The following is a 72,089-nucleotide window of genomic DNA, read 5'->3' as shown; positions in this document are numbered from 1 at the left end:
CTCGGAAACCAAAACCAACACCTGTTTGTATTTTGTGCATAACTTTTCCGTCCAAGTTCCAATTGAGAAGATTCAAATTTTTGGAGAAAGAGGAAAGGATTATCTACAACTTTCATGTTTTGAGTTTTGTGAGAAAAGGGCTCCATAAGAGTCAGATTTGCGATGAATAGAGAATGAAAAAAATGAAAAAAAATATAACAATTCTGTTTGGGTCAAGTTGCCGGGTCAGTTCCAATTGGGTCGGGTCAAACCAGGTCAAGTCTCTCACCCGGATCTTAGGGCAAGTCTCCTCCTCTATTTATTCTTTCTTTTTTCCCCTGTTCTGGGTGTGCCTTACGCACCACTATTCTCTTCTATTCTTCTTCTTCTTCTTCTTCTTCTTTATTCTTTCTCTTGCGCTTGCTCTCGGCCAATTTTCTTTTTATGTTCTTCTTCTCTCTATCTCTATCTCTCCTCCTCTCCCTTTTCTCCCTCTTATACTCTGAGTACCCCTGTACCCTTCTCTGCACTGTGGCCTCTTCTTCAGCTTCATCAACAATCCACTACCAACCCTCTCGGCCACTCCAGCACTCTGCCAGCACTAGCAACCACTTCCTTCGCAGCACACAAAATTCCGGCAGCCTCCACATTACGCACAGCCATGGCCCAGCTCCAGTTTGCAGCTCTACCAGCAGAGCAGCACCCGTTGCAGCCACCATACCAGCCCCGGACCTCCTATTGCTGCACAGATTTGAGCCAAAGAACAACCGCCTCTGTTCCATGTTCCAGCAACAACTCCGAAGGACTTCCCTGCAATCCGAAACCTCCACCAACTGCTTCCCATGGCAGTAGCCTTCCCTCTCTCTCTCTCTCTCTCTCTCTCTCTCTCTCTCTCTCTCTCTCTCTCTCTCTCTCTCTCTCTCTCTCTCTCTCTCTTTTTATCTTTACTCTTTCTTTTATTATTACTAGTTAAACAGTTGAATATTGTTAATTTTTTTATTTGAGTTTATTGGAATTTTTAGATTTTGAATATTATTTAGGGTGTTTTATTATTATTGAAGTTTAATTGTTTATGTATTCTCTTTCAGTTAAATTTTTGTTGTAGATTAATTTAATGTTCCAAGTTATTTAATTAATTTAGTTAGGATCGGTTTTTCCAAAGTTTGTATTTTTATTTTCCATTATTGTTCAAGCTTAGATTTTTTATGTGTTTGCATTTTGGTTCAAAGTTGTGATTTGATTAAAAGTTTGGTTTTTAGTGTGCGATTGAATTTGATTTCTAGGTTACCAACTTTAATTAATGTGTGCTTCGATGTTTTCTTGAGTAGCCTAGGGATTCCACTATTGTTATTTAATTCAATGTGTGCTAGTTTTAGGACTTTAATTTGTATTTTCATTTAGGTCTCCATAATCTTGAAAATCCCAATCTGAACCGAGTTCAGTAACTTTTATTTTTCGATTGGGCGAACATTAAATCTGAGATTAAAACACATTCCCTGAGGAGACGATCTAGCCCTTGGGCTTAATATTACACGACAGAACTCCTATACTTGGGATAGCTTCCGAGCTGCTCATTTTTCAAGTGAGTCAAGTTTTTGGCGCCGTTGCCGGGGAATGCCGGTTTTAGTCTCAAATTTTCGTTTTTCCCGTCATTTTTGTTAGTTTTATGAAAAAGAAAAAAAATAGAAAACAAAAATAAAAAAATTTTGAGTTTTGAAAAATGGCTGCACCTGCACCGCGCACGATAATGGACTTTTTGCAGCTTGAATATGCCACTGCATCCTCTTCCACTATTTTGCCTTATAACGAGCTTAATTTCATGATGTAGTGCGGGAGGACGTCATTGCTACCCGAATTCTACGGGATGGAATCTGAGTGCCCTTATCAGCACCTAGCAGAGTTTGAGTTAACCTGCAACATGTTTTTCTCTCATGCTAGAGCTGACGAATCTACTAGACTGAATTTATTTCTTGCTACTTTGCAGGATAGGGCACTGATTTGGTTTCATTCTATGAGACCTTACTCTATCACTAATTGGACTGATATAGAGCGTGAATTTCTGCATGCATTTTGTCCCTCACATAAAACTCAATTTTTGCAGGAACAGATTCTTAATTATGTGCAGCAGGATGACGAGACATTTGGGGCTTGCTGGAAGTGATTCAAGGATCTGCTAAGTACTTGCCCACGTCACGAGTTTGACTCATGGAGGTTAGCTGATTATTTTTATACTGCTCTTAACCCTGATTGCAAGTATTTTGTCCAGACCATGTGCAATGGAGAACTCTTCAGCAAGGATCCAGATCAGGTATTATCGTCCTTCGATTACCTAGCTGACAATGTCCCACAGTGCAATACACGACACGATCAGGCACCTATGACTGCACACCCTATTAGCACAATTAGTGGTAGAGAAGTGTATGAGCCAACATATTATCCAGATGATCCTCCGCCTCAATACCAGCCACAACAGATCCCTCAGAGCTGTACGCCATCAGACCTTTTCGAGGAAAGCATAATAGAGATGGCGAACATGCTTCAGCAGTTCATGCAAACTCAAGTCAATCATAATAATGAATTGCGGGATACCATTAATGCGATGAGCACACAGTTGGACATCTTAGAACAAAAGGAATCACTCGCGGAACCTTAGCTTAGTTCTCAAGAGTACCAGCAACCGCAACAACAAATACATGATGTTTCTCTTGAGACAGCAGAGGCCACCATCACCTTTAGTAGCGACAAAGACGATCCCCAATCTGAAATGCTCATCGCCAGGCAAACAGTTGTGCCAGCACCAGAAGTTACGGCTGAAATAGATGAATTCAAAGAAAAATCAGAGGAAACGAGCCCAAAAGCGGAGCATTTAGTTGATGATGAGACTGATACTCATACGAAGTACCAACCTGTGGTACCTCATACTCCGAGCTCAGAAACCATGGAACCGTCACTCCCGCATGAATCAGATGTCAAAAAGCCTAATGTGGAGGTAGAATTTTGCAGTGGTATGATGATATGTACACCTGATAAAGAGGGTGACTAGTCTGGTGAGCATATAATTTTCAAAGAACCAGGTAAAACCTTTAATGTTAATGCTTCTGAAGAACTACAGGTAATTGCTCCAATAACTTCCCATCACATGTTAGTTCGTAAAGAAGCACATTTCCTGGACATGATGTTGAATAAAGACCCTTTCTTGTCAACACAAAAGGGTCGACCTGCGCACAAATTGTTTGGTATTTTGACAAGCATTTATTCATTTAAGGCTGATTTTTGTGCAGGTATGAAGACTGATCCACTGTGGTGGCTCAAATTTGGAGAACCGCCATTGCAATTTATAGACCTGCGACCACCAGACGAAATTCTTCCAGAGCCTCCGCCAAACAATTGTGATGTTTTTCTTTTCGTTCTTGTCCTTTTAATTTTATTTTATTTTATTTTTAATTAGTTTTCAGGTCTATTTTCTCGTAGTTCAGTCTTTCTTTTCCATTATCCCATCACTCAGGTACGCTTTACTTTTCCCATGTACAGTCTTTTCTATTTCCCCTATGCTTTCACATTGAGGACAATATTCCACTTTAGTTGGGGGGGGATGAGCATTCGCATGTGACACTATGCACGTACACGTATCAGGTTTTTAATTAAAAAAAAAAACCAAAAAACCAAAAAGATAAAAAAAAAAAAAGAAAGAAAGGAGGAGCACTGAGGAATTACATTGCGCTATGTCATGCTTAACACTGATTCATACCCTTTTACATACTCATGTATAACTTAAGAATGACACACTTGAGTCAATCATGTGTAGTTTCTCTTTATATGATCTTATGACTCCATGAAGAATCGATTGGTAGTACACTCGTGTTAATTTGGCTATATAATTTCTTGTATCTACATGCATCTCACGAGGCTAAATAAACACATTTACGTGATTCATTGCACTTAGGGTTCCTTGTGAGCACTGAGAGAACACCCGTGGCGACTATGACACCTTGTGAGATATTCTTGAGCTATTTATCGTCCTTTTGAGTGTTAATATCAAATCAGAGTTCATAGAACTCAATTCTCTTTTTCTGGATGATTCCTTTGTACACTAGTCTTTGTTTTTGATTTGCTAGCCTAGAGGTGACACCTAGTGGGGAGATAGAAACCTAGGTCTTGTAGCCTACTCAAAATGTGAAGGCTAAGCCACCCCTAGAGATAGACTTAATTCATGAACTCCTATTCGAGGTCAATTCCCATTGATGGTATGAAGATTACAAAAGAAGTGTTATGATTGTCCTAATTGATCAAGAAAAGACACAAAATAAAGAATGAGCAGAAGAAAAGAATAAGCAATACACATGCGCATGAAATGAAATGTCAATTCTGGCCCAAATACATATCACAAAAAGTCAAGGACGACACATATTTTCCACGTATGATGATTCTTCAACGGATTAATGCCTCAGATGCATTCACGACAAGTTTGTGAGTAAGTTGATCTAGGGTGGTCTCGGTGGATATGGCGAGTAGGTGAGAAGATGCTAGGGTGAAGGACCCGACACCTCATAGATAGGCTAGATCCTTTTCAGACTAGTCCACTCCATAAACTTACCGTTGTTCCTTTTAGTATGTGGGATGTTTGATCACGACACTCCTCCTCACATATGATGAGTGAACCCATTTTCTTTGAGTGTTCTTGAGGGTATACCAGTTAGGCCGAGTCAAAGCGACCTTTCGATAGGTGTCCACTGGCGTCCTAGGTGTACTGAGTCACACACATCACACACACCTCGAGAGTTTACCTGTTTATACTCGAACTTATATGATTGCATTAACTCTGAATGTGCCACTGATTAACTTCATGTGAGTATACTGCTCTCAAATCACATATAAACAATGAAACTTACATGAGTGATGTGCTTTGGAGTCGCGTACATTGAATATGAACGAGCTTGTGTGAAATTCAGTTATGTTCTTGTATGTGAAGTGGTATAGTTATGTTGCATGTGCATTGATTTCATGATCACCAGAGTATGTAGTTTTAGACACCACCCTGAGATTCATTTACGTCATTTGCTAGAGACTAGAAAAACATTAGTCGGGGGGTGTGATTACGCGTCAGAACTGCGTAATTGGGCATCTTAACTCGGGCTTTACAGTTTATATTTTTAATTAAATATCCAAAATTGTCCAATATTTTAATAAAGTGCCAAAATCATCATTCTTGAACTTTATTGCATTATTTATGAAATTTTGGTAATTTTTTGTCGCAAGAAAAATCTCGGAAACCAAAACCAACACCTGTTCGTATTTTATACATAACTTTTCCGTTCGAGCTCTAATCGAGACAATTCAAATTTTTGGAGAAAGAGAAAAGGATTATCTACAAATTTTGTGTTTTGAGTTTTGTGAGAACTAGGCTCCAGAAGAGTCAGATTTGTGATGAATAGAGAATGAAAAAAATGAAAAAAAAATATAACAATTCGGGTTGGGTCAAGTTGCCGGGTCAGCTCCAATTGGGTCGGGTCAAACCGGGTCAAGTCTCTCACCCGGATCTTAGGGCAAGCCTCCTCCTCTATTTATTCTTTCTTTTTTCCCCTGTTCTGGGTGTGCCCTGCGCACCACTATTCTCTTCTCTTCTTCTTCTTCTTCTTCTTCTTCTTCTTCTTTTTCTTCTTTATTCTTTCTCTTGCGCTTGCTCTCGGCCAATTTTATTTTTATGTTCTTCTTCTCTCTATCTCTATCTCTCCTCCTCTCCCTTTTCTCCCTCTTCTACTTTGAGTACCCCTGTACCCTTCTCTGCACTGTGGCCTCTTCTTTAGCTTCATCAACAATCCACTACCAGCCCTCTCGGCCACTCCAGCACTCTGCCAGCACCAGCAACCACTTCCTTCACAGCACACAGAATTTTGGCAGCCTCCACATTACGCACAGCCACGGCCCAGCTCCAATTTGCAGCTCTACCAGCAGAGTAGCACCCGTGGCAGCCACCATACTAGCCCCGGACCTCCTATTGCTGCACAGATTTGAGCCAAAGAACAGCCGCCTCTGTTACATGTTCCAGCAACAACTCCAGAGGACTTCCCTGCAATCCGAAACCTCCACCAGCTGCTTCCCATGGCCGCAGCCTTCCCTCTCTCTCTCTTTCTCTCTCTCTCTCTCTCTCTCTCTCTCTCTCTCTCTCTCTCTCTCTCTCTCTCTCTCTCTCTCTCTCTCTCTCTCTCTCTCTTTTTATCTTTACTCTTTCTTTTATTATTACTAGTTAAACAGTTGAATATTGTTAATTTTTTATTTGAGTTTATTGGAATTTTTAGATTTCGAATATATTATTTAGGGTGTTTTATTATTATTGAAGTTTAATTGTTTATGTATTCTCTTTCAGTTAAATATTTGTTGTAGATTAATTTAATGTTCCAAGTTATTTAATTAATTTAGTTAGGATCGATTTTACCAAAGTTTGTATTTTTATTTTCCATTATCGTTCAAGCTTAGATTTTTTATGTGTTTGCATTTTGGTTCAAAGTTGTGATTTGATTAAAAGTTTGGTTTTTAGTGTGCGATTGAATTTGATTTCTAGGTTACCAACTTTAATTAATGTGTGCTTCGATGTTTCCTTGAGTAGACTAGGGATTCCATTATTGTTATTTAATTGAATGTGTACTAGTTTTAGGACTTTAATTTGTATTTTCATTTAAGTCTCCACAATCTTGAAAATCCGAATCTGAACCGAGTTCAGTAACTTTTATTTTTCAATTGAGCAAACGTTAAATCTGAGATTAAAACACATTCCCTGAGGAGACGATCTAGCCCTTGGGCTTAATATTACACGACATAACTCCTATACTTGGGATAGCTTCCGAGCTGCTCATTTTTCGAGTGAGTCAGCCATGTGATCTCAGAAGTAGGAGTATCAGTTGATCCGAGTAAAATAGAGGCAGTCATGAATAGGGAGAGGCCCGGAAATGTTCAGGAAGTCAGGAGTTTTATGGGGTTAGCAAGTTATTACCGGTGTTTTGTGGATGGTTTCTCCAGGCTATCAGGTCCACTAACACGACTTACGAGGAAAAATGTAAAATTTGAATGGACTGATGACTGCGAGCAGAGTTTTCAAGAGTTAAAGCAGCGGTTAGTTTCAACTCCGATACTAGCTATTCCTTCAAGGGAGGACGGTTTTGTGATATACAGTGATGCCTTTTTAAAGGGTCTTGAATGCATGTTGATGCAACACATTAAGGTTATTGCATATGCGTCTAGGCAGCTTAAAGAATATGAGCAGAATTATCTTGTCCATGATTTAGAGCTTGCTGCAGTGGTGTATGCTCTCAAGATTTGGAGGCATTATTTATATGGTGGAAAGTGTGAGATTTTCACAGATCATAAGAGTTTGAAATATTTCTTTACCCAAAAAGAGTTAAATATGAGGCAAAGAAGGTGGCTAGAACTTATTAAAGACTACAATTGTACGATTAGTTACCACCCAAGAAAAGCAAATGTAGTGGCTGATGCTCTAAGCAGGAAATCATGGGGACCCATATTGGCAGCTATGGAGATTCAGGACTCAATTCTGGTGGATTTGGAGAGGCTCAGTATAAAATTGGTGGAGGAAAGTCCTCAGGCAGTTATTGCCAGTCTAGTGGTTCAGCCTATACTTTACGAGAGAATTAAAGCAGCTCAGGGTGATGATGCAGAGTTGGCAGCGGTGATGATTAGAGTACATAATGGTCAGGGTGAGGAGTTCGGCATATCAGATGATGGAGCTCTGCGATTCTGTACTAGGCTATGTCTTCTTGCAGATACTGAGATCAGGAGAACTATACTAGAGGAGGCTCACAGATCCCTATACACAATTCATCTCGGTAGTACTAAAATGTACAGGGATCTACGAGAGTATTTCTTATGGAATGGAATGAAGAGGGAGGTTGCCGAATTTGTTCAGCAATGTTTGATGTGTCAGCAGGTTAAAGCTGAGCATCGGAGACTGGCAGGACAGTTGCAGCCATTGTTCATTCTAGAGTGGAAATGGGACCGCGTTTCGATGGACTTCATTACAGGGTTACTACCAGTATGACAGGGACTGAATGCGATTTGGATGGTTGTAGATCATTTGACGAAGACCGCTCATTTCATTCCTATTAAAATTGGTTATTCCATGGACAGATTGGAAGAGATATATGTTCAGGAGATAGTTCGTGTTCATGGAGTACCAGTATCCATAGTCTCAGACCGAGATCCTCGGTTTACTTCACGATTCTGGAAAAGTTTTCATGAGGCTATGGGTACACAGTTAGCTTTTAGCACTGCTTTTCATCCCCAGAAAGATGGTCAGACTGAGAGGATGATTCAGACATTAGAGGATATGCTTCGTTCTTGTGTGCTTGATTTTGGAGGCATTTGGATTCAGTTCATGCCGTTAGTTGAATTTGCTTATAATAATAGCTATCAGACGAGTATCGGCATAGCTCCATACGAGGCATTATATGGCAGGAGATGTCGTTCTCCTCTTTTTTGGGATGAAGTAGGTGAAAGGCGAATTTTGGGTCCAGAGATAGTACAGCAGGCTTGCGATAAGATCCGACTTATTAGAGAAAGAATCAGTACAGCACAGAGTCGGCAAAAAAGTTATGCAAACACTCGCCACCGAGAGTTAGAATTTGATGTGGGAGATCGAGTATTTTTTAAGATAGCTCCTCTAAAAGGAGTTATGAGGTTTGAAAAGAAGGGCAAGTTGAGCCCTAGGTGTATTGGCCCTTTTGAGATACTTGAGAGAATAGGGTCAGTTGCTTACAGGCTAGCTTTTTCGTTAGCTTTGGCTCGTATTCATGATGTGTTTCAGGTTGCCATGTTACGGAAATACATCCTAGACCCATCACACATCATTAGCTATGCAGAGATAAAGCTTAAGGATTCATTAGCATATGAAGAAGTACCAGTACAAATTTTGGACAGAAAGGTTCAGACTTTACACACTAAAGAAATATAGTTAGTTAAAGTTTTGTGGAAGAATCATGCTATGGAGCAAGCTTCTTGGGAACTTGAGGAGCAAATTAGACAGAGATACCTGCAGTTGTTCCAAGAGGTATAGAGGTACTCAAGTAAAGTATAATAGTTAGATAGGCTTCTTTTGCAGGTACATGTATTGATTTTAGTTAGTAGATAGTTTTAGTTTTATATATGTAACCTCCTAGAACATAAATGTAACCACGGTATTCCTCTGCCACAAGTGAGGGCAGGTAATAAAATAAGTAGACCTTTTTCCTTTACGGAATGATGGAATGTATAGATGGAATACAGATAGTAAATTTCAAGGACGAAATTTTACAAGAAGGGAAGAATTTAACAACCCGGAATTTTTCTTTACAGGTTTCGTCGATGAATACAGGGGATTCATCGAGGAACGCATAAGGGACTTCGTCGACGAAGCCACGTCTCGTCGATGAGAAAATACCGAGAGAGGTTCTGGGGCAGCTTGAATTTCATCAACGAGGGAGCAAGGTTCGTCGACGAAATTATTGAAAGATTCGTCAACAAGATGACGTGTCTCATCGATGAAGGCTGCAGTATAAATAGTGGAAAACCCAGATTTTTATTATTTTCAGCACTCCTCTCTCTCTTTATATCCCTCTCTTAGTTCTCTCTTCATTTTTGGGTCTGTTTCTCGCCGGATCGAAGATCTAAGGCTACCACGACGCCCCTGGTGAAGTTCTTTACAAGTTTGCCGGAGCCGATCGTTGGAAAAGTTGGGTTGGATTTCGTCCCAATCTCAGCGTAAGGTATGTTTTGCAGTATTTGCCTTTCCCTTAGTTATAAGAAATGTTGTGGGTAAGAAAATACTAATATTTTGTTCTGGGGAATTTTGTTTTCAGGAAGTTGAGCTGGGAACCCTGCGAGTATAGAGCCAGAATTTTATAAGGGCTTTTCAAAGTTAAGGTAAGGGAAATATGCTATGCTAGGATTATAATAATATTAACAGAGTTTTCATAAGATACATATATACCAGTTATTGTGCAGTTTTTACAGAATGAATGTTTTAATGTTGTGTGGCCTGAGTGGATATTCACCTGATGTAAAATTTATACAGTACTTCAGTATATTATGTTATATAGCATGTATATATAGTTATTCACAGATGATTAATAGACAGATTATATAGATTTTATTTAGTTCAGTATATCATAGTTTCCATAGAATGCTATGTTTTCCTAAATACCATAACACACAGTTTGTAAAGAGAGATTACACAGTTATAGCATCGAGATGCTATAGTTATTCATATTTTTCAGTAATTATAGTACAGAATTATAGTGTTATGGTTATTTTGAAAACATGATGAAAACCGTAAAAGAGTATATATGTATATATGTATATAATATCAGATCCCTGTGGAAAGATTATAGACAGATACAGTACAAATATAGATTATAGAGTACGGTATCGTTGCTATATATAGATAGAGTGCAACCACATATCTCAGATAGTGTGTGGGTACCGTCTAACCGTGCTTGGAGAGGATGCAGCTCCCCAATACACTGGGTAGAAGGGGTCGGTTAGACGAGGTAGCAGCTTTTTGGACTGTAAATTTTACGAGCTTCGTACCAAAGAGATACCATTAGTGAAAGTATTGTGACGAAACCACAAGGTTGAGGAAGCTTCTTGGGAACTGGAAACGGAAATACGTCGGAAGTATCCACAGTTGTTTTGAGCACTGGTACATGATCCTACTGTGAGTTGGGATAGGTGATTAGACGTCGGGAGTGTGTGTGTATTGTGAACTCCTAAGACAATTGTATATGTAACTACAGTATTCCTCCGCCATAAGTGAGGGTATGTATGTGTATGTGTATGATGGGGCTACGCTATAGTAGTCGCCAGTTTCGTGTTTATAGTTCGTATGTGTGTTTCGGGTATGATTTTGTGAATGAGAGATGACAAATTTTGACGACGAGAGTTTTCGTGTATTGTGAACTCTTAAGATAGTTGTATATGTAACTACGGTATTCTTTCGCCATAAGTGAGGGTATGTATATGTATGTGTATGATGGGGCTACGCTGTAGTAGTCGCCAGTTTCGTGTTGATAGTTCGTATGTGTGTTCCGGGTATGATTTTGTGAATGAGAGATGGTAAATTTTGAGGACAAAATTTTTGTAAGGAGGGGATATTGTAAGAACCCAAACCGTGATAAAGGGGTTAAATAATTAAGAGAGGGGCAAATTAGGAATTTGGCACATTTCGTCGACGAAGCCAGAATTTGTCGACGAAGCCTTTGTTCTTCTCATCGACAAGATTCAGAGACTTGTCGACAAGGACAAGCCGAGGAGTCTCGGAAAAACTGGAGATCCCAAATTCATCAACGAGGCCATCGATTCGTCGACGAAGTCAGTGAAAGATTCGTCGATGAGAACACCATTTCGTCAACAAAATTGTCTGGGGTCAAAGGCCTATAAATAGAAATTCCTTTACTTCCTCACTGAGAAACTTAGATTTTTATCTCTTTCTCTCTCTAAACCTCTCCCTACTCTCTCTCTCTAGATTTCTTCACCGATCGTTGATGGAATCGGAAATTTGAAGTTACCACGAGGATTGTGGAAGGATTCTCTACAATTTCTACAGATCGGAATCTCGTTTCAGAGATTTTTGGGTTTCGGCGTAAAATCGAGATAAAGCTCGATTTTCAATTCTGATCCGGTAGTTTTGTAGGTAATGGTCTTGTGAGCATATTCTGTACTATGATTTGTAAGTTTTGGAACTCGGTTCACTATTTAGGAAGCTTGGAGTTCGGGATTTGCTTTTCGGGGAAAAGGTAAAGGGAACTATGTTTATATTGGTTATTTTTGAAATCAAACTTGGTGGAACTGTGGTTCACGGTCCTGTGTGTGTTTTGGCTACTCATTTGAGGGGATCTAACATGGAAAACTATGGGTTTTTCATTATTACAGTTTTGGGAAAAGAGGGTAACGGGCGGCTGCTTCCCACAAGTATATGTCTGGTTTATACTGTGATATTGGGATGGTCGTGCTTTGACTTGTTTAAACTGTATTTGTTTAAAAAACCATGATTTATACTACCAAATGGGTGTGGTTTATTTGGTTATATGAGCATGCATGTGTGTGTGATATGTTGAAATGCTAGTAGGAACGCGGTTTCGAAATGATTCCAGGTACTGAGAGTGTCCGGCTCTATATCTGAGGGCGTGTAATTTTACAGCCTGCCATGTGGGCAAGAGTGTCCGGCTCTATATCCGAGGGCGGGTAATTTTACCGCCTGCCATGTGGGCAAGAGTGTCTGGCTCTATATCTAAGGGCATGTAATTTTACTTCCTGCCATGTGGGCAAGAGTGTCCGGCCCTATATCCGGAGGCGTGTTTTTATCACCTGCCACGTAGGCAAAAGTGTCCGGCTCTATATCCGAGGGCGTGAGCCTATTCCAGAAGATCAGGCCAAAGGGTATGGATCCACCAGTTATGCGCCGGTACGATGCCATGGGAGTCGAGGACTAGCCATGTGCTGGTGGCGCCGTGTTTCAGGTTGGCTACGGGCCAACGCCGTATGTTGCGGGCTGGCTTTGGGCCGAAGGGTCTGACGACACCGGATTGCTGATCATATGTATGTGTATGGGTGCATGTATGCACTGTGGAAAATTAGTACTAGAACGCATTTAACTGCGTGTATGTTGTATCATGATAACACTCAAATGTCACACACTGATATAACATGTGTTCTTCCTTACTGAGAGGTGTCTCACCCCTGCTGTACGTACATTTTTATAAGTCCTTCGAGTAACCGGAACTAGCATCCTGGTGTAGGGAGCGTAGTGGCTAGTGCACTGCGTTTAGTGCTTGGGTAAGTGTTAGGACTGTATTTTTGGTGGGTTGCCATTTTGAGATGTATTTGGGCACCCAGTTTATATTTTTTTCATAGAGCCATGTTCTGCTCTTATATAGACTCTGGTATGGTGCTGTATATATTGATATAGAATGACTTTTTTCCGTTGCGTATATGTTTGTGATTAGATGTGTTTAGGGTGCCTGGGAACCCCACGGGGTCAGACCCTCATCCACTATACTGTATCTTTGGATGTTTTATCAGATATAGGGACAGGTTAGATTATATTTTCACCCTTGGGTCCCATTTCGGGGTTCGGGGCGTGACATGATTAGTACAAGTTAAAGTACTAATATACTTCAAATTAAATAACAATAAAGAATGAATTTGAAGCTCAAAAAACTAATCACAGGGTTCTTCTTTAGATTGAAAGAATCTTAGTAAGAACACAAGAGCCAAGTGGTTGTATCCGCAAGAATTCAATATAACTTCAGCATGAATGTGTGAGCAAGTGATTTTTTAAAGAGTATTGAAAATTAGAGACTTTGAATGCTTGATTGCAAGTAGTTGTGTTTTGAAAATTCTTTGGTTTTCCATGTATTTATAGAGTTCTAAAAGTAATTCCTTGTTACTCAAGTTTACTTGAAGTATTTCCCAAGTTTATACAAAGTTTGGAGCCCAGGCAAACATTTTTGAAAACTTTTTAGTGCTACTTTATTTCAAATATTACAAACGTTAATCACCTGACAAAAAGGTGTCAGTCGCCTGTCACGTTAAAAATTAGCGCATTTCAAAAGTCAGTGCTCTGTCAATCGCCTAAGTGTGTTCTGTCAGTCGTCTGAAAAAGATTTGTGAGGCACCAGTCATAGTTCTGTTTGCTTTTCTTAAAAGCCATATAAATTATTAGTCGCCTGAAAAAATTTAGTCACTCACTTGAGAATGCAATTTCACTATTTTTAAGATTTTATTTCGAAAAACTCTTTTGGCTTTTAAACTTGGAATCCTTGATTTGAAAATTGAACAAAAATGTTTCCCAAGGTTTTAAAAATGGGTCTCTAAGTCTGTAATCATTCCTAAAGAGTTTCAAAGCATCCGTATTGATTTCAAATTGAAGTACTTACACAAGACTTCCTTAAGACTTAAAACTCTCTAAACACAAAGTCTTCATGAATATTCTTTGTTGAGTCCATCTTGACCTTGAGTTTCAATATTCTTTAAGCTTTCATAAGATTTGTCAATCTTTGATCTATTGAACTTTCTTTTGATCACTTGTTTGGAAAGTAGACTATCAAAGCACTCTTGATCTTGAACTCTAATGTTTGTTTCCTGAAACGTCATCACTTTAACCAAAGCATGTTAAACTCCCTTGATTTGTTATCATCAAAATAAGATTCGTAAGCCTTGTTAGGCCAACCTGATGCATGCTTAAATTGTTATTGAAAGGATGAGTGATTGCAAAATGAAGATTGATCTTCATCCTAAATTGAAAATGCATGCATAAGAACATATATAGAGGAGCTGAGCACCATTCTTAGATCATCAGTAGTGACAGCCTCCTGTTTTTTATAATGGCAAAGGGAGAGAAATGGATGGAAATGAGGATGGTGTTCGTTTTTTGTGCTTGAACTGATGGTGTTTTTGGAACTCAAGAAAGTTTTTTCGTTGCTTCTCTTAAGGATGTTACTGACTATTTGCATCTATTTTGGTGTATTAATGCAAATCATCTTGTACTTTTTATTTATTTTAACTTTGTATTGGAAAACAATTATGCTTAACTAATGCTTGCAAGGACCTACTTAACTTGATTGTTGTATGAAATGTTTAGACTGATCATACTGAACTGCTGTGTTGAATGGAACATTGCCAAATATTGAGTATGCTGAACTACTTGTGTTGAATGGATTATTACTGAAATATTGAGTATACTGAATTGCTTCAGGCTTGTATGAATGTTTTGTTATGGAAAAATGCTCTATTTATAGATATCATGCTTCTAAAATTTCAGTTGATTTTTTCAAAAATAAAATATGATAAAATGGTCATAGAGTGCATACATTAAGTGATTAAATATGGATTGTTCTTTGGTTATGATAATTCTCTAGTGCAATGCCTCAAGGAGGAATCGAACTCGTGACCTTGGGATCACTAAAGTCACAAGTCGCCCTTACCACTTGAGTTGGTCAGGCTAGACACATAACTCATATTTCAAACGCTTTAAGTTTTTTTGTTTTTTTTTTTATCATTATATTGAATAATGACGTGAAGGGGAGTTTAGGCGCAACAGTAAGGTTGTCTACGTGTGACCTGAAGGTCACAGGTTCGAGGCGTGGAAATAATCTTTTGCAAAAATGTATGATAATTCTACGTACTATAGACCCATTGTGGTCCACCCCTTTCCCGAACCCCGCATATGCGAGAGCTTTGTACATCGGATTGCCCTTTTATATATATATATATATATATTGAATAATGATGTTTTTGTGAAAACCCATTTTATCCTATGAATTAAAATTAATTAATTATTGCCTCCTAAATTAATATCTGTGTGGCGGGTTACTAGTGAAAAAAAAAAAATAGAAAGTAAACAAAGTAGCTAGGCAAATTGTGATTAAAAATATAATCTTCAATTTTTCTTATTGTATAGCTCAACTTAATAATTGGAATGTGCTACATTTACGAAAAAATAGAAGGCATTAGGTATGTTTCAATTCAAAATTATATATATATATATATATATATATATAATATTTCAAGTCACATGTTTAAAACTAACAGAAGTATTTTTTACTAAATTTGCCTTTGATTTAAAGTTTGATGTATTAAATGTTTTCATAAAATGAGATTTTAAAAAATTTAATCCTTAAACAATAAACATTTCGTGCATGAAAATACATATAGATTTGTATTATAAGATTAGCATAATATTATAAACAAGGTATTCGTGTTTGTATTCAATTCAACATGAAAATTTTAACATGTACTTTGAAAAGATCGTTATAATGCCTTTAACTAGGGTTGAGATCATTACATTAAAAATAATCATATTTTTAATACAAAACCCTACTAAATATGTACTAGATTAAATTTACGCCTTTAAATTTTCAACTATAATAAATAAAATATCGAGAATATAATAATCCCTAAAAACTTAGCATTGAATATTCTAATTAAGTAAAACAATGGTGATAATGTGGTCTCAAAAAATTAGATGCACGTCGAATGCATGTTTGACTAATTGAATTATAATTATACCATATAAAATTATAAGGGCAATTTAGTCGTAAAAGTATAAAATCCAGTAAAATTTCAAGGATTAAACGTGGAAATGAGATTTCTATGTTTGTGAGGATTTTTCATTCCCTAACGTCATATAAACATTCGACTCGACGTCTATAATAATATGAGTGTTAAACATTGTCGATTATGTTATGAGTATTAATACAAAGATTTGAAATATCTTTCAAGGCCCGTTGAAGCAGTAAACTCAAGGTTCACTTAATTAAAATGTCGGGATCTAAATTTTAGGGATTATCACTTTTTATTTGAGATAATATCCTATTCTTTAAAGTAAAGAATAGTAAAAATTGAATGAATTCATTACCCCGAGTATCCAAAAGATTTTGCTCGGCGGATGGTATGCACGCGCCAACAAAGCATCCATTAATCGGGTAGGATCCGAACCCAAAACCCAATTTAGTGGACTCGTGGGTGGGGCATGCCCTTTATTAATGTCCTGGCAGTGGCAGGAAACTCTTCAAACGCAAACAAAATCTAATTATGAGCAGCGTTCTGTTCCCGTACAATTATAAAGCCTTTGACCTTTTGATGACCCCGTACTCTTAGTGCTCTGATTTTGTTTGCTTTTTGGATTGTGAAGATCACGGGGATGCCCAAATCACTCGGCTTCCTTCCAAAGCAAGCATATGCTTCCAATGGGAGCATGCTTAGTAATGGGGCTCCAAGTACACCTATGCTGAATATTTCACATTTTTAAAAATATATCATTTGATATTAATTAAAACTATAGTTTAATTAGTCAATCTAATGTTTACCATAATTCACCCAATAAAACACTTTCAGTATTATTCAAGCAGATATAAGTTGAAATAATAAATAACTTATGAAAGCAATGACATTTAAGTAGTAAGTATTGAAGTAACATAATCCATAATCAATACTTTTGTTAACCATGTGTGTCCGGCGAGAGAGGCAAGCAGGCTAAACACGCTGACAATAGCTAGTAAGTTTTACAAGTTGATGAACATTCACCCTTCCGTAAAGAGGTTTATACGTTATTCTCACTCTGACACTAGAAAACATCAATATGATCGAGCAGTCATATTCCCCTTTTTAGCTTAGGGAAAAAAACTATTTCTGAAAAATAAACCTACACTAGTATTTACATGATAGAAACTCATCTCAAACGCACAAGACAAGCGGTCACAGGCAAGTATAATGTCTTAAACAAGCTCGGCTTTTGATGCTCCCCAACTTATGTGATCGACGTCCTTGTAAACTTTGATGCTAGGTTCACTTCAACTTTGTCCACGAATGATTGCATATCTTCCGCAGAAATTCGGCTGATTTTTTCTTCACCAATCCTTTCCACTTCACTAAGAACTCCTACTGTTTCTTCCTTGAGGATGTGAACTCTCTTTCTGCAAGGATGTCTTCAACCTCTCATCTGCCGAGTTGCACTGTCTTCAATTCTACTCTAGTTGACTAACTTCAGCTTGGATCTTTGGTGTCAACGTTGAATGACTTGATTTCCCTGCTTACGAAAATCTATCGAGGTGGAGTACAAAATGATACTTTGCATGCCTAGTGTGTAATAAGGATGTTGTGTCCTTATTCTTGAAGCATGGACAGAAGTTATGCTTTATATGTCACCGTCATTTCTACCACCTGGACATTCTTGGAGGACTCATTTTAATATAAGTTTTAACGTAAAACTTGAACAAAGATTGCAACCAAATCGACTAAGTCGGAAAGAGATATTAAACTAGTTGAAGTTGATAAAAAAAATGTGAAATTTGGGAACGTCCTGAACAGTAGAAAAAGGAAACGTACTAAGATTGAGTTAAATTGGATAAAGAGAAGCATCTTTTTTGAGTTGTCATACTTGAAAGATATTTCACTACACCACAACTTAGATGTTATGCACATTGAGAATAACATATATGAGAATGTGACTAGGACATTATTGGATATAAATGGGAAGACAAAGGACAATGCAAATGTTTGTCGAGATATGGAAAAGATGAGAATACGACCTGAGTTACACCTGATTAATAATGTGGGGCAAGCTTCTCATGCCATCAACATGTTACACATTGTCAAAGGATGAAAAAAAAAAAACTTTCTTTTGATGGTTGAAATCAGTGAAGTTCTTTTATGGATATGCATATAACATATTTCGATACATAAGTACGAATGAAGGTAAGATGCTAGGAATGAAAAGTCATGACTGTCATGTCCTTCTTCAAAGGGTTCTACCAATTTTCCTTTGAGGATACTTGACTGACGATGTTCACTCAGCGTTGATTGAGTTGAAATTTTTTTTCGACAATTGTGATAAAAAAAAAATGACCTTAAACGTACTTGAACGGTTAAAGAAGTACATTGTAGTCATACTATGATAAAATATTTCTACCAACATTCTTCAACATTATGGTCCACCTAACTGTCCATTTATCAAGGGATGTCATAATTGTAGGACCAGTGCAATATCGTTGGATGTATCCAATTGAGAGCTAAATTTTATGATACAACATTTTTTATTGAATTCCTCACTTTATTTGTAGGCATCACCAATACTATGTAAAATGCACAGGTTCTTATGCGCACTAAGGCAAAACCGGAAGGCTAAATCATTGAGACATACATTGATAATGAATTTTTTTTTTGCATTTTGCTCAATGTATGTACATGATATTGACATAAGGTTCTGTTGGAATTGATGTATTCCCAAGAGGGGGGTAAATTGGGTATTTAAAAATTTATGCCTAAGTTCAACTAATCCAACAATAGTATACCACAACCTAGGGCCTGTCTAAATATTTTCCGATCATTCAAAATATTTAAATCATGCACACATTCATAATTAATTAAATCTAAGCATACATGTGCAGGAAATTAAAGTGCAAGAATTTAAGAGCAGACACGAGAAATGTTATCGAGGTTTGGCCAATGTTGCCTACGTCTCCACCTCAAACTAACAAGCAAGAGGATTCCACTAAGTTGCTCACTTGCGGGTGGAGCGATAAAACACCTTACCAGGATGGTGCACCTAATTCTCCTAACCGAATTTGAACCAGTCCGGGACTATTCACAGGGCTAGCCTCCCTCTTCCGACCACACGTTGAGAATACAACAAATATAACAATTTGAGTTCAATCAATATGTACAAATACAGTGCTTCTATGCTAAGCAGATATGAACCGATGCACTCAAAGAATAACCAATGCACTCACAGATAATGGGAAATATAAGCTCAGTGAAGATATATGAAACCACTCTCAATATAATGTTAATATGCAATCAAAGTGTGACAGTGAGTTTAGCAAAGTTTCTTTGAAACAATATATATAAATATATCAACCACAAACAAGGTTTCAAAGATTTTCAAGAGTATAATCAAATATCTCAAAAAGATTTTCAGAAAATTAAGCACAAGAGATATTAGAACACAAGCTTGTCAAAAATTATTTTCTTCAAAGAAAACACAAGACAAGCTCAAGAGTCTTGTAAAAAAAAAATGCAAAGACTCACAAGCTAATAAAAGTTTCCCGACAAAAAGGATTTATGAATTAAATCTATGGGGAAAAATTTTTCTGCTTAACTCTCAATAAAATTAGTAAGCAATCACAACAATGAGAGTATAAGCTTATATGTATAATCTCTAAAAACACTCACAAAGGATATCTTGCAATAGGAATGGGTGAGAGTAGGTTTTTGAAGCTTGTATGAGAGAAATAGGTTTTTGAAATTTCAAAGAATATTTTGCTAATGATCTATGAGTATTTATAGACACTCCAAAAAATATATTCGTTTGAGATTTATTTGATATTTTTGGAAAATTTTAAGTACGGTTAATTAAAAATAACCTTGATTTTACCTCGGTAAAAATTGGACAACCCGAGAGTTTTGGTCGACCGTAATAAGGGTTCGGTCGACCACTTTAAGAGCTTCAATCGACCATGGCATTTTTCAACTACGAATATGGTCGACTATAGTGTGGGCGATTTTGAGAAATTCGAGGTTTGGTCGACCAAAAGAGGAAACAGTCGACTACTCATTAAGTTCGGTCGGTCGTGGCCAAATGTACTGAAAATTCAGTCACCAAATTGTACGGGGTGCTAGGCATGTGTCGCTTTGATCAACCGATGATGGCCTGTTCAAAAATTGTTCGGTCGACCATGTAGAGTCAAATTGTTCAGTCGACGAAGCGGCTTATTGGGATCGTCGACGGGGACACGTGTCTCGTCAACGAGGAATTACCAAAAGGAGTTATTTCAGGGCCTGAAATTCTTCAACGATGAATAAATGTTCATTGACGAACTTTCTACTTGGCCTCATCAACGAAGTCAGTTGTATAAAAGGCTCAAATTCAGATTTCAGCGAAGAAAACAGCATGCAAATCTCTTTTTTCTCTCTCTCTCTTCGATTTCCACCCCTTCTCTCTAGATTTTTGGGCCGAATCTTCATCGGATCGACGATCTGAAGCCGCCACACTACTCCTGGGAAGTTTCTCTTCATTACTTCAGGAGTGGATTGTTGATTAGGCCTATTTGGGAACCATCCCAAAATTTAGGTAAGTTAGTTAATTTTAGTTTTATTAGGTTTTTGGTGTTTCTGGACCGAGAATAATATGTTAGGTAAGATAATAGTGAGATTTTGTTGGAAAGATATCAATTTCAAGGTGTTGAGTTGGGGGCCACATGGGTGTGATTTTGGAGTAATTCGTAGGCTTTTTCATAAGTCGGGTAAGGGGATAAAATATGTCAGTTATTTTATGAAAATATATTTACTATTTTATAACATTCAATTTCAGGTAAATATGTATATTGTAGGATTATGTTGGGAATAATGTTGTTAATCAGAAATATGGTTTTCATGTATAATATCATAAATATGATTTTAGAAATATTAACCCTTTTTGTGTGGCGTGAGTAACATTTATTATGGAAATTATGATGATGAAATATTATGTTTTCAGCATAAGCATGCTATTACTTCTTTCAGGAAAATATTAAAATGATACAGGGATTTTCAAACTAAGGATTTTATATAATATGCCGAAGTAAGGGCCGAGGATTTTATATGATATGCTGGCGTAAAGGCCGAGGTTTTATATGATATACCAGCGTAAGGGCCGTAAATTTTATATGATATGTTATGTAAAGTTTTATGAAAGTATTAACATGATAGATATTATTATGAAATAGTCATGTATCATTATTTGAAAATATATTATATGTTACCAGAACCTGGTTGCCTTGGTTTAGGCTTTCACGAAGTACGGTACCATAGCTATATGATCACGATCATGTATATGTTAGTGTTACCGCTTTCTGTGAGGGGCAGTGAGAGATTGGCAGTCGATGTGGTTTTATGGTAATGTAGGCGTTCCTCTGGTGTCCGAACTATGAGGGGCAGACCCATTGTACTTACAGAATTATGTTGATCTAGCGTAGTCGGCCAGCCATTGTTAGGTCCTGCCTTCGGGGCGCACAACCCAATCATGTGGGGGTAAGACATGACACCAACTAGCTATCCATCCAGGGTGTTTTCATGTATAGTTATATGAGATGATTTATATGTATAGAAATTCAGTATGTTATACTATGTTTTGATAAATTATGAGTTTCCCAGATATGTTACAGACAGTTTTATCAAAAATGACTATTATACTGTTATATGTAAAACAAAAAATTACTCATGTTGTCACACACTAATATTAGTTTATTTCCCTTACTGAGAGGTGTCTCACCCCAGCTATATAAACATTTCAGGAAACCCAAGTAGAGGAGTGGGCAGAGCTCCGCGACAGTAGAGACCGGTGGAGCTACCCTGTTTGAAGGGTGAGTTGTTGAACTAGGGTTAGGTTTATTTTTGGGTTATGACCCTAGGGTACATTTGGCCTTTTTGGTGGATGATTGTATATGTAACAGGTTTAATAGAACTCTGGTATTGTGGTTGGTTGGATGATATGTATGTGATTACGTTTCCTACTACATAGGTTTAAAAATGGTATTTTGGGTATATCCCTAGTACCCATGGGTCTAGGTGGAGTACGTTATTCAGTTGAACCGGATTTCAGAATTATTGTTATACTAAATATAAAAAAAATGAATATGGTAAATTAGGCAGGTAGTTACACAAACTGTTGACTTTTGTACTGTTTGGTCGACTGAATTAATTACACTACAAAGGTTCGGTCGACCGAGACCCTGTTAATGTTCATTTAAAGTTTGAATTTTTATCAGAAGTCACACATGTTCATATAGGTATAACTTTTGAGTTTCATGTGATTTTTAGGGACCTAAAGTCAATCTATGGTTTAGAAATTTTCATTTTAGTCTAAAAAACTTGGTGTCAATCGACTATTGTCTAAGGGCTTTGAGTTTTTCCTATGGTCCTTACTAAGCTTATCGTCCTATTATGCATGACATGCAATAATTGTTGGAATTGGTGTGATCCCAAGAGGGGGTGAATTTGGTTTTAAAACATTTTGGCTAAATTAAGCATTTCGCCGATTCACCACAAATCATATCTCATCCAATATACACTCGTGTATGTAAAATAACAAAACAATAAATGAAGACATAAATGTGTGAAGTGTATCTTATTTAAATCAAATATGTGTATGCAAATAATTATGACATAAAATAATCATTCATACACATGCTGAAATTAAAGTGCAAGAATTTAAATAGGATGGAGAGGTCATTCCCGGTTTTGATAATGAAAAGTACTCTTGTATTTGATGACCTTCAAGTTTGTGTGCAGGATCATACTAACTGGATCATATTGATGGCATGCGGTGACTTGAAGAGAAGCAAAGACTCGGCATATTTATTCATTGTATTTTCTATTTGGGTCTATAATTTTAATTAAGAAAAGGTCTATAATAATATGCATATCATGCATGTAGGATCTATAAGCTCAAGACCTTAGAGAGACCTAAGCGATCACCCTTCGGTCGACCGACGCCAAGTTTTTTGGCGTACTTAAAACGGCCTTAACAAGACCCTAGGTCCTAGCACTTGCACGTAAGAAAGTCCCTATATCACTTACATAATCAGGAGAATCAATTGGTTTAAAATTGGACTTAAAGAAGCATAAAATGAGAGAGGTCGGGCGACCGGACCCCAGGTGTTCAAAACACCATGGGCGCTCGAACCGCTGAGAAGTCAACGAGTTGACCAGGTTTCGGGCAACCAAACCCCAGGTGTTCAAAACACCATGGGCGCTCGAACCGCTGAGAAGTCAGTGGGTTGACCAGGTATCTCCCTTGGGACACCGAACTTGTGTCAAGGTGCTTTTCACTAACCCGGGAACTTGAACCTTTGTGTTCAAAAAGGCCCCGGGGGACCAAACTTAGTTTCGGGCACCCAAACCGCGGACAGAAAGTTTGTCTTTTGTTCAACCAACCGACCCTAACTTCGGGCACCTAAACCTTTAAAAACTGAATTTTTGACCAAGTCTATTCGGGCACCCGAACCTCAAACCAGACACTCGAATCTCTTGGGATAAATTATTTTTTACCAAGGTTAAATTTAATTAAATGGGGTTAATTTTCCTGATTGATTTTAAAACATCCCTAATAATGACCCCTATGTCCCCAATGCTTATAATTTAGCCTTTGTCTATATATAGGGCCTCATTTGTGCAAATTAAGTTGAGATTAGCAAGATAATTAGTCAAAAATCCTCTCAATTTCTAAAAGCTTATCTTGCCTATTTTACTTCAAATACTCTCATACATCCATTTCCTTGATTAATCCTAACATTGTGAGAGTTTCTTATTATGCTATTGCTTGTTATAAATTACTTATACTCCCATTGTTTTTCTTGCTTGATTGTTATTTTTTTTTGGGCGTCAAGCAAGAGTTTTCCCATAGATTTTTATTTGACAAATCTAGTGTTGGGAAAAACTCATTAACTTAAGGATCTTTGCATTGTCATTCCAAAGATTCCTATAGCAATAATCTTTTGTATGCAAAATATTTTTACAAGCTATATACTTTAAACCACTCTTGTACTTATTTCATTGAAGGAAAATATTTTCAATTCGTTTGAATATTATTGCTAGCATCTTTGAAATGCTAATATGATATTGAGAATTGATATACTTTGTTTTCAAAGATTAGCTTGTAAAACACTTTTGTGCTTGATAGACTATGGACATGACCTTGAGAGTTGATTGCACGCGTAGAGCACCAAGCTTATAATTCATACATACTAATGTGCATTGATTAATTTGTACTCAGTCGGTACATATATGCTTGTGTAAGAAGCATTTTTTTGTATGCAATTTTTATATCTATTGTATTCTAGGCGTGAGCCTGAAGAGGGAGAGTAGCCCTATTGAATAGTCCTGAATTGGCTTAGACCCGGTTAGGAAATCTAGGTGCACCATCTTGGTAAGGTGTATGTTGAGGTCAATCCCGCTAATTGATCTGGTTGTAACTCATGCCGCTCCACCCGTTAAGTGAGCATTAGTGGAATCCTCGGGCTTGCGAGTTAGAGGTGAGGATGTAGGCAGTATTGGCTGAACCCCGATAACATATCGTGTGTCTATTTATATTTCTGCACTTTATATTTACCGCATGTGTATGTTATATTGTGAATGCTACTTATGATTTAATTTCCGCATATCATTATCTAAGCAATTGGTATATGATTAAAAAGACCCTAGGTTGTGTTATATGACTATCTCGTTTAACCTAGGAGATAAATTTTACAATTCTAATTCACCCCTCCCCCCCTTTTTGGGAATACACCGAAGCTAACAATTGGTATCAGAGCCTCATTGCACTAGGCTTAACAACTTTTGCAAAAAGATCGTGATGGCTCAATTTGGTGTATCCCCATTAGAAAAGGGACGATCACCTTCCAGTCCTCCATTATTTTGTTGTGACGATTACACCCACTGGAAAATTTGCATGAGTATTTTTATAAAGTCTATATACTGGAGGGCCTGGCAAGTGATTGTCAAGCGAATTTGTATGCCTATAGAAAATAATATTAATTTAATGCATGCAAATTCACATGCCATGGACTTATTGTACTGTTCTTTAAATACTGATATTCTTCATGAGATTATGGCATGTAGTAGTGCACAGAAGATCTGGGTTGAGCTAGAAAAGAGATATGGAGAGTCTCAGGAGAAGTGGTAAATAATAGGGCAATTGCATTAATAGACAGAGAGGTTTATGTTCCTATCTCAGCCTCTGTAGATGATTTTGTTGTTAAATGTTATAATATGTCAAATGATGAATCATCTGTTGAATTTCATGACAGTTTTGTTGATAATGCATGTGATGATTCACATGAAAAATGTTGTGATATAACTTATGATGAATCATCTGTTGTTTCTGATGATATTACTACATCCAATGATTCATGTAATATTGATTATAAGAATTCTTGTGATGAATCATATATTGAATGTACTTTATCTAAAATGCGTAAGCTTCTAGTTCAGATGTCTAAACAAAAAATAATTTTGAAGAATGAAAATAAGAAAGTGGAAAATCAGTTGAAAGAATTGAAACAACATCATGTCATCCTTAAAAAGAAAAAGATTGAAAAGATATTGAAAATAATCTGCAAGAGGGAAGAAATGGGAGATGATAAATCCTTAGGAATTAAAAATAAAATTCTTTGTGAAAAATATTTAGGGTCATCATATAAATCCCATCATCATGCTTTATCATGGAAACATAAGATTAGTAAGCATAGCCTTTTATGAAAATTCAAAACTTGTTTACAATATAAAAGAAAAGGGCACAACGGGTTTAATTGTTTAGCTAGAGATTCCAAAGGCATGGAAAAAGAAATGAAATGGATAATCAGCAAAGCAAACCCCGTAGGCCTTGAGGAAAAACGGATTCAAATTGAAATTATCTTCTAGTTAATCTTTCCTTAGTTTCTAGGTTTAGGGGTAGTGATGACCAAAAGGCTAGGAAGTGGTCTTTGCTTAAAATGTCAAAGCTTAAGTATTTGCATTCACTATATACTATTTTGTTATACTAAGAATAAAATCTACTTTCAAAATGGACAAAGCACTCGTGCTTGGTAAACAATTCAAATTGCTTAGCTCTTGCTTAAATATGAATATCTAAAGTCAAGCATACTCTATCCAATGCACAAGTTTGAGTTTTAGGAAATGAATCCTTCTAATTAAACATCTTGTCCTAAACTCATTTTTGAATATGAAAAACCTAAATCAAAATCAAGTCATTAGTCTAGGCTTATAGCACTATTGATCATAAATGACAATATATTGAGTGCTCTTTGACTATTCTGTTTGGACATACCCACTTCCATAAAAAATATATATATATATTTTGAATCATGTTCACTCATAATAAATACTCTTGTGAATTCAATAATAATTTTATTGTTAAGAGTATTTAAATGATCTTCACCAGCTCTCAAACTTTAAATCAAATAATTTAGAGCTTCGTCTTCATGAATCAAGTTAAATGGCTAATATGATTGTTATAGGTTTCAACATATATGAAAATGCAATAACTGAGAAACCTATGCATGATTAGTTAAATTTAAAAGTCATTCTAACTCATGCCTCTCACACGTATTGCAATCATAAGAAAAGAAGTAGACATGGGCTTATGACCTTGAAAAATATTGTTTGTGACTTTTTGGTCCTTTAAGCCTAAACATTCAAAGCCAAGCTAAAATCATTGAAAATATTATAACTCTTGGCTAAAGAAATTATAATGAAAAAGGCATTAAATGAGTTGAGTGCATAACTCAGGGGGAGCTTTTATTCTTCATATTTATATAAATTAAAATGCTCTCATATCCTTATATTGTTTATGTCTTTATACTTATATGCGTATAGCATTGCAGCACTATCCATGATTCAATGAATGGTTATGATCTCTTTGATGGATAGTTTATGTCTTTTCCTAGCACGAACTATTATTGAGCTATATTATATATCTTGAGTTGATTATACTACCTGATTGCATGCTTGTGTTAAAAGCCTCCTACATGGTGGATGCAATTGATGAGAATTGCATGCTGGTAGTGGATATAGGTTCTCGTGTGCCTTGAAATGAATTATATATTGCTTATTTGAACCTATCAGGTACATGTTTTATGATAAATTGTCTAATTTACAGACGACATGCTACCGAAATTTTGACAGGAATTTTCCCAAAAGTAAAACCTTGTACATAGATGATTATGATAAAATTAATATTAAAATATTTTTGAAAGGATGAGTGAAAACTCAAATAGATAATTAAACTTCATCCTAGCATAATCATCAAATGTTTAGAAAGGCTCAGATGCATCCCTATAGGACGAACATAAATGACTTATATGCATCACTTTCATCTACTAAAATATTGAGGCTCTTCTGAAAAGCCTGAACATTATATCCTGTGCTTAACGCTTTACGATATGATATGGAATGTTCTTGGTTCATGAACTACATTGCATGCCTTAATATCTATTTCTGATGCATTTATTGCCTATAGGGACGACCATACTAATCAGAACATAGTTGATAAATCATCAGTATGGTTGGTTTAAAGGTTTTAAAATGAATAGCTTATACTACTGAGTATAATGAAATTAATCCTTGATTAGTATAAGCAGTTTATCTCATCTAAGAAATAATTCAAATTGATAGGGGGAGCATTTAGAATTAAATTACTACCCTGTTTTGCTCACCCATATGTTTAGTTTAGATCTGTTGTTGAATCAAGTGTGGCATGTGCTTAAATAAAACGATTATATTGAAAATACTAAGTTGAATCATGTTGATTTGCCATAGTCATTTGATTTTCCATATGATCTTGCATGTGATTGTTGAATTTTTAGGATCATTATGATTGTGGTTTTCTGGTTATATTATGAATATGCTTAAAATGCTAAACCAGAAAATTTTGTGCTTGCTTGTTTTAAATTAAAGCTTCTTTTTTAGCAAGCACCCCAAGTATCATTTTGCAAACATTATAAGGGGGATATATATTACTATTATATACATATATATCTTTAAATTGTATAACTGGTTCAGCAACTTCACATAAAATGCATGCGAACTAGTTAGACTGTGTTTGTGCTCAAACCAACTATTTTCTATCATATGTCGTGTGTTTTAAACTCAAATATTTCACAGGTCTTATGATATGTTTCAATTGCCATGGTTTGTGTATATTTATGGTTTAATCTAGTTTTCATATCATTTAAATCTTTAAATGACCAGTTATATAGTTTGTGTGCTTAATTGCTAAACCTATCAATGCTTTATACTCAATGAATTTGTTTGTGCCATGAAATGCATGACTATCATATCTCTCGCATAATTGATCGTTATATTTATGTTTTGAGAATACTTAACTGTTTGAGTAAGTAGTTGTGGATATCTTAGAAAATATATTACTCAATCAGGTCACTTGTATAAAAATTTTTTTGGGAAATGCTATATTTTCAAACGGCATGCTGCCAAAATTTCTAAAAATATTCCCAACTTATCTCATCTATATGAATGTGTATTCTTATTTGCCTATATATACTTAAATGATTTATCTAGGCCTTTTTTTTTTTGTTGCTAAAAGGGGGAGAAGTAGGCAAGTATTTGTCATCATCAAAAAGGGGGAGATTGTTGACCCAATAGGTCATTCCCGATTTTGATAATGATAAATACTCTTGTATTTGATGACCTTCAAGTTTGTGTGCAGGATCATACTAATTGGATCTTATTTATAGCATGTGGTGACTTGAAGAGAAGCGAAGACCTGACATATTTATTCATTGTATTTTCTATTTAGGTCTGTAATTTAATTAAGAAAAGGTCTATAATAATCTGCTTATCATGCATGTTGGATCTATAAGTTCAAGACCTTAGAAAGACCTTAGGGATCACCGTTCGGTCGACCGACACCAAGTTTTTTGGCGTACTTAAAAAGGCCTTAGAAAGATCCTAGGTCCTAGCACTTGTAGGTAAGAAAGTCCCTATATCACTTACATAATCAGGGGAATCAATTGGTTTAAAATTGGACTTAAAGGAGCATAAAATAAGAGACGTCGGGCGACCGAACCCCAGGTGTTCAAAACACCTTGGGCACCTAAACCGCTGAGAAGTCAGTGGGTTGACCAGGTTTCGAACAACCAAACCTGTAATGAACGTATCTCCCTCGGGCGACGGAACATGTGTCGGGGTGCTTTAGACCAACCCGGGCACCTGAACCTTCGTGTTCAAAAAGGCCTCGGGTGACCAAACTTGTTATTTCGGTTAATCAAACTTAGTTTTGGGCACCCGAACCGCGGAAAGAAAGTTTTTGCCTTTTTTTCAGCCAACTGACCCTAACTTCGGGCACCCAAACCTTTAAAAACCGAATTTTTAATTGAGTCTGATCGAACACCCAAACCTCAGACCGGGCACCCGAATCTCTCGAGATAAATTATTTTTTACCAAGGTTAAATTTAATTAAATGGGGTTAATTTTCCTGAGTGGTTTTAAAACATTCCTAATAATGATCCCTATGTCCCCAACGATTATAATTTTGCCTTTGTCTATATATAGGGCCTCATTTGTGCAAATTAAGTTGAGATTAGCAAGATAATTAGTTAAATATCCTCTCAATTTCTAAAAGCTTATCTTGCCTATTTTACTTCAAATACTCTCATACATCCATTTCCTTGATTAATCCTAACTTTGTGAGAGTTTCTTATTGTGCTATTGCTTGTTATAAATTGCTTATACTCCCATTATTTTTCTTGATTAATTGCTATTGTTTTTGGGGAGCCAAGCAAGAGTTTTCCCATAGATTTTTATATGATAAATCTAGTGTTGGGAAAAACTCTTTAGCTTAAGGATCCTTGCATTGTCATTGCAAAGATTTCTATAGCAATAATATTTTGTGTGCAAAATATTTTTACAAGCTATATATTTCAAAATACTCTTATGCTTATTTCATTGAAGGAAATTATTTTGAGTTCGTTGGAATATTATTGCTAGCATCTTTGAAACGCTAATCTGATATTGAGATTTGATATACTTTCCTTTCAAAGATTAGCTTGTAAAACACTCTTGTGCTTGATAGACTATAGACATAACCTTAAGTGTTGGTTGCACACATAAAGCACTGAGCTTATAGTTCATAAACATTGATGTGCATTGATTAATTTTTGCTGAATCGGTACATATCTGCTTGTGTAAGAAGCATCTATTTGTATGCAATTTTTATATCTGTTGTATTCTAGGCGTGGGCCTGAAGAGGGACACTAGCCCTATTGAATAGTCTCGAATTGGCTTTGACTGGATTAGAAATGTTAGGTGCACCATCCTGATAAGGTGTAGGTTGAGGTAAGCCCTGCTAATTGACCAAATTGTAATCGGTGTTGATCCACCCATTAAGTGAGCATTAGTGGAATCCTTGGGTTTGCGAGCTAAAGGTGGAGACATAGGTAGTATTGGTCGAACCCCGATAACATATCGTGTGTCTATTTATATTTTTGCACTTTATATTTACCGCATGTGTATGTTATATTGTGAATGTCGCACACGATTTAATTTCTGTATATCATTATCTGTGCAATTGGTGAATGATTAGAAAGACCTTAGGTTGTGTTATACGGCTATCTCATTTAACCTAAGAGATAAATTTTAAAATTTCAATTCACCCCCCCTTTTGGAAATACCCCAAAGCTAACAGAGAGAGTGACACACATATTTTTTATCGAGGTTCAGCTAAACCAGTATGCGTCTCCACCTTGTGCATACCCCCCAAGGATTTCACTAAACCTGCTCCCTTAAATGGGTGGAGCAGAATCCGTTTACATCCTCTCCTTACGGGGCGAGGAAAAATCCCAATTCAATTTTTAAGCTAAACCAAACTGGTCTCACATACAGGGCTGAGACTCCCCAGTTTAATTTTCGGGTTGAACCGAACCGGTCTCACTTACAGGGCTGAGACTCCCCAGTTCAATCCCGGGTTGAACCCAACTGGTACAATAAAAATCATTTTTGTACATATAATATGCTTCTGAAAATACAAGTAAAGATGTACACGTTTAAGCTCTAACAAATTCACTCTCTAATCATATGAAATATGCTCAGTAGAGTAAAGGTGCCTATCTAAATAATTAATGCACAAATAAAACATAAGAAAAAATATCAAAACGATTATTATGTTCTCCAACAAAGATTTTTGCTAATAAAAATGTTTGGAGAATTTGAAGTTTAAACTCAAAAAAAATATTTGTGCAATAAAGGATTTCTTTCAAAAATGTTTATCAAGAAAATTAACTCAAAGAAATCTTAAGGCTACTCTCAAACATGATTTTAATAAATGAGATGCAAATGAGAGTAAATGTATACAAATGTAAAATAAATGCCAAAAATAAATATGCTCTCTTTCAAAATGATTTTGAAATAAATGAGTGGAAAGAGAGTGGAAGAGTTTTGATAAATATATATATGCCCCAAAGAAATGATTTTATCGATAAAAATTGGTTTTGGGGAACTTTGATTAACAAAGTTTTAGAAACAATTTGGAGTTAATCAAAGTTGCTACTATGAGTTATAGAAGGGATACTTATAGATTTTCAGGAAATTTGACCGTTGAGGGACACGCTCAGCCTTTTAAAAAAGATTAATTAAAAGTTAATGATGTTTTAACCCCTTTAAAAATTTTCAATCGAGAGGTTCGGTCGACCATATTAAAGGTTCGATCGACCATATTGACAAGTTCGGTCGACCGAGGCATTTTTGAATTGTAGGTTCGATCGACCGTATTTGTGCGATTTTGGATCCCCCGAGGTTCGATTAACCGGGCCAACTTTGTAACGACCTGCTTATCTTAACATATAATAAAACATAATAAATAAAATTGTAAACCTGAACTCGTGGATAGCGGGGACACCTATCATACACAGCGGAACTTAGGCAACAATAAATGTAAATCATCAACCTCACTACCACAAAATACATAATACCAGAGTTAACTGTAATCCCAAAGCACAATATTTACATACAAACTCCAAAATTTTCCAAAAATATACTCATGTCTAGGGACCTACAATATGAATTTCCTGCCCCTAGATCAGAACTTACCCTCTTAACGGGGTAGTACCACTCTATCTCAACAGCGGCCTCGATCCACCGGTCTTTCTAGGTTCCCTGAAAATCATTTAATGTTCGGGGGTGAAACACTTCTCAGTAGGGGAAAATAAACTAAATATAACTATGTGGCAACATGAATACTTAATAATATTATAGATATACAGTACACACTTCATACCACAAAACATTCATCATTTAATAATTGCAAAAACGTATACTTTCATATTTCTAATACATCATACTAATCATAACTGTCTGGTATAGCTAATAATACTGAAAACATACTCAGGATGAATAACTAGCTGATGTCATGTATTACCCCCCATAAAGGGTTGTGCAGCCCGGAGGCGGGACCCAACAATGGCTGGCCAACCATTGCCGAGTCAAAAATGTCTGTAAGTACGATGGGCTCGCCAAACCTTGGTCCGGACTGCCAAGTGGATGTCTACAACTCTACACTGAAAGCCACATCGACTATCCATCTCTCACCCCCTCGTGGGGTGGTTAGCACCAATCTGAACATAGATATCTGATCTATAAGTTACGGTACCGTGCTCCTGAAACTGAACTAAACTAACATCCGAGTTCTAATAACATATAGTACATGATAATATAATATTTAACATAAATAGATTGATAGCATTTCTATAATTTCGTAAATACGGCCTCGCGCCAAACGTTTCATTAATATGGCCTCGCGCCAAACATTTCATAAATACGGCCTCGCGCCGACTATCAATTACAGCCTTGCACCAAATATCTCATACATATCATTTGGAATAAATAAATCATTTATCATGTACTTTAAAATCATAATGTACTGTATTCTTTCGTAATCTATGAAAAACATACTTCATCCATAACATTGTCATATCATAATTCTTCTCACGAAAAGTAATATTCATGCCACACATTTACTATATAAAACCATACATTATATTCTAAAATCATAATTTCTAACATCTCATGCATATATATTCATTTCAACATAATAGCAGTACTTTCACCAAATGTGCATTTCCTTCATAATATACAGATATAATACATGCTTTCCTGAAAATAAATTTACTGATAAATAATAATAATAATATTTCTGTCTAATCTATTCCTCGAGCTCCCAAGAATCCTCTTCTATTGCATGATTCCTCTATAAAACTTTTACCAGAGAAATTTTCTTATTACATAGTTCCTGTTCCTTTCGGTCCAAAATCTGCACTGGTACCTCCTCATAGACTAGCGAATCACTGAGCTCTAACTCACCATAGCTGATAATATGAGAAGGATTTGGGACGTATTTCCTCAACATAGATACGTGGAATACGTCGTGCATCCTCGATAGTGTAGGTGGCAAAACTAGACTATAGGCCATTGGCCCCACTTTCTCTAAAATCTCAAACGGACCGATAAACCTAAGGCTAAGTTTACCCTTCCTACCAAACCTCATAACCCCTTTTAACGGAGCTATCTTCAAAAATACATGATCACCCGCATCGAACTCCAAATTCCTGTGGCGATGGTTGGCATAACTCTTCTGTCGGCTCTGAGCTGCATTGATTCTATCCCTAATGAGCTGAACTTTATCGTACACCTTTTGTACCAGGTCTGGCCCCACAACTCACCGCTCACCTATCATCCCAATACAAAGCAAATCAATATCTCCTACCGTACAGTGCCTCAAACGGTGTCATACCAATGTTGGCCTGAAAACTGTTATTACATGTGAATTCTACCAGCGGCATGAACTAAGTCTAACTACCCCCAAAATCTAATACACATGCTCGGAGCATATCTTCTAGTATCTATATTGTCCTCTCAGTCTGCCCATCTGACTGAGGATGGAATGCCATGCTAAATGATACCTGAGACCCTAGAGGTTCCTGCAAGCTTCTCCAAAACCATGATGTAAAATGCGGGTCTCGATCTAACACAATAGATTCGAGCACTCTATGAGAACGAATTATCTCCTGGACGTAAATCTCTGCTAAACAGTTGAGGGAATAGCTGATATTGATAGGGAGAAAATGGGCGGTCTTAGTCAACCGGTCTACTATCACCCAAATCGCATTTTGGCCATGCGATGTCGATGGCAGCCCTGAAACAAAATTCATGGAAATATTATCCCACTTCCACTCTAGGATAAATAGCGGCTGCAACTGACCCGCTGGCCTCTAGTGCTCAGCTTTTACCTGCTAGCACGTCAAGCACTGAGCTACATACTCGGCAATCTCTTTCTTCATACCACTCCACCAATAAAACTCTCGTAGATCCAGTACATATTCGTACTTCCGGGATGAGCTGTATACAAAGATCTCTGAGCCTTCTCTAAAATAGTCTTCCCAATGTCAATATCGGCAGGAATGCATAATCTGGAGTGGAACCGCAATGCTCCGTCGTCTGCAATACTGAATTCCTCCCCCTGACCACTCTGTACTTTGTTCATCACCTTTACTAATTCTGGGTCTTCTTTCTGGGCGGCTTTAATTCTTTCCTACAGAGTAGGATGTACCACTAGGCTGGCGATACATGCTGGAGGATTATTCTCTATCAATTCAATGTCGAGTCTCTCTAGATTCATCATGATTGGACGCTGGATCTCCATCATTTCCAATGCTGAATCCCCATACTTTCTGCTTAATGCATCAGCTACCACGTTTGCTTTCCCTGGGTGGTAACCGATAGTACAAATAAAATCTTTAATTAACTCCAACCACCTTCTCTGTCTCATATTCAATTCATTTTGGGTGAAGAAATACTTTAAGCTCTTGTGGTCAGAGAAAATCTTACACTGCTCGTCGTACAGGAAATGCCTCCAAATTTTCAATGCATGTACCACTGCAGCCAATTCAAGATCATGGGTAGGGTAGTTCTTTTCATACTCTTTTAACTATCTGGACGCATATGCGACCACCCTGCCATGCTGCATCAATACACAATCAAGTCCTTTCAAGGACACATCACTGTAGATAGTATAACCCTCACCCCCAGACGGGATGATCAGTACTAGCGCTGTGACTAGCCTCTGCTTCAGTTCCTGAAAACTCTGCTCATAGCTGTCGTCCCATTCAAATCGAGCATTCTTTCCAGTCAGTCGTGTCAGAGGCTCTGATAAAGCTGAGAATCCCTCAACAAAACGACGGTAATAACCAGCTAACCCCAAGAAACTCCTGATCTCTTAGAAATTCCTTGGTCTAGCCCAATTAACTACAACATCAATCTTGCTGGGATCTATAGAAATTCCGTCTCCTGAGATAACATGCCCCAAAAACACAACTTTCTCGAGTCAAAAGTCACATTTACTGAACTTTGCATACGACTTCTTTTCCCTAAGCATCTGCAAAACCTGCCTCAAATGTATCTCATGCTCCTTATAGCTTCTCGAATAGACTAGTACATCATTAATAAAAAAAACAACAAACTGATATAAATATGGATGAAAAATCCTATTCATCAAATCCATAAATATCGCAAGAGCATTCGTCAGACCAAATGGCATAACAAGGAACTCATAATGCCCATACCTTGTCCTAAAAGCTGTCTTCAATACATCTTCTAATCTCACCTTTACTTGATGGTAGCCTGACCTGAGGTCGATCTTAGAATATACCCATGTACCTTGGAGCTGATGAAACAAGTCATTAATACGGGGAAGAGGAACTTGTTCTTGATAGTCACTTTATTAATCTCCCTGTAGTCTATGCACATCCTCATAGACTCATCCTTCTTCTTCACAAACAGCACTAGAGCTCCCCACAGAGATACACTAGGTCATAAGAAACCCTTATCAAGCAAATCCTGCAACTGATCTTTCAATTCTACCAACTCTACTGACACTATTCGGTACAGTGCTTTCGAGATCGGCGTTGTACCTGGAAGTAGATCAATGGGAAAATCTACCTCTCGATCAGGTGGCAAACCTGGTAATTCATCTAGGAATACATCAGTAAACTCCTTTACTACTGGTGTACTGGTGAGCTTCACTTCATTCCCTGTTGTTTCCTTCATAAAAGCCATGAATCCCTAACAACCACTCAAGAGTAGTCTCCTCGCCTGAACAGCTGAAACCATCTGAGGTAGAGATTGCACTCGTGACCCTGTGAATCTGAATTCTGGTCTTCCTAGCGGTCTAAAAATTACTTCTCTCGCATGGCAGTCTATACTGGCAAAATTAGTTGCTAACCAATCCATGCCGAAAATAATATCAAACCCATGCATGTCTAGTACTACCAAATCAGTAGATAGAATCCTCCCCTGAACATCAACTGGACAACCATGAAGCACCTTACTACATCTCACTACTGACCCGATTGGTGTAGCTACTAATAATTCAACATCTAGTGTTTGTGTTTCAACCCCACACAATTTAACACACCCTAAAAATACAAACGAGTGTGTGGCCACCGAGTCAAAAAGTGCAATAACTTTAAATGAAAACATATTAACCGTACCTGTCACCACGTCGTCGACTGTCTCAGCATCACCCGGCGTCAAAGCAAAAACCCTGGTTGGGACCATATTTCGCTGTTGGCCTCCACGTGGCGCCTAGTAGCCTCCTTGAGCAGGTCTAGGAATAGGAACAGTACCAATCTAAGCCTAACAATCCCTCATCATATGCCCTGGCTCCTCACACCTATAGAAAACACCTTGCCCGGCATGACACTCCCCCTGGTGTCTCTTCCCACAAGACAAGCAAGCTGGGGATGGCTGCAAATCCTGGAAAACGCGATTCCCGATCTCCTGCCTCCGATCTCTGTAGTAGCCACCTCTTTTCACAAACCATGGCCGACTCCCTTCTGGAAACTAAAAGGTGTGGATCTCTTCTTCTGCCTCTACTCCTCAGCCTCTAACCACTCCCCAAGCTCCGTTATAGTGGCTCTATCCACCAGCTCAGCAAAATCTTGCAACTTTAGTATCGACACCTGCTTATAAATTTCTCTCCTCAGGCCTCTCTCAAACTGTCGTACCTTTTTTGCTTCATCTAGTATAATGTACGGGATGAAGCGAGATAATTTGATAAACCTCGTCACGTACTACTGTACGGTCTGCTGTTCCTGCTTCAAATTCAGGAACTCCTCTATCTTAGCTTCCCTGGACGAGGCTGGAAAATACCTGCCGAAGAATGTCTCCTTATACCGCTCTCATGCCATCTCCACAGGTACTGTCCTTTGCTGCTCCAAGAGTTTCACCGCCGACCACCATCTCTCGGCCTCCCCATTCAATCTATAGGTAGCAAATAGCACAACTGCTCCTCTAAACACTGCAGAACCGCAAATATTTTCTCTATCTTCTGCACCTAGTTTCTAGCAACTGCAGGACCTGTTCCTCCTAAGAAAGCCAGAGGATTCATCTTAATGAATTTCTCAACCGAGCTATCATGGCTTGTCGATAGACCACCATGTTTCCTCGAACTCTTGGCAAATTTGGTCATGACTTGCTATGCCACGCTGCGTAAAACTGCATTCGAATCACCGCCTACAGTGCCTGAGGGTCCAACACCCTCGTTCCCACTAGCGTGGACACTACTGCTACCAGGGTCCATCCTAAAAAACAAGTAACTTAACTTAAAACCCCTTCACTACATATATCCCCCAACCAATATAGTATTTATTCCTAATTAATTCAACTGTTCTGATCTTAATTCAAGGTTCAATCTTGCAACCTAGATACCCAACCCGACGATAGTTTACCATGACTTTCCTGAAATCGTCACCCTAGGAAAATCAAAAAAACCACCACGGAAGTCCTGCATCTAGACTACAAAATCAGACCTCAAATCCCCTTGCGCTATACTCTGGTATTATTACTGCTGCACTCTAGAGTCTATAGAACCTAGTATCCTAGGCTCTGATACCAAACTGTAACGACCTGCTTATCTTAATATAAAATAAAACATAATAAATAAAATAGTCAACCCAAACCTGTGGGTAGTGAGGACACCTGTCATACACAGCGGAACCTAGGCAGCAGTAAATGTAAATCATCAACCTCATTACCACAAAATACATAATATTAGAGTTAACTGTAATCCCAAAGGACAATATTTATATTCAGTCTCCAAAAATTTCCAAAAATATACTCATGTTTAGGGACCTACAATATGAATTTCCCGCCCCTAGATCATAACTTACCCTCTTAACGGGGTAGTACCACTCTATCTCAATGGCGGCCTCGATCCGCCGATCTTTCTAGGTTCCTTGAAAATCATTTAATGTTCGGGGGTGAGACACTTCTCAGTAAGGGAAAATAAACTAAATACATCTGTGTGACAACATGAATACTTAATGATATTATAGATATACAGTACATACTTCATACCACAAAACATTCATCATTTAATAATTGCAAAAATGTATATTTTCATATTTCTAATACATCATACTAATCATAACTATCTGGTATTGCTAATAATACTGAAAACATACTCAAGATGAATAGCTAGCTGATGTCGTGTATTACCCCTCATAATGGGTTGTGCAGCCCAAAGGCAGGACCCAACAATGGCTGGGACCACTGCCGAGTCAAAAATGTCTATAAGTACGATGGGCCTGCCACACCTTGGTCCAGACTACCAGGTGGACATCTACAACTCTACACTAAAAGCCACATCGACTATCCATATCCCACCCCCTTGTAGGGTGGTTAGCACCAATCTGAACATAGATATCTGATCTATAAGCTACAGTACCGTGCTCCTGAAACTGAACTAAACTAATATCCGGGTTCTGATAACATATAGTACATGATAATATAACATTTAACATAAATAGATTAATAGCATTTCTATAATTTCGTAAATACGGCCTCACGCCGAACGTTTCATTAATATGGCCTCGCGCCAAACATTTCATAAATACGGCCTCACACCGAAATCATACGTAAAACACGGCCTCGCACCGACTGTCAATTACGGCCTTGCGCCAAATATCTCATACATATCATTTGGAATAAATAAATCATTTATCATGTACTTTAAAATCATAATGTATTGTATTCTTTCGTAATCTCTGAAAAACATACTTCATCCATAACATTGTCATATCATAATTCTTCTTACGAAAAGTAATATTCATGCCACACATTTACTGTATAAAACCATACATTATATTCTAAAATCATAATTTCTGACATCTCATACATATATATTCATTTCAACATAATAGCAGTACTTTCCCCAAATGTGCATTTCCTTCATAATATACAGATATAATACATGCTTTTGTGAAAATAAATTTATTGATAAATAATACTAATTTGCATGGAAAATAACTGCTTTAGTTTATTCCCTTACCTGACACTAAAAGAAACCCCCTAAAATTTCTAGTCCTGCACTCGCAAGGTTCCCCATTCAACTCCCTAAAAGCAATAACTCGCTGAACTAAACTTCAGTATTTTTATGTGAATATCATTTCCTATAACTACAATAAGACCAAATTTGGCATAAAAAGTCTTACCTCAACTCATGAATGAATTTCAACTCGCTTCCACCAACGATTCGCTTTGGCAGCTTTGGAGAGAACTTCCCGAGGAGCGTCATGGTGGCCTCAGATCGTCGATCCAGCAAGTGATGGAGCCGAAATAGAAGAGAGAGGAGAGAGAAATCGAAGGGAGAGAGATAGAGAGTGATTTTTTTCTTAATTTTCTGTGTTTAAATCCGAGTTTTTGCTATTTATATGGTCGGATTCGTCAACGAGACACATCACCTCATCGACGAACTTACACCCTCATCATTGAATTTTAGACTTCCAAAAATCCTCTCTCGGTATCTTCTTGTTGATGAAACTTGTCTTCGTCGACGAGACCCTATGTTATCCTCGTCGATGAATCCCCTATATTCGTCGACGAGTCCTTAATTAAATTTCTCGATTATTACTCTCAAAGTGCGATGTCATGTTTGTCGATGAAGTCAACTGCCTCATTCTGTTATTTTTTCCATTTCCCTTTCTCTCTATTTAAATACCATTATTATTATTCGAGTTATTACAAACTTCGTTTGACCGAATGTAGAGGTTCGGTTTACCAGCTCATATTATAACTAGAGGTTTGGTCGACCAGAGCGTTGGGATTTCCCACGTGCCAATTCGGTCGACTTGAGCGTTGAAGTTATTTCAAACTTGGTCGACCAAATGGTCAACTGTTGACCCTGGGGAGGATCGGTCAACCAAAAATTTATGTGTGTTCAGCTTCGGTCTACCGAACACACTAAACTTGTGCAATTAAGTCCAAATTTCTATTTAAAGTCACCCCTTCTCACATACTTCTTATTTCTAAGTTATAGGGGACTTTTCATGTGATAATTTGCGACCTAAAGTCAGTCTATGGTCTTTGAGCTTTTTAATTAGTCCCAAAAATCCGGCATCGGTCGACGGTGATCCCTAAGGTCCTGTCGTTCCCTATGATCAGTCTACGGTCATCACTGAGCATTTAGACATATCATGTAGATGCATGCATTATTACAAACCAAAATAATAAAACTTAAATGCATTACAAATACGAATCAAATATGTCTTCTTCTTTTGCTCTAAAGACTCCATGGAATACACCAAATTTGTGCTTTAAGACTTGCCTTGGCTTCCATGTTTTTTTGATCTTATGTGTGACCTGAATAATACCTGTTCACATACTAAAACACACACATAAGTAACATGTGCTTTGTCAGCATCAAAATAGGGATCAGACTCAAAAAGCCAACAATAGTTATTACAAACCTTGGATTAATATTACAGACCCGAATAAAAATGAATATAAAATACAAGGGTTAAAAATTTTGGGTCTTCATTTTCCTTCAAGTGTCCATACGATGTCATATGATTTTACCAATACATGCAAGACTAATCCTGCACACAAACTCGGCAAGCACTAAATACCAAGGTATTTTTCATTATCAAAACGGGATATGACCTATAATGTCAACATGTTCATTTGTGATAAGCGCAATGCAAACATTAATGTTAATGATGAAGATGAAGAACTAATCAATTCTGTATTTCGAGCAAATTTTTGATCATTGGGTAGACGAGTATATGATTTTATTGATATAGAGGACCTGGAAAAGGTGCATTTTTACGTGCTTAATAATTGTGATGAAGGTTTTCCATATATCGACTACGTGGTTTCTTAATCCATATTTTCCATAGTATATGTGCATGTATTTAGGTACTTAGAAGCAAACTTAGAATACATGATTTAGGGGTCAGTTCCAACACGTCCATGACATTGAGATGGACATGTTGAAGCTTACGGTGCCCAAAAACTCCTCCCTAACTGAAAATTAGGCACTTAGAAGCAGACTTAGAATACATATCTTAGATCTATACTTAGTTTATTTCAACACTCAAGTCTCCAAGTTAGGTATACGAGATCCAAACTAAGTGGGGTCAGTTCTGACATGTCTGTGACATTGAGATGAACATGTCAAAGCTAACAGTGCTAAAAAACTTCTCCCCCCGCCCCACCCTTGAAAATTAAGCACTTAGAAGTAAACTTAGAATACATGTTTTAGATTTATACTCAATTGATTTCGACACTCAGGTCTCCAAGTTGGGTATATGAAGTCCAAGCTGAGTAAGGTCAGTTCCGAAATGTTCATGACATTGAGGTGGACGTATCAGAGCTAACGGTGTCCAAAAAATTCTCCTTAATGAAAAATTAGACACTTAGTAGCAGACTTAGAATACATGTCTTAGATCTATATTTAGTTGATTTCAGCACTCGGGTCTCCAAGTTAGGAATACGAGGTCTAAACTGAGTGGGGTCAGTTTCGACATGTCCGTGGCATTAAGGTGGACGTGCTGGAGCTGACGGTACCCAAAAACTCCTCCCCAATTGAAACTTAAAATCGTATATAGTGATCAAAGTTAGATATTTAAAATTGTATCATTTGTTATTTAACTATGCATAATCAATTTTTCTATCAAATCATTTGTACTTATAGTATTCAAAAATTTTATACTAATTTATTGTATAATTATTGATTTTTAAGGCCTACGGTTTGTCGAATGATGATGACAATGACGACCACAAAGATATTGATGCAGACTATTTTTCTATATTTTTTGTTATTTGGACAGACGTGTATATATATATATATATATATATATATATATATATATATATCTTTTCATTTTCTTAACAATTAGAGCAATTAATCTACAATTATGGTTCAATATGATGTGTAAAAAAATTTAATTACAGGGTTCTCACAAGAATGTTTAAAAAAAATAAATTATTAGGAACTTTTTGTGACGATTCTAGAGTCATCATTAAAAGTTTGCCAGTAGTGACGGCTCTAGAATTGTCACTAAAAGTGAGCCAATAGTGACGATTGCTAACCCTCACCAAAGGTAGGTGAATAGTGACGATCACTAGAAGTTAACACTAGTGACGATTCTAAAACCATTACTAAAAGTTAACAATAGTAACGGTTTAGAAACTGTCACTAATAATAGGTTTTTAATGATGCTTTTTAACCCAAAAATAATGTCAGTTATAGCAACATTATTACATTTTTAGTGACAGTCCGTCTTCGTTACTAATAATCCATTTTTAGTGACAGTTTCTAGAACCATCACTGATAATAAGTTTAGACAATCGTTACAGTCACCAATTTGTAAGCGTTACTAAGTCGTCACTAATAATCAATTACAATGGTTTTCTATTATTAGTGATGGTTTAAAACCGTCATTAAAAGTCTTTTTTATTTTTTTTTTTGTAGTCGATAGAGTGTGTTCAAGTGTGTGTGGTTGTTCATGCATATGCATGTGTATGCATGTATAAATGTATGCATGGTGTGAGAGTGTGTAAAGATGTGTAGGTATGTGCATGTCTGTGGGTGTGTTTTGAATGGATGCATGAAGAGAGTGTGAGTCATATGCATGCATTAGTGTGTGACAGTCTGTTTATGTATGTGTATGCTCATTCACATATATGCATGCGTGTGTGAGTGCATGGGTGTGTATGTTATCATGTATGCATGTGTGATGTGTAAGTGTGTTCATGCAAGTGCATGTGCATGCATATGTGAGTGCATGCATATGCGATGGAAAGTATCTTCATGGATATAAGTGCGTGGTAGTGTATATGTACATACTTATTCATACATGTAAACTTGTATGTGTGAATGGTGCTATTGGGGTGTATTTTTCAAAGGTGCATGCATTAATGTGTGTATGCTAGTATGTGTTCATGCATGTATGCATGTGTGTGTGCATGATAGTGTGTTCATACATGTGTGCATGCATGCAAGTATGCATGTTAGAGAATATGTCCATGCATGTGTTAGTTTAGGTGTGCATGCATATAGGTGAAGGTGTGTGAGTTCATGCATAAGTGTGTGGTCATGCATGGATATGTATGTGTGTGTCTCATGCATCTGAGTGGTGGCATGCATAGATGCATTAGATAGTAATGATAATACTGAAGGATCAAAGGGGTCATTTTCCTTTATTTCTTTAATTTCAATTTCTTTTCTTTTAAAGGAACACATATATAATTAGGGTTTCGGTGTTCTTTCTCTCTTTCTCTCTCTCTCTCTCTCTCTCTCTCTCTCTCTTAGGGTTTCAATGTTCTTTCTCTCTCTCTTCACTCGCTCGTATTTCACCCTCCCGAGCTCTCTCTCGCTCTCCGATCACTCTCTCCCTCCTCTCGGCATGCCGACTTCTCTCTCCTAAGCAAGTTTAAGGAAAAGTTAGGGTTTCCTCCGAATGTTGTAGGTAAATTTTCATGAATAGGCAAGTGAAATAGATTATGTCAGTTAATTTTGAAAATTTAACAGATAAAAATGAAGTATATGATTACAGGAATACTATATATGATTTTCTGAATGAATTGGGGTATGAAAATGATGGTTTTGTTTATTATATACGTATTTGGGGAAAACTAAAGTGAGTAGGGTAATCATCTCCTTTTTTTCCTATAAAATAGGTATTTTGAGTTAAAATAAACCCTAGAGATGATTATACCCTTATTTTCAGCAAAATATATTTTCCCCGGGCAGTTTATTATACTATGATATATCACTCAAATCATGTGGCATGAGAATGATTATTATTGCATAATTAAACATGTTAGTTATTATGGTATGGTATGGTAAAAGTAATGATTTTATACTGACCTCAGAAAGTGTTAAGAATATTGTTAAATTAGGAAATAACGGTTTGATACCAAGTTATGAAATGATAGTTTGATACTGAGTTATGATATGACAACGGTTTTATACTAATATGTGAAATGATGAATTATGAAATGACGGTTTGATACCGAGTTACGATATGATGGTTTTATACTAATATGTGGAAATACTGATATGTTTTATATGTTGAGAAAATGAGATCGTTTAACTGTTTTTAATATGTAAATTGCAATATATGGTTTAAGAACCCTGATGGACCAGATATGTAGAGGAAGCTCGGTACCGTAGCTACACACAAGAATCAGTGCAACTGCACTATTCTAAGAGTGTTGGTAATTGGATAGTTGATTTGGCTAGAGAAGAGTTGTGTACCCCCTGGAGTCCGGACCAGGTTGGGTAAGCAAATCGGACTTACAGACAAGTATGTTGACTTAACCTAGTGGTAAGCCAGCCATGACTAAGTCCACAATTCGGACCGAACAACCCAATTGTGCGGGTTTATACATGATGTTACATGTAAGGACCCAGCCAAAGAAATAAGAATTCAACAAATAAGAAAAGGGGAAGGAATTTAAAAAGGTGAAAACAACAGGGCTCGTCGACGAGGCTCGTTCTCTTGTCGACGAAGTCTCTTCTCTAGCTCGTCGGCGAGGTTCAAAGGATCATTGATGAGTGGATATCGAGAGATTTTAGGAATTTTGGAACCTCGGGCTCATTGACGAGGCCAACTCCGTCGTCAATGAATGCCCTTCTTCTGCTCATCGACGAGCGCTCCACTTCATCGACGAGTCTGGCCGGGTCAACTAAATTATAAATATCTATTTCATTGTTTCATGGTTAAGAAACTCAAAACTCTCTCTCTCTCTCTCTCTCTCTCTCTCTCTCTCTCTCTCTCTCTCTCTCTCTCTCTCTCTCTCTAGAACCGACGAGCACTTTCTCTTTCTCTTCGATCCTCTGCTATTTGTCACCCAAATCCACAATCTGACGTTACTACGTGGATCAGGGGGAAAACCTCTACAATTATGGAAGATCAGATCTTCATTTTGAAAATTTTCGGGTTTCATCATGAAATCGAGGTAAGGGTCTAAGTTCATTTTTGGTTTAGTAGATTTGTAGTAAATAGGATTGTGTTGAAGTAGTGTTCTTTAGGTTATAGGTTTTGAGAACTCGGTTCACTATTTTGGAACCATATAGCTCGTGTTTCAGGTTCGGGGAAAAGGTAAGGGGATTTTTTTTCATCATCCTTTTTGGAAAAATAAACCACTAAAAAGTTAGCTTATGTTTATATGTACGATATGACTGCTTATTTGTAAAGTTTCGCTGGTTAAAAATGTTGGTTTTACGATTTTACGATTTTGGTAAAAAGTAAAGTTTTGGCATATGATCTCCAAATTTTCCAAAACTACTTTATTTGTATTAAACTTAACGTAGGAGATGCTTGAAACCCTTAATTGCAGCATAAATGAGAGTTTACGAACTAGTTTATATGAAATGTATATTTTGACCAAATGAGTGTGGCATATGATATGAAATGGTATGATAATGGAATATACTGATTCAGATAAGTACGTATATGAAATATGGGGACTGAAGTCCCAAATGATTATCAGAAAATGCAGAAAACAGGTGTTGTTTAGATACCAAGCTCTTTATGTGAAAGGGTTAAACCGAGAGTGTGTGTGTCGGTTTATACCACAATTTGAATGAAAGAAGGAATGTATGAAAGAATGCATGAATGAGATTGTGAAAATACTAAAATTTCACAGGTTAATGTGTTTTATTGTAAATCGTATATATAATATTAGGACCGCAGCTTGTTACTATGAGAGCCTTAAAAAGCTAAGCCTTAAAAGCTTAATGCTATTATGTAAGCGCGGTACCATTGCTAGATTATGAGATATAGGGCAACCACACCTATGTTCTTAGTGTGGGTATCTATGCAGTCATCTTGGTACAAAGGGTCACTAGTTGATCACGGACCAAGGTGGTGATAGCCAAGACAGACTGGAGTAAATTATGATGTCTGACAATGCCTACACGAACAGGGCTCGATCAGTGCTTTATCATCACACAACCCATGCCACGAGGTAGTGTTGGCATAGTTATTGTTGTTTTAAAGCTAAACGGTGTTCTAAATATATATATATATATATATATATATATATATATTCATGATTTAAAAACAAAAATGGGCAAAGTCATAGGTTTGAGTACCAAACAGAGGGATTGTATAGTGTATGGGCATGTATCCTACCCTAACCTCGGGAACTCTTGCTCGTTATGATGCTAAACTATCTATTGCAAGAATTATATTTATATATATCTCCTATATTACAATATTGAGAATATGCTATACATGTAACTGCTTTCAACTAAAATAAACACATGTTGTCACACACTGATGTAATGTCTTCCACCTTACTGAGAAATGTCTCACCCCAACATACAACCTTTGTTTCAAGTCCTTCAGAACGTCGGTCCTAGTTGTTAAAGGGACTTGTAGTGTCGTATTGTGTTTAGATTACGTAAGTGTTTTGTATATGTAATAAACTTAGTTCAAAATGTCTTTTTGGGGATTGTAAGAACAGGTTATGTTTTAAGCATAATCGTATGTGTATGAGAATACAGTTAGAAACTCTGGCATGTCTTTTAGATTTCCATATGGATGTTTATGTTTTCCGCTGTGCATAATATTACAGATTAGTATGAAACACCCGTATGTCCCTATTCAGGGCGGGTTGTCTATGTATGCTTATCAGAGACAACTGTATTATATAGGTGTAGTAGTACTCCGGGGCCATATAAAGGGCCAGGGCGTTACAGTTGGTATTAGAGTCTTAACCAGCCAGAAGTGTGATGTGAATTACACTGCTTGGTTATGGAAATGCTCAGAGCTTAGGTTGCTAGCTTCTGTAGACTAGACTATACAAAAAGTTTAGGATTGTAATAAGATCTAGAGTTTAGCTTTGTATACTTGGATACAGAAATCCATTGACAGACTTCTGTGTTTTTCTGGACCAATCAAAAGGTTCAGAAAATCACAGCAATCCATCGACGGTTTTTTTTTCGAGTAAAAGGGTAGAACTTAAGTTAGAATGAGAATGTTGAGTTATCTGAGTACGTCAGTATTAGGAATGTGGATTTAGGGAACTGAATCTATAGTATTTTAGTATTAGCTGATGTTTAGCTTATTAAGCTTCTAATCGATTTTCTTAAATTGTTTCTTCAGGATGGAGTCTAGAGATAATACCACCAACGTACGAGGCAGTAGTAGCGAGGGAGCCGGCCATGAGGCTAGCAATGACTCCACGAGTGTACTATAGTATTTTTCACAGCAGCTTATAGCTAAGGTGGTGCGAATGAATAGGGGGCAGGACCGTCCCATAACTAAGATGGGATGCTCCATTGACTAGTTCACTAAACTGAAGCCTTCTCTCTTCATAGGAAGTGTAGATCCGATTCGATCTAAGAATTGGATCCAGGAAATTGAGAAGATCCTGGATGTTCTGAATTGCACATAGAAGCAGAAAGTAACCTTTGCAATGTTCAAATTGTCAGGGGCAACACATTCCTTTATCTCCCAAGGATTCGTTAAACTGTGTGGATTATATGTTCAACAATTAGATTATGAGCTAGTAGTGGCTACGCCATCTAGGTCTATAGTTGTATGTAGTAAAGTAGTCCGTGACTTTCTAGTAGAAATTCATGAGAGGGTACTACCAATCAGCCTTATCATATTTGACATGCATGGCTTCGATATCATCCTTGGGATGGACTGGTTATCTACCAGTTATGCCAGTGTCGATTGTCACAGAGGAGAGGTAGTGTTTAGACCTCTAAGGGAGTAGGAATTCAAGTTCTTAGGGTCGTGTGTGCGTTCAGTACCATGGATCCTTTCAGCTATGTAGGTTAGGAGGTTACTCCTAGAGGGATGCCAAGGGTATCTGGCATTTGTGAAAGACATGCCGAAAGAAGAACGTAAACTGGAGGGGATTCCTATAGTGTGCGAGTTCCCAGACGTGTTTCCAAAGGACTTGCTGGGATTACCTTGAGATCGAGAGGTGGAGTTTGTTAGAGAGTTGGTTCCAGGTACGGCGCCAATATCGAAAGCTCCATATCGTATGGCTCCAGCAGAATTGAGAGAGTTTAATGAGCAGCTTCAGGAGCTACTAGATGAGGGGTACATTCGAACGAGTGTTTCGCCCTGGGGAGCACCGGTGCTATTTGTAAAGAAGAAGGATGGTTCGATGAGGATGTGCACTATAGAGATCTTAACAAGGTGACGATAAAGAACAGAGACCCACTACCTAGGATTGATGATCTGTTTGACTAGCTACAGGGCACGCAGATCTTCTCTAAGATCGATCTACAATCTAGGTATCACCAGTTGAAGGTGAAAGCAGAGGACTTTCCGAAGACAACTTTTCAAACCCGGTATGGCCATTACGAGTTCATGGTTATGTCATTCAGTCTGACGAATGCACCTGCGGAATTTATACATCTGATGAACAGGGTCTTTCACGAATACTTAGACTAGTTCGTCGTGGTATTTATAGATGACATCCTAGTGTATTCTAGAAGTGTTGTACAACATGAAGTTCATCTAAGATTGGTGCTGCAAATGCTCAAGGAAAAGAGGTTATATCCTAAACTAAAGAAATGCGAGCTCTGGCTGGAATAGATTGCATTTCTAGGGCATGTAATGTCCAAAAAAAGGGTATCAGTGGATCCAAGTAAAATAGAAGGGTTCTCCAGTTTATATAACAGATTTAGCAGGACTCTGGTATTGTGATTAGATGGATGACATGTTTGTAAATTACGTTTCTAGCTCCTTAAGTATTAAAGTTATATGACAGGTTTATCTTTGGTAGCCAGGGGTCCAAGTTGATCATGATTATATCAATTTAGTAGGTGTTAGAGTTACTATGAGTATTTATTTTAGGAAAATATATATATACATATATATATGGTAAATTAGGCAAGTCGTTACAATTTGGTATCAAAGACTAGGTTGTTAGGTTCTGTAGACTTTAGCATGCAACGGAAACAATACCAGAGTATAGGAAAAGGATTTGAGGTTTTGTTCTGCAGTCTAAAGGCAGGATTTCCGTAATGGTTTCTATGCCTTTCCTGGGGTGACGATTTTAGGAAAGTCATAGTAAACTATTGTCGGGTTGTGTTTTTAAAGTGTATGACTAAATCTTGAATTAAGATAAGGATGTCAAGATAGAGAGATAATATGAGTTTTGGGTTACATACGTAAATTATAAGGACAGAGTTTCTAAACCATGTTTCTGTCTTCTCAAGATGGACCCTAGAGGTAGTAGTGCTCATGCGAGTGGCAGTGATAGAGTTCGACCTTTGGGTGCAGGCAGAGGTGATCCAGACGTCGTATTACGTACTGTAGCTCAACAGGTCATGGCTGAGATTGCACAGAGCTCTAGAGAGTAGGGAGGCTCATCTTCAATCCATTGGTGCAAGATAGAGAAGTTCACCAAGATGAATCCTCCTACATTTTCGGGAAGAATTGATCTTGCAGTCGCCGAGAATTGGATGGAGGAAATAGAGAAGGTTTTGGCGGTGATGCAGTGCACTACAGAGCAGAGAGTCTTATATGCCACCTATAAACTGATAGGGGAGGTTGAAAGATGGCGGACTGCGGTAAAATTACTAGAGAATCATAGGGCGATGCCTATAGAAATGACTTGGTGCCATTTTAAGGATTTGTTCTTCGATAGATACTTCCCATCTACTGTCAGGGAGGCCAAAGTGGAGAAGTTCCTGAATTTGAAACAGGGACAGCAGTCAGTCCAATAGTATGCGGCGAGGTTTATCGAGTTGTCCCGTTTCACCCCATTTATCATACCCGACGAAGCTAAGAAGGAAAAATAGTTTGAAAGGGGTTTGAGACGTGAGATCTACAGGCAAGTTATGGTGTTGAAAATACAATACTTTACTGAGTTAGTTAATAGAGCAGCTTTAGCTGAGGCTAGTGAGCAAATGGGTGAAGTGGAGCAGGGACAAAAGAAGAGGTCCACACCTTTAGGCTTTCAGCAGAGCTTTGGTCAGGGTCAGTGGAGGAGAGGAAACTACAGCAGAGGTCCGAGGTATGAGACTGGGGGCCCTAAGGGTCAGGGTGCGCAGACCTACCCTGTATGTCAGATATATGGGAAGAAGCATCTGGGGGAGTGCCGAGCGAGGAGAGGTTGTGAAGGATCGGGGCATCTGGCATGAGATTGTCCTACACCAATTGGTACCGCTCCTCCTCCCAAGCAGTTCAAGGGAGGTTACCAGGCACCTCGTGGAGGTCAGCAGAGGAATGTAGCCCCAATGAGGGTTTATGCTCTAATGCCAAGAGACGTTGAGACTACTGTAGACGTCATGACAGGTACCCTTACTATTTTATCATGTCATGCAATTGTGTGGAGGCAAGACCCAGTCATTAGATGTAGAATTGTCAGTAGCTTCACTAGCTGGTTCGGTGGTAAAGTGTAGTAGGGTGCTCAGGGGCTATATACTAAAAATTCAATGGAGAGTACTACCTGCTGAACTAATTGTACTTGACATGCATGGGTTCGATGTATTATTGGATATGGATTGCCTAGAAGCTAACTATGCTAATATTGACTGCCATCTGAAAGAAATGATTTTCAAACCACCAGGCAAGTAAGAATTCAGGTTTATGGGGTTGTGGGTGTGTTCCCTACCTCAGTTAGTGTCAGCTATGCAAGTGAGAAGGCTACTCCTAGATGGATGTCTGGGGTTTATGGCTTTTATAAAGTAGGTGTCAGAAAATGAATTGAAACTTGATAGCACACCAATGGTTAAGGAGTTTCCAGATGTTTTCCTAGAAGAATTTTCAGGGTTGCCACTCGACCACGAGATAGATTTCACTATTGATTTATTTCTTGGGATGGCATCGATCTCTAAAGCTCCATATAGAACGGCTGCAGCAGAGTTGGGAGAGCTAAAGGATCAGTTGCACAATTTTCCGGATAAGGGTTTTATTCGGACCAGTATATCACCGTGGGGAGCTCCAATGCTATTTGTAAAGAAGAATGACGGGTTTATGAGGATATGTATAGATTACAGGGAAATTAATAAGGTGACAATCAAGAATAGATATCCTCTACCCTGTATAGATGATTTATTTGATCAATTTTAGGGTACGCGCATTTATTCCAAGATTGACCTCATATCAGGCTATCATCACGTGAAAGTTAAAGCAAAAGATGTCTCGAAGACAGCTTTCAGAACCAGGTATAGGCATTATGAATTCCTCGTTATACCATTTGATCTAAAGAATGCTCCTGCTGTATTCATGGATTTGATGAATAGAACTTTCATCAGTATTTATACCACTTCGTTGTGGTTTTCATTGATGACATATTGGTCTACTCGAGGAGCTTTGAGGAGCATAAGACATACTTACGGCAAATACTTCAGATGCTCAGGGAAAAGAAATTGTATGCCAAGTTTAGTAAATGTGAATTCTGACTAGAGAAAGTGTCATTTATGGGGTAAGTTATTTATGGGGATGGTATTTCAATGGGTCCCGGCAAAATTGAAGCAGTGGTGAATTGGGAAATGTCAAAGAACATTCAGGAGATTAAAATTTTCTTGAGACTAGCGAGTTATTACCATCGGTTTGTAGAGGGGTTTTCAGCTTTATCAGGACCTCTCATGCGTCAGACCCGAAAGAATGTTAGGCTTGAATGGGATGGGGATTGCGAGCAAAGCTTCCAAGAATTGAAATAGAGGCTCGTCATTGCACCGATACTAACGATTCCATCGAGGGTGATGGTTATGTTATTTACAGTGACATGTCTTTGAAAGGATTGGGCTGTGTATTGATGCTGCATGGTAGGGTCGTAGATTATGCCTCCCGATAGTTGAAAGAGTATGAATAGAACTACCCTACCCACGATCTAGAATTGGCTGCAATGGTACATACATTAAATATTTGGAGGCATTACTTGTATGGTGAGAGATGCAAGATATTCTCTTATCACAAAAGTTTGAAGTACTTTTTCACTCAAAAGGAGCTGTACATGAGAGAGAGGAGGTGGTTGGAACTTATTAAAGATTATGACTGCACAATCATTTACCACCCAAGGAAAGCAAACGTATTAGTTGATGCTTTGAATAGGAAATCAGTGGGACCAGCACTGGCAGCTATGGAGGTTCAACATCCGATCCGGATGGATCTAGAGAGGCTTGGTGTAAAGTTGGTAGAGAGTGATTCTTAGGCATTTGTGGCCAACCTAGTTGTACAGCCTACTCTACAGGAAAGGATTAAGACATCTGAAAGAGAGGACGCAGAATTAAAAGAGCTGATAACTAAGGTGCAGGATGGACAAGGAGAGGAATTCAGTATTTTTTATGATGGGGACCTGAGGTTCCGTTCCAGGTTATGCGTGCCTACAGATATGGACATCAGGAGGACGATCTTAGAGAAGGCTCAGAGGTCCTTGTACATGGTTCATCCGGGTAGTACTAAAATATATAGGGATCTACGAGAGTCTTACTAGTGAAGCGACATGAAGAGGGAAATTGCCGAGTTGGTGCAGCAGTGTCTGACATGCCAGCAGGTAAAGGCTGAGCACGAAAGGCCGAATGGTCAGTTGCAGCCTCTTTACATCCCAGAGTGAAAGTGGGATCATTTATCTATGGATTTCGTGACGGGTTTACCACCGGCACCGCATGGTCAAAATGTTATTTGGGTGGTCATTGATAGATTGACGAAGATAGCTCATTTCATTCCTATTAAAGTCAACTACTCCATGGACAAACTGGAAAAATTATATACTCGGGAGATAGTATGACCACATGGTGTGCTAGTGTCTATAGTATCAAACCGAGACCCACGTTTCATGTCACGATCTTGGAGAAGCTTGCAGGAGGCTCTGGGGTCTCAGTTATCTTTCAGCATGGCGTTTCATCCTCAGACGGATGGCCAGACTGAAAGGGTGATTTAGGTATTAGAAGATATGTTATAGGCGTGTGTGCTGGATTTTGGGGGTAGTTGGACCTAGTATATGCCGCTAGTAGAATTTGCATACAATAACAGCAATCAAGCCAGCATCGACATGGCACCTTATGAGGTGCTCTATGGTAGGAGGTGTCGTTCTCCTCTATATTGGGATGAGATAGATGAGAAGCAAGTGTTCGGACCAGAAACAGTGCAGCAAGCCTACAACAAATTCCAGCTCATTAAAGAAAGAATTTGTGTAGCTCAAAGTTGGCAGAAGAGTTACGCCAATATTTGCCTCCAGAATTTGGAATTTGAAGTAGGAGACCAAGTGTTTTTGAAAATAGCGCCACTGAAGGGGGTTATGAGATTTGGGAGGAAGGGTAAGTTGAGCCCTAGGTTTATTGGCCTTTTTAAGATTCTTGAAAGAGTAAGGTCAGCTGCCTACCGACTGGCTTTACCACCAGCTTTATTTAGAATTCACTATGTATTTCATATTTCCATGTTAAGGAAATACGTCCCAAATTCCTCCCATGTCATTAGTTATGTCGAGTTAGAACTCAGTGATACTTTGGCTTATGAGGAAACTCCGGTGCAGATTCTGAACAAGAAGGAACAGGATTTGCGCAGTAAGAGGATTCTATTAGTAAAAGTCCTGTGGAGGAATCACATAGTGGAAGAAGCTTCTTGCAGCTCAAGGAAGAGATACGGCAAAAATACCCGTATTTTTTTAGCGGGGAATAGCAGTAATTAGGAAGAGATACAAGTAGATATGTAATGTTTCTTTTATGTAGGTTAGTCAGTACATGTAATAATTTTTAGTTAGTAGGTAGTGCTTTGATTTTGGGAGAATTTTATTTTATGTATTTGTAATCTCCCAGAACCTTGATTATAACCACGGTATTCCTCCGCCATAACTGAGGATAAGTAATAAAATAAGTAGCTCATTTTCTCTTTAAGGGATGGTGTTTAATACAGATAGTAATTTTCTCTGGGGCACGTCGAAGGGGACATGTGTCTTGTCCACGAGGGATTACCGAGAGAGGTGTTTCAGGGCCTGAAATTGGTCAACAAGGCGTAAGTGCTCGTCTATGAACCTCCTTCTTGCGCTCATCGACGAGATGATGTGGCTCGTCGACGAGTCTACACTTTATAAATATGCTAAACCTGGGTTTGTAGTGAGGAATTTTTGCATGTAAGGTTTCTCTCTCTAGGATATTCACCTTCCTCATCTTCTCTCTAGCTTTTTGGCTTAGTTCTTCGCCGGATTGATGATCCAAAACCGTCACGCTACTCCTAGGAAGTTTCTCTTCATTTTTGCAAGAGTAGATCATTAGTTGGGCCAACTTGGGCATCATCCCAAAATTTGGGTAAGTTGATTATTTTAGTTCTATTAGGTTTTTGGTGTTTCTAGACTGAGGAGAATATGTTAGGGAAGATAATACTGAAGTTTTGTTTGGAAAAAATGTTTATTTTAGGGTGTTGTGTTGGGAGCACTGCAGGTGTAGGATTAGGTGTTTTGTGGGCTTCTCAGTAAACCAGATAAAGGGATAAACTAAGTCTAAATTTTTCATGAAATTATTTTTATTCTACAGTATTTAATTTCAAGAAAATATGTATAATATAGAATTATGTTTGGGAAATACTTGTATGAACAGGTATATGATTTAAACGTGTTTTATCAGAAATTATGATTTTAGAACAGATTTTATATTCAAAATGTTACCCATTTATGTGTGACATGAGTTGAAATTTCCATATAATTATGTATACTAAAATAATATATTTTTCCAGATCAAGCATGATATGATAGTTTTCAAGGCAATTATAAAACAATACAGGAACCATGATTTTATGAATATAATGTTTAAATATACAGAGAAATCATATTCAATATATTATGATATGCCAGCTTAAATGTCGTGATTAAATGTTATGTTATGCCGGCACAGTTGTCGTTATTCATGTTGGCATAGATGTCATAATCATGTATGATAAGACAAAATTCATGAAATATTATCATGTCAGATATTATTATGAAATACGAAACAGTTATGTTCAGTATATAAAACATATTATATGTTATCAGAACCCGGATGGTATGGTTTAGTTTAGTTTTCAGGAGCACGGTATTGTAGCTATATGTTCTAAATTATGACAGTGCTACCACACGACCAATAGTGTGGGAGATGGCAATCGATGTGGCTTTAGTGTAGAGTGGGGTTGTTCCTTTGGCAGTTCAGGACCAGGCGAGGCAGGCCAATTGTACTTACAGACTTATGATTGATCTAGCATGGTCTGCAGTCATTGCTAGGTCCCGCCTTCAGGCCGCACAACTTAGTCATGTGGGGGTAAGGCATGACAATAGCTTGCATCATTTTGGTTGGTTTGTAATTGGTTGAGTTATTGTTTGTTTAATTGTTTGGTTAAGCTTTAAATTAAATTATGGTGAGTTTTAGTTTTGGTGTGTGAATTGTTTAATAAGCTGTGTGTTTAAGTTTTGGTTTGGGAATTAATAAATCAAGAAATTTAGGAATTTTTAAAAAGGGAATCTAAATTTTTAATAACCCAATTCAGCCCCCCCCCCCCCTTTTGGGATCACTATTCCACTTTTAATTGGTATCAAAGCCACATTATAGTAAATCTTAACTAGAAGCTATATAAAGATTTAGATGGCACAAATAGGAGTAGCTCCCTTTGGTGAGGGCCAATCCTCAACTAGACCACCCATATTTTGTGGACTTAACTACACATTTTGGAAACAATGCATGAGAATCTATCTTCAAACAATGGATTGGAAATCATGAAAAGTTGTCATAGATGATGACCTAATTCCTACCAAACTTGTAGATGGAAAAGAAGTACCCAAGGATAAAAAAGATATGACCGATCTTGACCATATGATGCTTCAAGTAAATTCAAGTTCTATGAATGCATTGTATTGCGCCCTTGATATTAATGAATTTAATAGAATCATGGCATGTAAATCTGCAAAGGAAATTTGGGACAAATTAGAAGTAACCTACGAATGCACTGTAGATGTTAGAGACAATAGGATTGATATGTTGACTAGTGAATATGAAACCTTTAGGATGAATCCGGATGAAACAATAACTAACATGTACACTAGGTTCACTCATATAATAAACTCCTTAAATGCTTTAGGAAAGAATTATTCAACTTATGAAATGATCCGAAAAATTCTTAGAGGGCTACCACCCATTTGGGAACCTAAAGCCACAACCATCACAGAAGGAAGAAACCTTAAGAATACTTCTCTAGATGAACTTATAGGATCTCTACTTACCTATGAGATGGCTATGAATGAACGAAATACTAACAAGAATAAAAAATCAATAGCTCTTAAGGTTGCTAAGGAAAACTCTAGTGAAGAAGAGGAAGAGTCAAGTGACCTAGATGATGAAGAACTAGCATTCATCACTAAGAAGTTTAAAAAATTCTTTAAGAAGAATAAAAGGTTTGTTAAAAAGTTTGAAGGATCAAAAACTGAAAAATGAGAAGGTAGTAAAAAGGAAAACAAGAGAAAACCGCCCACTTGTTACAATTGTAAAAAGGTAGGACATATTAAATCTGATTGGCCACAGCTCAAAAACGATGCCAAAAAGAAGAAAAAGAAGGCAATGAAGGCTACGTGGGATGACACTAGCTCAAGCGAATCGAAAAGCGAATCAAATGATCAAGAAGTGACCAACATATGCTTCATGGCGCATGATGATGAGGTAAATTTCTACTATTCATCAAATGAAGCTAGTGAAAGTTCATGCAGTGACTCTAGTGATAGTATGCCAACATATAAAGAAATGCAAGTTGAACTCTTTGCTTTACACAATAGATTTGTAAGAGTCACAAAAAGGAATATTGCTTTAAAAGAACAAAATGAATCAATCAAAAATCAACTTGACACACTAAAATCAGTTGAAAAAGAAAAAGATTCACATATTGATGAACTTATGAAAAAGATAAATGACTTATCTCAAGAGATAGTTAAAATACAAGTAAATGGTCAAAGTAAGAAAGACTTAGAAATAAAAGAACTAAGAGACAATATTGAAGACAAAGAGAAAATCATATACAATTTTACCAAAAGAAAAGAAAACTTTGAAAAATTTCTTGGTAAATAAAAGATGTCATTAGACAAGGAAGGAATTGGATATATGGAATGGAGAACAAAAGGAAAAAGGGTCTTTATATGGGATATTTTGTCAAAGAGTCAAAATACTATGAAAGTACTTCCTCAAACAATATCTATCAACACACTACATGTTTCCTATGTAAGAAAAAGGGACACATTAAATTTGATTGTCCATTTAAAATAAAGGGTGTAAGAATAAAGAAAGTATGGAAAATTAAAGAAAACAAAAATGAATCTATGAAGTCTAAGAAGTTTGGATTCCTAAGAATAACACATTGAATCCTTCTTGTAGGTTTGCCTTAGGACAACCATATCAAAAGACAAATGATACTTGGACAGTGGATGTTCTAGGCACATGACCGGAGATAGATCCAAATTCACCACTCTAATGCTAAAAGATGGCGGCTACGTCACTTTTGGAGACAATGCTAAGGGCAAAATCATTGGGATTGGTAAGATAGGTAAAGAACCGTCCCTTACTATTGATGATGTATTATTAGTTGAAGGGTTAAAATATAATCTATTAAGAATTAGCCAATTAAGTGACAAAGGATTTGATGTAACCTTTAAAAAAGATAAAAGTGTTGTTGAAAATAGAGAAAAACACAATGTTTTCTTCACTGCTCAAAGAATTGACAATGTGTATTGCATAAACTTTGAAAAGATGAAATCTCAAAATATTACCTGCTAAGTGTCCATGAACGAGGCTAATTGGTTATGGCATAGAAGACTAGGACACGCTAGTATGGACTTATTGTCAAGATTAGCTAAAAAGAACTTAGTAAGAGGACTTCCAAGTACAAAGTTTGTTAAAGATAAAATATGTGATGCTTGTTAACTAAGAAAACAAACTAAGTCCAGCTTTAAGAAAAAGAAACATATCTCTACTAGCAGGCCATTAGAACTTATTCACCTAGATTTTTTTGGACCAACTAGGATACAAAGTCTAGGAGGAAAGTAATATGCTTTTATCATCGTTGATGACTACTCTAGGTTTACATGGGTACTCTTTTTAACCTCAAATGATGAAGCATGCAATATGTTAATAAACTTATGTAAAAGACTTCAAAATGAAAAGGGTTATGACATTACAAACTTTAGAAGTGATCAAGGAAGAGAATTCAATAATAAAGATGTAGAAAAAATCAGCAATGAACATGAAATTAGACATAATTTTTCAGTACCAAGAACTCCACAACAAAATGGAGTTTTAGAAAGAAAGAATAGGACACTTCAAGAGATGGCTGGGACTATATTGAAGGAAAACAAATTACCTATATACTTTTGGGTTGAAGCGGTTAAAACCGCATGTCATGTGATAAATAGAGTGTCTATAAGATCAAGCTTAAATAAAACTTCATATGAATTATGAAAAGGAAGAAGACCAAATATAGCTTACTTCCATGTATTTGGATGTAAGTGCTTTGTGCTTAGTGACAAAGATAATTTAGGAAAATTTGATGCTAAGTCGGATGAGAGTATCTTCCTAGGATATGCAACAAATAGCAAAGCCTATAGAATCTACAATAAGAAAACACTCATTATTATTGAATCAATCCATGTAACTTTTGATGAAGCTAATCCATATACCAATACAATTCAAATTGAAGAGAAAGATGACACCTTACAAAAACTAGAGAATTTAGATATTGAAGAAGTAAGAGAAGAAAAAGAAGAAATCATTGAAGAGACTCCAAAGAAATGGAAATATAAAAAAAAAAAAAAATCATCCCAAAGACCAAATAATAGGAGAACCTTCTAAAGAAGTAACTACAAGATCATCTTTGAAGAACCTATGTAATTACTATGCATTCATATCTCAAGAGGAACCTAAAAATGTTGAAGAAGCCCTTAAAGATGAGTCTTGGATAATTGCTATGCAAGAAGAATTAAACCAATTTGAAAGAAATAAAGTATGGGAATGAGTACCCAAACCTAAAAATCATTCAATTATTGGAACTAAATGAGTATTTAAAAATAAAAAGGATGAAAATGGTATAGTTGTTAGTAACAAAGTTAGGCTTGTAACAAAAGGGTATAATCAAGAAGAAGGAATAGATTATGATGAAATTTTTGCTCCCGTAGGTAGAATGGAAGCAATAAGAATGTTATTAGCCTACGCATCCTACAAAGAATTCAAATTATACCAAATGGATGTTAAAAGTGTTTTCTTGAATGGATATGTAAATGAAGAGGTATACGTAGAACAACCCCCGGGATTTGAAGACATAAAACAACCTAATCATGTATTTAGATTAACCAAAGCTTTGTATAGGTTAAAACAAGCTCCTAGAGCTTGGAATGAAAGGTTAAGAAAATTCTTACTAGATAATGGTTTCTTAAGAGGAAAGGTAGATAGTACCCTAATCATAAAATCTAAAAAAAAAAAAAAAAAGATATGCTTATAATTCAAATCCACGTTGATGATATTATATTTGGTTCTAGAAATGAGGAATTATGTAAAGAATTTGAAAAAATGCATGCAAAATGAATTTGAAATGAGTATGATGGGAGAATTGAATTACTTCCTAGGTTTACAAATAAAGCAAGGTAAGAATGGAACGTTCATTAATCAATCAAAATACATAAAAGAAATGCTTAAAAAATTTGATATGGAAGGATGTAAACCAATAGGCACTCGTATGAGCACCTCAACAAGTCTTGACAAAGATGAAAAAGGAAAACCAATAGATATAAAATACTATATAGGTATGATAGGAAGTTTGTTATACTTAACAGCTAGTATACCAGATATAATGTTTAGTGTGTGCTTATGTGCTCGATTTCAATCAGCTCCTAAAGAATCACATCAAGTAGCTGTAAAGAGAATTCTAAGATACTTATTAGGAACAATCGATCTAGGACTATGGTATCCAAAAGACACCGAATTTGAAATAACTAGTTATTTAGATGCCAACTATGTCGGGTGTAAGATTGATAGAAAAAACACAAGTGGCACATGTCACTTCCTAGGACGTTCCTTAGTATCGTGGTTAAGAAACAAAACCCAGTAACTTTATCAACTGCTGAAGCTAAGTATATTGCAGCCAGGAGTTGTTGTGCACAAAGTCTATATATGAAACAACAGTAAAAAGATTTTAATCTAGAATATCAAACAATTCCTGTAAGAACCTGAACCGTGATATGTGGAATAAATAAATAAGAGAAGGGCAAAACATAAAATTAAGCAGGCTTCGTCAAAGAAGCCAAAGTTCGTTGATGAAGGTCCTTCTATTACTCAGCGACGAGGTGCAGAGGCTCGTCGACAAGGAGAAGCTGAGAGGTTTCGGGAATCTGGAAATCTCAGGCTCATCGACGAGGCCACCGCTTCGTCGACGAACACTCTTCATTGTCTCATCGACGAAGACGCCACCTTGTCGACGAGTTTGGCCAAGTCAAAGGTGCTATAAATATCCATTTGGTTGCTTCTAAGCTAAGAAATGAAAAATCCTCTCTCTCTCTCTCTCTCTCTCTATAGATTTCTTCATCGTATGTTGCTGGAATTGTCAATCCGACGTTACTACGAGGATCAGGGAAGGATTCTCCTCGAGATTTACGGAAAGATCTTCGTTTTGAGCATTTTTGGGTTTTGACTCAAGATCGAGGTAAGGCTCGATTTTCAATTCCATTTTGATGGTTCTGTAGGGAATGAAATTATAAGGATATTTTGTATTGTGGTTTATCGGCTTTGGGAACTCAATTCACTGTTTAGGAGCCATAGAGTTTGGGATTGGTATACTTAGGGAAAGGTAAGAGGATTCTGTTTATATCGGTTATTTTCGAAATCAGACTCGGTAGAACTGTGGTTCACGGTCCTCTGTATATTTTGGTTACTCATTTAGGGAAATCTAACGAGTAAAATTATGGGTTTTGCGTATTACAGTTTTGGGAAAAAGGAGGCATTGGGTTGTATCTCTAGTTTCATTAAAAAACAGTGGATATATGTGATATATATTGTGTTATGGAGATGGTCGTGCCTTGACTTGTTTTAAATTGTATTTTGAAAATCATGATTGTTGAGATTACTAAATGAGTGTGGATTAATTTGTTATATGAATATGCATATGTTGTGGTTTTCTGAAATGAGATATAGGAACGGGGTTCCAAATTGTTCCAAGTTGTGAAAAAGTGTCCAGTTCTATATCCGAGGGGTGTTAAATATCACCTGCCAAGTGATTGGCAAGAGTGTCCGGCTCTATATCCGAGGGTGTGCAATACCGCCTTTCCAGCTGATCACCAAAGGGTGTGGATCCAAAAGTTGTACCGGTATGATGTCATAGGAGCCTAGGGCTACGCCATGTGCCGGGGACACCATGTAATGTGGGCCAGCTTTGGGCCAAAGGGTGTGACGACACCGGGTTACTTAATCATGTGTGTGTGCGTGTGATGCACTATACTGGAACTTTTTTGTGAAAATACTGGAATTGTATGGAAATGTGTATGTTTTATATCATGATAATACTCATATGCCACACACCGATATAACCTGGATCTGCTTTACTGAGATGTGTCTCACCCCTATCGTACGTACATGTTTTTCAGGTCTTTCGAGTGACCAAAACTAGCGTCCTCATGTTGGGAGCGCAGTGGTTAGTGTATTTTGGGAAGTACTTGTGTAGGTACTAGGACTATGTTGGGTTGTCATTTTGGGATTTTGGTAGGCAACCGAGCTTGTGCGTTGTATTATGAAGCCTAGACTCTTTTTGTATAGACTCTGGTATGGTACGACATATGTATAGAAAGAATATTTTTCGTTGCCTATTTGTAATGTATGTGAATATGTATAGGGTGTACGGGATCCCCACAGGGTCGGACCCTCATTCATTATTGTATCATTAGTGATTTGGATGATACAGGGACATGTTAGGTTACCAATTCACCCCTGGGTCCCATTACCGAGTTCAGGGCGTGAAATCTTGGTATCAAAGCTAACCAGGTTGTTAGGTCTTGTAGACTTGGTTAGGCGTAGCTAGGTGTACATACCAAAGTATAGGAGGTAGGAAATAGGTAGAGTAGGTCAAGGGTTGTTTTGTTGCTAGATAGGGACTCATTGGCGATGTTCTGTGTTTTTCCTGGAATGACGATTTCGGTAAAATCACAATAAACCATTGATGATTTTCATGTCAGTGTGCTAGGGTAGACCTGGACCCGTGAGATGGTAGTTCACATGATTAGATGTCAATGATTGCATAAACTGTTTATGACATAGGGGTTTTAATAGAATCCTATTCTATTTTTCAGAATGGAGCCCAAGGATAACAACTTGGAAAGCGACTCTGAGGAGATTGTGAGCGATGAGTCTCCTTCAGTGCCTCAAGGGTTGCCGAGGCAGGTTATGCGAGAAATCGGGCAAAGTGTTGGGAGACGCGAACATTCTCCTACTTCTGCGGGGCGTACCATCAAGAGGTTCACACGTATGAACCCTCCAACGTTTTTAGGAGGACCCAATCCGATGATAGCAAAGGACTGGGTTTAGAATACCGAAAGGATTCTAGAGGTCCTACACTGCATAAATAAGCAGAGAGTCCTTTACGCTACCTTCCAGTTGTCTGGGGAGGCGAGGCATTGGTGGACTGCAGTGAGTTTACTGGAGAAGTAGAGAGTCGGTTCTACAGAGATGACATGGAGTTGTTTCAAAGAGGTGTTCTTTGAGAGATACTTCCCGGCCTCCACACACGATGCTAAGGCGGATAAGTTTTCTACTCTGTCACAGGGAGATATGACAGTGTAGGGATATGCTGCTCGTTATATAGAGCTATCTCGTTTCGCGTCGTGCTCAATCTCAAGCGAGTATGAAAAGACTCGGAGGTTCGATAAGGGCTTGAGGAAGGACATCCGCAGACTGGTGGGTATGCTTCAGATCTGTGAATTCTCAGTTTTTGGTGGATAAGGCCACTATGATCGAGACCGACATCCAAGAGGATGAGGTGGATCAGGAACTGAAGAAAAGGCCAGTACCTTCTTGTTCTCAGTCTAGATCTCGCCAGGGATCATGGAAGAAGAAGAACAAGGGCTCAAGATACCGTCAGAATACCGAGCATCAAAGTTCTCAGGCAAGCCAGTCAGGTGATCATTGTATCAGGTGCCACAAATGGCATAGCAGTGAATGCCAACCATTTGGGGTTAACTACTACAATTGTGGCTAGTCAGGTCACATGGCTCGGGATTGTCACGCACCAAAAAGGGGTACGCCCACTCCGAGTCAGATTTAGGGAAGTAATTAGGTATCCCAAGGAACGTATCAGGCGAAAACAGCTCTGGAAAGGGTATACTCGCTTACTCCAACAGATGCTGAGCATTCGGTGAATATGGTGACAAGTACTATGATGTTGCTTTTAAATAGAGCTGTGGTTTTATTTGATTCGGGTGCAACCCATTCTTTTATATCTGGTAACTTTGTATAACTGTGTGGGGTTGATACTCAAGTCCTGAATAAAGAATTGTCGGTAACTACACCATCGGGGAGTGTATCATTCTATAGGAAGATGTTAGAAAACTGCCCAGTGGTAATTCAGGGAAGATTGCTACCGACGAATCTTGTGGTGTATGATATGTCGGGGCTTGATGTCATGCTGGGGATGGATTAATTATTCTCCAATTATGCTGTGATCGACTTTTGTGGAAAGGTGGTAGTATCAGACCTCCTGGGGAGCAAGTGTACGAGTTTATGGGATCGTGTGTCCATTCGATGCCATAGGTTCTATCGGCATTACAGGCAAGGAGGCAACTCTTGGACAGATGTCAGGGGTAACTAGCTTGTGTGAAGGAACCACCGCGAGATAAGTTGAGGCTCGAGGATATTCGAGTGGTTAGCGAGCTCTCGTATGTGTTTCCAAAAGTCTTACCCGATTTATCTCCGGATCATGAGGTGGAGTTTGTGATAGAGTTGCTACCTGGAAAGGCACCGATCTTTAAAGCTCCGTACCGGATGGCTCCAGCAAAACTTCAGGAGTTGAAGGAGCAGTTGCAAGAATTATTGGACAAGGGCTTCATCCAACCGACTGTTTTGCCTTGGGGAGCTCCAGTTTTTTTTGTGAAGAAGAAGGACGGGTCGATGCATATGTGCATTGATTACCGCAAGATCAACAAAGTGACTATGAAGAATCATTATCCTTTGCCTCGTATTGATGATCTCTTTGACCAGCTGCAGGGGACGCAAGTCTTTTCAAAAATCGACCTACGGCCAGAGTATCACTAGGTGAGGGTTCGATCTAAAGATGTTATAGCCGAACCAGATATGGACACTACAAGTTCTTAGTCATGCCTTTTGGGCTAACGAATGCTCCGACAGTGTTCTTGGATCTGATGAATAGGGTTTTCCATGAGTACCTAGACCAATTCGTAGTGATGTTCATCGATGACATTCTAGTGTATTCGAGGAGTCTGGAAGAGTATGAAAATCATCTGAGATTGATACTACAAATTCTTCGAGAGAGGAAACTACATGCCAAGCTAAAGAAGTATGAAGTCTGGTTGAATCAGGTAGCATTTTTAGGCCATGTGGTGTCTAAGGGCGATATCTCAGTTGATCCTAGCAAGATCGAAGTCGTGGTCAATTGGGTGAGACCGAAGAGTGTGTAGGAGGTTCGAAGCTTTCTGGTATAGGCGGGTTATTATCGTTGATTCATAGAGGGATTCTCTAAGCTATCTAGGCTTCTAACACGATTGACCAGGAAGGGGGTGAAGTTTGATTGGACAAAGGATTGCGAGCAGTGTTTTCAGGAGTTGAAGCACTAGCTGGTTACTGCTCCGATTTTGACCATTCCTTCGAAGGTGATGGCGGTTTTGTGATATATAGCTACGCATCTCTGAAGGGTTTGGGATGTGTGCTTATACAATAGGGTAAGGTAATAACTTATGCTTCTCAACAACTCAAAGAATACAATAAGAATTACCCTACGCATGATCTGGAATTAGCTATTGCAGTTTATGCTGTGAAGATTTGGCGACACTACCTGTATGGTGTGCAGTGCAAGATTTTTACTGACCACAAAAGCCTCAGGTACTTTTTCACGCAGAAGGACTTGAATATGAGATAGAGACAGTGGCTTGAGTTGATCAAGGACTATGATTGCACCATTAGCTATCACCCGGGGAAAGCTAACATGGTGGCTGATGCATTGAGTCAGAAGTTAGAACATGTGGTAGTATCTGTAGTGGTAGCTCAGCATCATATTAGATGGGATCTAGAGAGCTCTGTCATTGATTTGGTAGTCGGAGATCATCAGGCTTTCATTGCTAGTTTAGTGATCCAGTCGACTTTGTTTGAGCGTATTAAAGCTGCGCAAGCTTGTGATGCGGAGTTAGTTGAGACTGTGGAGAAAGTATATAAGGGGTTGGCTGCAGATTTTAACGTCTCTGAGGGAGGTGTGTTGAAATTTGGAACCCGGCTGTGTGTTCCAAACGAGGACGAGATTAGAAGGACGATTCTAGAGGAAGCGCAACGTTCTTTGTATATTGTACATCCGGGTAGTATGAAGATGTAACGGGACTTGCGCGAGACCTTCTGGCAGACTAGTATGAAGAGGCAAATCACTCAGTTCATGGAACAGTGTCTGACGTGTCAGCAGGTGAAAGCTAAACATCAGAGGTCGGCAGGGCCGTTACAGCCTTTAGCTATTCCAGAGTGGAAATGAGAGCATATTTTCATGGATTTTGTGACCGGATTGCCGCCAGCGCTTCACGAACAGAATGTTATTTAGGTGATCATGGACAGGTTGACAAAATCTACTCACTTTTTGTCGATGAAAGTTAGCTACCCTTTGAGTAGGCTAGAGGAATTATACGTGCATAAGACAGTGAGAATGCATGGGATACTGGTGTCCATTGTGTCAGATCAAGACCTGAGGTTTACTTTTTATTTCTGGAAGAGCTTGCAGGAAGCATTGGAGACGAAGCTTATTTTCAGTACAGCGTTCCACCCCTAGACTTATGGACAGTCAAAAATAACAATACAGATCTTAGAGGATATGTTACAGGCTTGTGTGTTAGACTTCGGTGGTGGTTGGATGCAGTTTCTACCACTAGTGGAGTTTGCCTATAACAATAGCTTCCAAGCTAGTATCGAGATGGCACCGTTCGAGGCTCTGTATGGTCGGAGATGTCGATCTCCTCTATACTGGGATGAGGTTGGTGAACGTAGAGTGTTAGGACCTGAACATGTACAACAAGCATCTAAGAAGGTGGGTTTGATCCAAGATAGGATTAAATCGACTCAGAGTCAGCAGAAGAGTTACGCGGATGTTCGCCGCCGTGAGTTAGAATTTGAGGTGGGGGGGTAAGGTATTTCTTAGGATCGCTCCGATGAAATGGGTGATGAGATTTGGAAAGAAGGGCAAGCTGAGCCCGAGATATATCAAACCATTCAAGGTTCTTGAGTGAGTGGGTCTAGTAGCCTATAGGATTGCACTACCCCCAGCACTCTCGAGGATCCACGATGTGTTTCACGTATCCATATTGAGAAGGCACGTGCTGAATCCATCGCATGTTATTAGTTACGAGGACTTCAAAATTGGGGATACTTTGGCGTACGAGGAGGTTCCCGTTCAGATTCTAGACCATAAAGTTTAGAAGCTACATACCAAGAATATACCGTTAGTGAAGGTATTGTGGCGAAATCATAAGGTTGAGGAAGCTTCTTGGGAATTGGAAGCGGATATGCCGGAAGTATCCGCAGTTGTTCTGAGTATGTATGTCTCACCCTGTTGTGGTATTAGGATAGGTGGTTAGTCTTTGGGAGTGTGGGTTATTGTGAACTTCTGATATGGTTTATGTATAAAACCACAGTATTCCTCCGCCATAAGTGAGGGTATATATGTATTATGACGGGGCTACATTGTAAATGGTTGCTGGTTCTTTTAGGGGCAAGCGTGTGTTTGGTTGTGTGAATGAGTTCGTGAATGAGAGATTACAAATTTCGAGAGCGAAATTTTGGTAAGGAGGGGAGGTTGTAAGAATACAAACCGTGATATGTGGAATAAATAAATAAAAGAAGGGCAAAACGGTAAATTGAGCAAGCTTCATCAACGAAGCTAGAGTTCGTCGATGAAGGTCCTTCTATTGCTCGGCGATGTGGTGCTAAGGCTCATCGACAAGAAGAAGCCGAGAGGTTTTAGGAATCCAAAAATCTCAGGCTTGTCGATGAGGCCACTGCTTCGTCGATGAAGGCCCTTCATTGTCTCGTCGATGAAGACGCCGCCTCGTCGATGAGTTTGGCCAAGTCAAAAGTGCTATAAATATCTATTTGGTTACTTCTAAGCTAAGAAATGAAAAATCCTCTCTCTCTCTCTCTCTCTCTCTCTCTCTCTCTCTCTCTCTCTCTCTCTCTCTCTCTCTCTCTCTTTAAGAACTCGAAATCTACTCTCTCTCTCTCTCTCTAGATTTCTTCGTAGTACGTTGCTGGAATTGTCAATCCGACATTACTACAAGGATCAGGGAAGGATTCTCTTCGAGATTTACGGAACGAATCTTTGTTTCAAGCATTTTTGGGTTTTGACTCAAGATCGAGGTAAGGCTCGGTTTTCAATTCCATTTTGATGGTTCTGTAGGGAATGGAATTATAAAGGTGTTTTGTACTCTAGTTTATAGGTTTTGGGAACTCAGTTCGCTATTTAGGAGCTGTAGAGCTCGAGATTGGTATACTTGGGGAAAGGTAAGGGGATTCTGTTTATATCAGTTATTTTCAAAATCAGACTCAGTAAAACTGTGGTTCACGGTCCTCTATGTGTTTTGCTAATGGGAAAAATTATGGGTTTTGCATATTACAGTTCTAGGAAAAAAGGGGCATTGGGTTGCATCTCTGGTTTCGTTGGAAAATCGTGGATATATTGTGATATATATTGTGTTATGGAGATAGTCGTGCCTTGACTTGTTTTAAACTGTATTTTGAAAATCATGATTGTTGAGATTACCAAATGAGTGTGGATTGATTTGTTATATGAAAATTCATATGTTGTGGTTTTCTAGAAATGAGATATAGGAATAGGGTTTCAAATTGTTCTAGGTTGTGAAAGAGTGTCCGGCTCTATATCTAAGGGGTGTGAAATATCACCTGCCAAGTGATTAGAAAGAGTATCCGGCTCTATATTCGAGGGCGTGCAATACCACCTTTCTGGCTGATCACCAAAGGGTGTGGATCCACCAGTTGTATCGATACAATGCCATGGGAGCATGGGGCTACGCCATGTGCCGAGGACGTAATGCAATGCGGGCCAGCTTCAAGCCGAAGGGTGTGACAACACCGGGTTACTTGATCATGTGTGTGTGCATGTGATGCACTATACTGGAACTGTTTTGTGAAAATACTGGAATTGTATGGAAATGTGTATGTTTTATGTCATGATAACACTCATATGCCACACACTGATATAATCTGGATCTACCTTACTGAGACGTGTCTCACCCCTATCGTACATACATGTTTTTCAAGTCCTTTGAGTAACCAAAACTGGTGTCCTTGTGTTGGGAGCGTAGTGGTCGATGTATTTCTGGAAGTACTTGTGTAAGTACTAGGACTATGTTGGGTTTTCCTTTTTGGGATTTTGGTAGGCAACCAGGCTTGTGCATTGTATTATGAAGCCTAGACTCTTTTTGTATAGACTCTGGTATGGTACGACATATGTATAGAAAGAATATTTTCCGCTGCCTATTTTGTAATGTATGTGAATGTGTATAGGGTGTACGGGATCCCCATGGGCTCGGACCCTCATTCATTATTGTATCATTGGTGATTTGGATTATACAGGGACAGGTTAGGTTACTAATTCACTCCTGGGTCCCATTATCGGGTTCGGGGCGTGACAATTCCGATCAAGTGTGATAATGCAAGTGCAATAAATATATCTAAAAATCCTATATCACACTCTAGAACAAAACATATTGATATTAGACATCATTTTTTGAGAGATCACATTCAAAAAGAAAATATAGCACTTGAATTTATCAATACAAATGATCAATAAGCTGATATTTTTACTAAACCTCTCTCAGAAGACAGATTCATAACCATTAGAACATATCTTGGTCTATTACATAGCCGACTAACTAAAGGCACAACCGACTAACTCAACAACTGTGTGTAAAGAAGGTAACAGTCAGCCAGCTGACTAAAGGTCCAGTCGACTGACTGAAGGAACCATGTCCTCTGATACAACAACTAGTCATCTAACTGGCCACGAGGTCAACCGACTGACTAACGAAAATCTCCAAATTCATTTATAAAAATCCCAGTACTTCGAGTGGTTGGTCAACTAACCTAGGGTTTGAGCTTCACTCGTACTCACCCTCTCCTCTATTCTTCAATCCTTCACCCTAAAAAATATCATCATCCATCTCTATTCTTCACGCAACTCTAGCTTTTTTACCTTCAGGTTTCAAAGAAAGTTCAAAAATGCCCCGAACCAAGAGTATTGGAAGCAAGAAACCCTCCACTTCTTCTCAAACTATTGAGGATTCTTCTATCGAGCAATGGCTAGTAACTCCGCATGCCAAGAATTTCTATCGAAATCATTTATGCACGACGGATCCAATACTCAGTAAAATTCTTGACACTTCATTTTTCACATTCGATTTCCCTCACATCCTTTCATTGTTTGAGGTATGGAAAATTTTTATTTTGTATCAAGCAAAGGAACACTTCCCAAAACTCGTAAAAATTTTCTATGCAAATTTGGTTAAGGAAGACACCGGGCTTACTACAGAGGTTATGGCAAAAACTATTTCTCTCACTCCTGATTCCCTAGCCAAAATTTTCAAAATCACCAAAGGAGATTTCGAATGTCCTCCTTTTGGAACTTCATGGATCCTAGAACAAGGTTTTACTTCAGAAGAATTTCTTCCCTTAAGTTTGGACACCGAGCCTGCTTTGTTTAACAATCCACCATTATACAAATATATGAACCTTCAAGCTCAAATTCTTCAGAAAATTATTACTTACTATATTCTTCCTCGAGCTGGTTCATAGCATATATCTCCTATTTAAACTACTTCATACTATGGTGCTTGCTCAAGGGCAAGAAACTTGACCTACCAAGTCTAATTCTCAAATGGATGATATCTCGTGAGGAAGCATGACGAGTTACTTTTCCCTATGGAGGAATCCTAAATCAACTCTTTGCTAAGATGCAAGTATCCTCTCCTTCTGATTTCTTTGTGAAACTAACCCATTATGACATTTTCAATTCTACTACTCTAAAACTAATGTGTTATGAAAAATATGAAGATGGATGGATTTTAAAGGAAAGTGGAGACCGAGTGCACCAACCTCCTGTTACAACTCCTCCTGCATGGTTTAATCCTTTTTATCAATAGTTTACCACCTTTAATAACACCATGCAAACAAGGCTCCAATCCCTTCAAACCAACTTTTCTTCTATTCAAGCAAATTACTCTTCACTTGATGACCTCTTAAGTCATATTAAGAAACACTTAGCAAGCTCCTCACGTTCTACTAATCCAATGGACATCAATTCAGCTCTAGCTAGTAATGATGGGAGTGATGATAAGGACTCTAAAGAAAAGAGTGATGCTAGAAGAAGAAGAAGGAGAAGAAGAAGAATAAGAAGAAGAAGAATAAGAAGAAGAAGAAGAAGAAGATGATGATGATGATGATGATGATGATGCCAGCTAGACTGCTTTTGTACTCACAAAATCTGAACTATGGAACTTTTTAAATGTATTCAGTATTTTGTATAACTTAGTTTGGGTGTTTCTCTTGCTTTGCTTGTACTTGTATGACTTCTTAAAGCCTGATAATTTTCCCCTTGTTTTGATTGATGTCCAAAGGGGGAGACATTATAAAAAGTAAAGATGATATTTTGAGTACTTTGACTTTGTACGACTTTGTATGACTATTTTTGCTTGTATGATTGTTTTTGCATATTGACATATTAAAGCATATGAAGCACTCTACATGCTATATTGAATTATTATGTGTGTTCATAAGCTTGATATACTTAAAATCTCGAAAGTATGCCTATAGTAAGGGGGAACCTTCTCAAAGGAACCTTCATCTTTGCTCATTGTTTGTCATCATCAAAAAAGGGGAGATTGTTGGCCTAACTAGACTTCAATCTTGTTTTGATGATTACAAATGAAGGATATATTAACATAAGTTGTTGCGTGACTTTATTTCAGGATTGAATTATCAAAATACTCTCATGGTTATCATGGAAGAAAAGCAATTAAAGTCAATCAAATAAAAGCTTCCCGGAGTATAGAAGCAATACATGTCAAAGCTTAAAGTATATTGGGACTTGAAGTCAAGTAGAACCTCAAGAGATGAATAAAAGAGCATGAAGACTTAGTGCTTAATGAGTTCATGTTTAGAAAGTCATTTGTAAGTTTTCAATTCAAATATTATTTAGAAATATGAAGCTCATTAGGATGCAACAAGGACGTAGAGACCAAGTTTTTGAAAAACCTTGGAAAATGTTTTTGAAAAGTTACATTCAAGTTTTTCAAATAACAAAAGGTTTAAAAGCTTTAAAAAATAGAAGTTTTGGAAAAATTGATTGGTCAGCCAACTGACCAGAATACACTAAATTTTTCCAACCGACTGAAAAATATAACCGTTGAAATAATTGCCCAGCCGACTGACCATTTTAAACTAAGATTAGTCAACCGACTGACAGGCCTAGTCGACTGACACTTTTTGAATTATGTTCAGTCAGTTGACTGACAATTTAATGGAATCAAATTTATAACAGACAGAAAGGTCTAAGCCACCTGTCCAG

The sequence above is a fragment of the Malania oleifera genome, chromosome 1, assembly GCF_029873635.1.
Source record: "Malania oleifera isolate guangnan ecotype guangnan chromosome 1, ASM2987363v1, whole genome shotgun sequence".
NCBI lineage: Eukaryota > Viridiplantae > Streptophyta > Magnoliopsida > Santalales > Ximeniaceae > Malania > Malania oleifera.
Note: the sequence above shows the minus strand (reverse complement) of the source record.